Source organism: Cibotium barometz, chromosome 61, assembly GCF_041138505.1.
Source record: "Cibotium barometz isolate CiBa-2024 chromosome 61, ASM4113850v1, whole genome shotgun sequence".
Taxonomy (NCBI): Eukaryota; Viridiplantae; Streptophyta; class Polypodiopsida; order Cyatheales; family Cibotiaceae; genus Cibotium; species Cibotium barometz.
The window spans coordinates 12,427,522-12,499,610 of record NC_141106.1 but is presented as its reverse complement, the minus strand read 5'-3'; the positions used below and the strand labels follow the sequence as shown (position 1 = coordinate 12,499,610).

General features: G+C 42.7%; 1 protein-coding gene across 2 annotated transcripts; it reads right to left on the bottom strand.

Moving 5' to 3' along the window:
* Positions 1-25,457: 25,457 nt before the first annotated feature.
* Positions 25,458-54,601, bottom strand: LOC147604558 (single myb histone 1-like). 2 transcript variants are annotated; one of them, XM_086794858.1, is made up of 7 exons: positions 54,305-54,601; positions 53,467-53,631; positions 52,875-53,104; positions 51,231-51,315; positions 51,035-51,118; positions 26,364-26,769; positions 25,458-26,207 (listed from the first exon to the last, which is right to left on the bottom strand). In XM_086794858.1, exons 2-7 carry the CDS (start codon positions 53,614-53,616, stop codon positions 26,161-26,163), a joined length of 1,002 nt encoding a protein of 333 aa, XP_086650984.1. In that variant the 5' UTR covers positions 53,617-53,631; positions 54,305-54,601; the 3' UTR covers positions 25,458-26,160. The 2 variants fall into 2 exon arrangements, with proteins under 2 accessions (XP_086650984.1, XP_086650985.1); XM_086794859.1 differs by having other exon boundaries at positions 53,467-53,625; positions 54,305-54,445.
* Between the last annotated feature and the right edge of the window lie 17,488 nt (positions 54,602-72,089).

Sequence of the window (72,089 nt, the reverse complement as noted above, 5' to 3'; positions counted from 1 at the left end):
CGCAAAGCTTTGGGCTTACTCCCTTTTGTGGATTCGTCCACATAGCTAGACACTTCCCTATACATGAGTGCTAGCTCTTGTTCACCGCATCACTCCAGGGGGGATTTGTTACCATATTATAGTAGTGATGTGTGTGAACACACTTAGGACCGCCGGGGCACTTTTTCCCTCACTAGGAGGTTTTTTCCCCCGTGCATTGTATATACGCCCATTATCTTCTAGGGCTTGTTATCTATCCTTTTTGGCACTCATAATACACTACTGTGTTGTGCTCAAGCTTCCTCATCTTCTTGAAGTTGTGTGTGCATTCCTGCAACCCTAATTCCAACAGTGAACCCAATAGAATCCTGGGATAAAGATCCCTTATATAAAACTCATCATCAGACAATAATTCACTCAGATCGTATCATTCAAATTCTTATCATAATAATGGTCAATTAGACCGAATTTTCTATCTAAATAGTCCTTCATGGAAATTTTCAATTATACAGATTTTTAATTTGACATCCCTTAACTTGATCCACTGGGTCAAGTGTTAACAGCAGTAATCTGCCAGCACAATTTACTAATCTCATAGTGATTTGCTGAAGTCAAATTCAAGAATCTTCATTTTTCAATCAGAATCCAAATCAACTCATCAGTTCTCAACCAGAATTTAAAATCATATCAACCACATTCGATTTCATCATCTAGATAGTATTGATGCTTATAATTTCAAGTCTTAGATTTACTCGTATATACTGTCAGTAAAGAGCTGTAGTTATACCCTCGGTATATACGGGTAGTCATGATCCTTGGAGCTATAAGGTAAATATTTACCATCATGTCTAGGCCTCAAGCAAGTCAGGGATTCCATACAATTGCGGTACTTCCATCTGAAGACCCAATCACCAATATACAAATTTCAGTTTAAATATCAATTCGTATGAATTTTTTTACACAATTACAACCTTTTACTGCTTCTTCATAAATTTTTGACATTTTTGGCTTCTCGATTGATCCTCATTAGCCAATTCGCTCTGATACCAGCTGTGCAAGGTCCCTATCCCCACCGCGCAACGAATTCAGGGGTTCTAGCAGCAGAAGTAGCATTTCTTGCATAGGGCAGGGTCTCACACTCGGGGCCTCGCCCACAGATATCCGGACAAGAGACTAATCCATCAGTTCTTCCAAAACTGATCCCGAAAAAACATTCCTTGCCCGGAAAGCACAGGCGATTCCTCCAGGATAACTTTTCTCTAACTGAACTGATGTGACCAAACCCGTAAGTCCCGAGTCAGATTAGGGAAAAGATTGCACTTGGATCATAGAGACCAACGCTTTTTTCCTCATTGAGAGGCACAGTCGTTGATTCTTTTCCATAGAACAATTTTTGTCCAGGATTCACTTCATCTATCGTACCATAACAGAATTGAGTCTCAATTTAAGGATCCATCAGTCCTGCCTAACCCCATCCAATCCCATGGGTTAGCCAACTGCCCAACCACTCTAGTGATGAAATCCAATTAAGAATTTGGTTAGGTTTTGTCCCAGGTACCAGGGACAAAAGAGTTCCCAGGCCCCCTAGCTGGATATTGCAAACTTAAAACTAGTCACACCACTTATACACCCAATATGAAATTGTCTTTTTCTTAGCATCAGCTATCTTTAAAACAATCATTTAATGAAACCATTGTGTCACTGATCACAATCCTCAAAATCTTTGTTTGAATCCTTATTTCTAATCATTCCTTCATCGGTGTACCTATGGCATCATTGGCAACCAGAACGTTCACCACCTGTTCACTTAGGGGCCTTTTCGATAGTTCCTAGCTCATAGAGTAACCGGCAATATATTCACATATCAAAATGGAATCTCCGTTGAAGATGAGCAAGATCAACCAACGGATCCATATAAAAGAGCCATGGACTCATCCGTTGAGGACCAGCAAGGTCAACCAACAAGACCCATGCCCGAATTTAGAAAACAACTCTTACTTCTTGCTCCAATATCTTCCCCGACGTACGTGTGGGTATCTTCGGCGACCTAGAGCCCGACCACCGTATGGTCAACACCCTCTAGGATCCTTCGCAGGAGGTCACCTAGCGCTTCACTCATAGGCCGCTTCCTTGGTCCCTCATCCATTATACCGGAAGCTCACCATTTAAATCAAACCGAGGCTGGTAAGACCTCAGTCGACCTTGCTACGCGAGACGTCCTCCGTTGACTCTTCGTCAGCAGTTACAACTTTAACAAATAGGTCTCCACGACCTCATTCACAAGATGGTCAAAATGCTTCCCCAGCATTCTTGACATAAAATAGTCATTTAAAAACAGATTTCACATACAAATATAGTTCCAACAATATTTCCATTTTTTCTCATCACTCCACATCCTTTCACATTAGTCCCCATCTTTTCTCATCTTCCCATAGTTTTTTTTTCTTCATCGATCTCTATCATATCACATCATTCCCACATCAAATCACATCCAATCGCATCATCCACACATCAATCCACATCATCCATACATCCATCCACATCATCCACACCAATCCACATCATCCATACATCCATCCACATCAATCCACACCAATCCACATCATCCATACATCCATCCACATCAATCCACATTATCCACACATCCATCCACATCTTTCATTCATCCATCCACATCATTCCACACGTCAATCCACATCATCCATACATCCATCCACATCAATCCACACGTCAATCCACATCATCCATATATCCATCCACATCAATCCACATTATCCACACATCAATCCACATCATCCATATATCCATTCATGTCATTCCACATTACCCACACATCAATCCATAGCATCCATACATCCATCCACATCATCCACATCAATCCACATTATCCACTCATCCATCCATATCAATCCACATTACCCACACATTATTCCATATCATCCATACATCCGTCCACATCAATCCACATCATCTATACATCATCCACACCAATCCACATCATCCATACATCCATCCACATCAATCCACATTACCCACACATCAATCCACATTCATTTCATAAGTATTTCCATTCTCATCTAATAATATCTTTTTCTATCTCATCACTTATTTCCTCATTTATCCTCATCAGATCACATCTACTTGCATCTACCCATACATCTCATCACTTCACATACATTAACATCTATCTAGTTTACATCGCATCTTATCACATCTATTTCACATCACATCTCATTCATTCACATCTCGATTCACATGCTAACACATTCATTCACATGCTAACACATTCATTCACGCCCCTTATCGTTCATTCACATCCCGATTCACATGTTATCACATTCATTCACATCCTATATTATTCATTTACATCCTGATTCACATGACATGACATCTCATCTATTCATTCACATTTATCTTATTCGCATCACATATCATCACATCTATTTACCTTTCCTTCTCATCACATCCATCCATCCATTCTTTCCCATCTATCTGATTCGCATTACATCTCATCACATCTATTCACCTCACATTCTCGTCATTTCTATTCTCATCGCATCCATCCATCCATTCATCATTCCCATCTATCTGATTTGCATCACATATCATCACATCTATTTACCTCTCATTCTCATCACTTCTATTCTCATCACATCCATCCATCCATTCATCTATCAAATTCACATCACATATCATCACATCTATTTACCTTTCATTGTCATCACTTCTATTCTCACCACATCCATCCATCCATTCATTCCCATCTATCTGATTTGCATCACATATCATCACATCTATTTACCTTTCATTCTCATCACACTTCTATTCTCATCACATCCATTCTCTATTCATTCTCATCTATCTGATTCATATCACATCTTATCACATCTATTTACCTTTCATTCTCATCACATCCATTCTCTATTCATTCTCATCTATCTGATTCACATCACATATCATCACATCTATTTACCTTTCATTCTCATCACTTCTATTCTCATCACATCCATCCTCTATTCATTCTCATCTATCTGATTCATATCACATCTTATCACATTTATTTATAGAATGTAAGAGAATTCTTATTTTTGATATAAAGATTCTTTACGCATCTATTTATGCATAAGAACAACTTCACTAGGAAATAACACTTTTATAAAAATCTGTTTATGCATAAATTCAATTTAAAGGAGAAAAACACTTTCGAAATAAAAATAAATCTTTTATGCATCTTTCTATGCATAAATTCAATTTTAATGAGAATAACTCTTTTGAAATAAAAATAAATTTCTTTATGCATCTTTCTATGCATAAAATCAAAATTGATGAGAATAACTCTTTTGAAATAAAAATAAATTTCTTTATGCATCTTTCTATGCATAAAATTAAAATTGATGAGAATAACTCTTTTGAAATAAAAATAAATTGCTTTATGCATCTTTCTATGCATAAAATCGAAATTGATGAGAATAACTCTTTTGAAATAAAAATAAATTTCTTTATGCATCTTTCTATGCATAAATTCAAAATTTGATGAAAGTAATACTTTTATAAAAAAAATTCTTTTATGCATCTATTTATGCATAAATTCAATTTTAATGAAATAAACACTTTTATATAATAAAAATTCTTTTATGCATCTATTTATGCATAAAAATCAATTTTGATGAAAGTAATACTTTTATAATCAAAATATTCCCAATATGCATCTTTCTATGCATAGAAATTAATTCTAATAAAAATAACACTTTTATTATAAAAAATATTTCTAATATGCATTTTTCTATGCATAGAATAAAAATAACACTTTTAGAATACACAAGCGGTGGGGATTACTCTTTTTGAATAATAAAAGATAAAACTTATTTCACAAAATTTAAGAAAATTTTGCCATAACCTCCTTTGTATGGCTGACCGTTTTTCAATTTTTTTCATTTTCAAGCTACTTAGAAATTATCCCAAATGGTTTAAAGCATTCTAAACTAATCAAATTCCACTTTTTAAAGAGAAACAATATGAAAAGTTTAATTCTAACAATTTGATTACACATCTAGGATAAAGAAACGCTGAATCAAAAATGGAGAGAGGGGGAAAGCCTTTCCAACAAGGCATAGCATCATTTTTCATTTTAAAGAAAATAAAAATTAGAAAACCATTAAATGGAATAAAGAAAAAGTAGGATTTCAGCTTACATGAACTTTTGTGAGCTTTCCTTTGGCTTGATGGTTTGAGGAATCTACTCTTGTTTGCAACAAGAGTGGCCACCAAGTCTTTTGAAGAGGAAATGGTCAAAAACTAATGAATTATCAATGAATTCACTGTTTTTTACTCTGGGGAGGAGTAGAGGAACAGTGCATAAAACACTATTAACCATTTACAAAGGGGGAGGCTTCATTAAAAAGAAAAAGGGAGCCTCTAACCAAGCAAACTGATTCTAGAATTTTTCAAATCAGTTTGGTCACTTTTTGACCATTTTTAGGTCAGTTTAGCTTACTTTTTGGATCTAGTTGAAGCAGGAGAGAGGAGAGATGAAAATATCTCATTATTTGTTAGTTTAAAACTCAACCACACATGTGAAATAGGTGCCTCCTTCATGAGGGGAATTCCCCCACACTGAGGTGTCAAAAATGCATCATTTCTTCTAAATATCTTTTCTTTTTTAACTAATAACCTTGTCCTTAGTCAACTCTTCATCTTATGTGAGTATTTACTCATTTTTGGGGGGATTTCCTTTTATTCTTCAATTTATCTCCTCCCTACATTTGGATTAATCTAGTTGGTCCATAGGAACCTTAATTCAAAAATTTCAAAAAATCTGGACCCTTAGGCTAAGGTCCTTTTTACCTGATTTTAATTTATTCCAATTGCACATTGGAAATTTCTTTTTGAATATCTGTTTCAAGGGAAACCATTTTAGACACTAGGAGGATTTTTATATCCAAAAATATCTCAATTTGGAATTACCTCCCTCTAGACATTTTCTCTCTCTAGGCCAAAACAGGATCTTTCTTTTATTTCAGAGAGGGGAATAATTATAAGATCAGAAGGGGAGGTTTTTACACCTACACACCTCAAAAGCCGGAGGGAGGAATCTTATATCCTACCCCACTTAAAAAACGCGAGATGTCCTCATCTCGCAAAATTAAAGGAGAACTCTTTTCCTTAAGATCTAACTAATTCTGGGGCTCCTCATAGTCTGGTGAACCCAACAGAATCCTAGGATAAAAATCCCTTATATAAAACTCATCATCAGATAATAATTCACTCAAATCGTATCATTCAAATCCTTATCACAATAATGGTCCATTAAACCGAATTTTCTATCTGAACAGTCCTTCATGGAAATTTTCAATTAAATAAATTTTTAATTTGACATCCCTTAACTTGATCCACTGGGTCAAGTGTTAACAGCAGCAAGCATAATCCACTAATCTCATAGTGAAAACCGTCCTTAGTCAACTCTTCATCTTATGTGAGTATTTACTCATTTTTGGGGGGATTTCCTTTTATTCTTCAATTTATCTCCTCCCTACATTTGGATTAATCTAATTGGTCCATAGAAACCTTAATTCAAAAATTTCAAAAAATCTAGACCCTTAGGCTAAGGTCCTTTTTACCTGATTTTAATTTATTCCAATTGGACATTGGAAATTTCTTTTTGAATATCTGTTTCAAGGGAAACCATTTTAGACACTAGGAGGATTTTTATATCCAAAAATATCTCAATTTTGAATTACCTCCCTCTAGACATTTTCTCTCTCTAGGCCAAAACAGGGTAAAACAGGATCTTTCTTTTATTTCAGAGAGGGGTATAATTATAAGATCAGAAGGGGAGGTTTTTACACCTGCACACCTCAAAAGCCGTAGGGTCTCACACTCGGGGCCTCGTCCATGGATATCCAGACAAGAGACTAATCCATCGGTTCTTCCAAAACTAATCCCGAAAAAACTTCCCTTGCTCGGAAAGCATGGGGGATTCCTCCAGGATAACTTTTCTCTAATGTAGTCAAAAGCCTTAACTACCTGAACTGATCTGACCAAACCCGTAAGTCCCAAGTCAGATCAGGGAAAAGATTGCACTTGGATCATAGAGACCAACACTTTTTTCCTCATTGAGAGGCACAGCCGTTGATTCTTTTCCATAGAACAATTTTTATCCGGGATTCACTTCATCTATCGTACCATAACAGAATTGAGCCTCAATTTAAGGATCCATCAGTCCACCCCATCCAGTCCCGTGGGTTAGCCAACCGCCCAACCACTGTAGTGATGGGAATTTGGTTAGGTTTTGTCCTGGGTGCCAGGGAAAAGAGTTCCCAGGTCCCCTAGCCGGATATTCATGCAAACTTAAAACTAGTCACAATACTTACACACCCAATATGAAATTGCCTTTTTCTCACCATCAGCTATCTTTAAAACAATCATTTAATGAAACCATTGTGTCACTGATCACAATCCTCAAAATCTTCGGTTGAATCCTTATTTCCAATCATTCCTTCATCGGTGTACCTATGGCATCATTGGCCGAGGTCATTGTTGTCATGTATATTTTAAATTCCATTTGGTTTTTCTTTAATTCATGTCTCTCACATGTATTAATAGATTGTCAAGATGAATCAATCCTTGCAAACCACATGGTAGTAGGGTGAGGAAGCATTGGTTGTTTTGTCTATATTTGTAATCATTTTAGTGCTCTAAGTATATTGCATGATTCACCTTTTATGATTGCATGATTCACCTTTTATGATTGCATGTTGAATTGAGAACTCTTAAATGACAATACGTGTCAATACATTTAGAAGCTATAACAAGACCCGGTGGTTTGGATGGATGCGGAAATCCATCACCTAGAGCACTATATGGTTTTTGCAGTCTCGCTGGAGTTTGGTGCTTGTTGCTGGATTATGTTTGCTCTTAGTGTCTTGTAACACTCTTATGCATCTATGTAAGGATTGAGAGTGACCGACTAGATGGAAAATACAAGAGGAACAAAAATTTATGGATGCGAGAGATGACTTCTATAAGGATTGAGAGTAATGGATTATATGGAAAATACAAGAGAAATCTATAGCGGAGAGTACATGAGGCACGAGGGCAAGAACAAAGATTTTTGTAAGAATTAAGAGTAACGGATTACATACAAAATACAAGAGAAATCTAAGTGGAGAGGAATGGATTAGATGGAAAGCTATAAGAGAGATCTAAGGGGAGAGTATATAAGGCAACATGGCAAGAATATAGGTGTGAGAATTTCTCTATGAAACAAGATGTAGAGGTTGTTGAAAATAGTGATTTCTAATTTAGGGGGTTATGGGAAGTGCTTTGGGAGAGAGAGAAAAGCATCTTGGGGTAATTTCTTTTTTTGAATATTTTAAAGCTCCTTTTTTGTGAGATAGACCCACTAAGGTGAAAATATGGGTGGAATCATTAGGAATTTTTTGGACCCAAAAAGGGCCTCCTAAGGATTCCTAATTTTAAGGGATTAGAGCTTAAAAAGCTGGACTTAAGGGAGACAAAGGCTATGATGACCCCTATTTTTTGCCTTGTCACATCAGCCATACCCCCCTAGTTTCACTTTTTAAAGGGAATATTCTCATACTCTCTCTCTTACTTTTTAACTTTTCTCATACTTTCTCTCTTACTTTTTGAATTTTTTATCTTCACTCTCTACAAATTGAATCTTTCTTGTCAGTTTGAAATCTCCTTTCTCATTAACTCCCACCATATCTCCCTTCCACATCAGTAAAACATTCTCGTATTATTTAGGTGGGCCCCAAAAAGTGAAAAAAATTTATTTTTTATTTTTTTACATTTTGAGGTGGAAAAAACACCACCCAACCAATATGTATGATGAAAATAATTTTTTCCCTCCAAAAAGCTTATAATTCAAGGGTCACGTTAGAAGCCTGTCAGGAGCCAATACATCCATAACTAACTGTCACGTCCCCAAAACCCCATAAACATAACTAACTGTCAGGAACCACTACATCCATGAGATCCCAAAATTGTGGGGACCCCAAAAATTATTATTTTTTAATTTTTCTCATAAATGTAATTTATTGATGAAAAAATCCATGTTAGTATATTTGTATATCAAAAATATCATTTTCTACTTAGAAAAACGGATTTGTGTTAAACCTGCTGCAACAACAAAGTTTTAAAGTCTCTCTCACTCACTCAATCCCTCTCTCTCCCTCTCTCTCTCTCTCTCTCTCTCTCTCTCTCTCTCTCTATGAGGATCTCTCTGCTTTAGCTTCTTCCTCTGCTTAGCTATGGAGCCTTTGCAAGCTGTGTGTGTAGCCCCTTGTGAAGCTAGAAAAGGGAAGGTTGATTTACACATTCGTATTTCTGAGAAGAGTATGGCAGCTCTTAAAAAAACCCATCCTACTACTGATGCACAATCTATCCAAGCTCATAGGATAGCTAAGGAGAAAAATGTAGATCTTTGGGTTGATGGGCATCTCTATCCAGTTGACCCTCCATTAAGAGTAAACCCTCCTTTCTGTAATTTATCATCTTTTATGCAATTTATTGGTGAAGGAGAGCTTGGCTTGTTAGGATACTGCAGAAGATTGACTACAAGTGGAGCTTGGCAAACCCATATTCTCCAATCTCAATTGCAAGCATCACAATTGAGCCTTTTACAATGTCAAGAAGGACTTAAAACATCATCAGATAAAATGAAAGAGATCCTCGTCGCTCGCAGAGAATGTGGAGAAGGATGCAAAGATTCAAAGGCTAGAGGAACTTATCAAACGACTCAAAGCAATGCCAAATGGTGCTCATGAACGCAAAAGTGTTCACCAAAAGTGTGCTAGGTGCTTGGGGAGAGAGTAAAGTAACACACTATATGGTAAGTTGTACAGTAAAAAAATAAACTGGTGTTTTAACCTTGACTTTTTCTAATTAAATTCTATTGTCATGTGTACAGCACATAGTTTATGTGCATGGTGCGTATTTCATGAACAAGTATGGATCGCTCAACATGTGGAGTACCCAAGGGATGGAGAAATCACATTATAAAGCAAGAGGGGTTTATTTCAAAAATACAAGACATGGAGGTGGAGCTTCTGCAGGGGGAGGAACACGTACAAACTATCTACAAGAGATGTTCAATTGGTTTTATCGCACAACCTTTGGGAGGGTATTGGTTAGGGAGCGGGCCCAACAATCTAAGCTGCTGCAAAAATTCATGCTCGGCTTGAATGGTTGCAGACCAATGCTCCCCATAGGCATGGTGCTTGGTGTGCATGAATGAGGAGACAAGGGAGGCGTTGGGTTGTGCACGCACCAGCATAAATCTAGATGTAATAAGGCTAAGAAAATAAGTTTAGTTAGGTTTTATTTTTTTCCCTTAAAAAAACCTATTAATAGTTCCTTCTCTCACTTCATTTTCATTTCACTTTTTGAGAGAGCTTGAGCTCAAGATCTGCGTAGACACCCATGTAAGGACACCAGCACATCACCACGTTAGCATAGTCGTACATGGATATGGCACGCACCACAAGAACACCGCACGTGTTACCATGCCTTCACAAAACACAATAGTGCAAGGCACCCAACGACCACATATACTGGTGACACCACAGAAGAGAGTGACCCCTTGGATTCTAGGACACACCCAATGGGATCACCAGAGTCCAACCCTCCTCCCATAGCAACACCATCACACACATGCAGGCCCTTCTAGTGGGAGCAAGCATGTGAAGAAGACCCCACAATACAGCCACCCCAGAGATCAAGACAGAGAGGCCGATGAGCAGTTCGACTGGGTTGGTGAAAACATTCCTACATTGCGCACCACCATAGGTGGCAAGACCCTACTACCAGGACAGGGTCCCCTACCTACCCGGGAGGAACTTGATACACACAGGTACCACAACAACAGGAGGAGGAGGATTCAGACTATGAGAGAGACCAAGAGGAGGTTCCTGCAAGTGCACGCAAGCGTAGAAAGGTCAAGCTCTTCAAGCCAAGGAAGTCCCAACCTCGCCAACGCACTAACACAACACAGAGAGCTCCAAGGAGAAGGATGCGCCAAGGGCATAGGGCTCTACAAGAAATCAAGTTTTATCAGAGGAACACTGAGTTGCTGATAAGAAGAGCCCCTTTCGCTTGCACAGTGAAGGAGATTCTCCAACGATATAGAACAGAGTTCCGTGTGCAGGGGATTGCCCTTGAAGCATTGCAAGAAGCCTCCGAGGCTTACCTTGTTAGGCTTTTTGAAGACACCAACCTCCTTGCAATACATGCAAAGAGGATTATCATATCTGCCAAGGACATGCAACTAGCTCGGCGCATTCGAGGCGAGTGAGACACGATCTAGAGATCTTAGATGTTAACCTTTTTTTTGAAGCAACTCTTTTGTTTCAAACCCCCCTTTGTAACAAGCCTATCTGGCTTTCATTTTGTAACCTTCTGATAAAATTAAAATTTTAAGTTTCTCTTACAATGTCTCGGTGTCATCATGTTTGTTTAACATGGAGTGTCTATCATGTGCCAGTTTGTCACAAGGTATCAGAAATGCTCCTGGAGGACTGAGGAAGCTATGCCAGAACAGTGCGAATTTGGCCTTTGCAATGGCAATGTAGGCTCAAAATTTACACTCTTCTGGCACTTCTCCCCTAGCCACTCAAGATCATTTATGATGCATTTATAATGAAGTTGAGCACACTAATTGTGAGAAATAGTAGTTTATAAGATAAAAACACCTTTAATCATGTGTGTAAAAATATAGTGTTTATCATCCAATGCATCAGAATTGCTCCTAGAGGACTGGGAAAGCTATGCTAGAATAGTGCAAATTTAGGCTTTGCAGTGGCGGTGCAGGCTCAAAATTCGCACTGTTCTGGCACTGCTCCCCTAGCCACTCAGGATCATTTCTGATGCATTTATGATAAAGTTGAGCCACTAATTGTGAGAAACAGTAGTTTATAAGATAAAAACACCTTTAATCATGAGTAAAAATATAGTATTTATCATCCAATGCATCAGAATTGCTCCTGGAGGACTGAGGAAGCTATGCCAGAACAGTGCGAATTTAGGCTCTGCAGCGGGCGGTGCAGGCTCAAAATTTGTACTATTCTGGCACTGCTTCCCCAGCCACTCAGGATCATTTATGATGCATTTATAATGGAGTTGAGCACACTAATTGTGAGAAACATTAGTTTATAAGATAAAAACACCTTTAATCATTTATAATGAAGTTGAGCACACTAATTGTGAGAAACAATAGTTTATAAGATAAAAACACCTTTAATCATGTGTAAAAATATAGTGTTTATCATCCAATGCATCAGAATTGCTCCTAGAGGATTGGGGAAGCTATGCCAAAACAGTGCGAATTTAGGCTCTGCACAGCGGCGATGCAGGCTCAAAATTTGCATTGTTCTGGCACTGCTCCCTCAACCACTCAGGATCATTTTTGATGCATTTATAATGAAGTTGAGCACAGTAATTGTGAGAAACAGTAGTTTATAAGATAAAAACACCTTTAATCATGTGTAAAAACATAGTGTTTATCATCCAATGCATCAGAATTGCTCCTAGAGGACTGGGGAAGCTATGCCAAAACAGTGCGAATTTAGGCTCTACAGCGGCGGTGCAGGCTCAAAATTCGCACTGTTTTGGCACTGCTCCCCCAGCCACACTCAATATCATTTGTGAGAAACAATAGTTTATAAGATAAAAACAGCTTTAATCATGTGTAAAATTACATTGTTTGTCATCCAATGCATCAGAATTGCTCCTGGATGACTCGGGAAGCTATGCCAGAGTAGTGTGAATTTAAGCTCTTCAGTGGCGGTGCAGGCTCAAAATTCGCACTGTTCTGGCACTGCTCCCCCAGCCACACTCAGGATCATTTCTGATACATTTATAATGAAGTTGAGTATATTAATTATAAAAACATTAATTTATAAAATAAAAATACCTTTAATCATGTTTAAAAATACATTATTTGTCGTCCACTACATCAAAATTGCTCCTGGAGGGCTGGGGAAGCTATGCTAGACCATTGCAAATTTGGGATCTACAGTAGCGATGCAGGCTCAAAATTCGCACTGTTCTGGCACTGCTCCCCCAGCCACTGAGAATCATTTTTGATGTATTTATAATCAAGTTGAGTACATTGATTATGAGAAACATTAATTTACAAGATAAAAATACCTTTAATCATGTATAAAATTACATTATTTGTCATGCAATGCATCAGAATTGCTCCTGAAGGGCTGGGGAAGCTATGCCAAAACAATGCAAATTTGGGCTCTACAGCAACAGTGCAGGCTCAAAATACGCACTGTACTGGCACTGCTCCCCCAGGCTCCCAGGGTCATTTCTGATGCATTCACAAAAACATTGATGATACAAAACTAGAAAAAACAATGATATACTTGATGAAAATAAGTTTGCAAAAATTGTATTGTATTCATAATAAGAAGTGATACATCATCTTTATAAAAGCTTTCTTACAATATTGAGCTTCCTTCTCTTTATTGGGCAGAGTGTGCTCAAGGAGTGATTGGCTATTTCTTGAGGATTCTCTATGCCTATGCTTTTGGCTATACCTATACGAGCAAGAAGCTTACCCCAAAATCCAGAACCAAAAACATCGAAGGCAAGGGATTTTTTAATCAGAACTATACATTTTGTGCTCTGTGCCATAGAGGCTACACAGAGCACCTTAGAGAGGGCTTTCAAAAAGAAGAGAGTGAAGGCAGATTTTGAGGGGTGTAGTCCCTGTGGATAATGGCGATGCCATCCACAGGAAGTCAACCAAGATAGTGCGCCAACGCAGCATCATGTCCATGGACCTTGGCCTGGTCTCTACTGCCACCGCCTCTCCTAGCAAATGCGTCAATTTCAACCACCCTCTGCAATCAAAGGAAAAATCAAAATATTTTCCTATACATAATTACAAATGTTTCTAGGTTGTAAAAGGTCGATTATTACCTCTTGCTCAATGTCTTCTTTTGCCAAAGTTCTGGTGGGGGCGGAGAGGTCAATCGAGGACTTAGCCTCATCCTTTTTTGGTGCTTTAGTCTCCTTCATAACTCCAACAAGGGAATCCTTTTTAGCCTCTAGCTTGTCTTGTAAGGTTGTGAATTCCTCCTCTAGAACTAGGGCTTGCTCTGCGGTCTCAACCACAGTTTCCTTGACCAAAGCAACTATCTCTGCGATAGATTCTCCAAGGGGTAATATAGAACTATCTAGGTGAGGACCGAGGTTGGACGTATCAAGGTCCACCTCACATCGTGTGCATATAATGCCCAAGCATTCATCCATTCTCAAGCCAGCTACCTTTTCAAGGTCATGAAGAAATAAGTATTCTTCACCTTCCACCACAATGGTGCTCAAGAGATTGATCTCAAGCTCTGGTAGCACCTTGCTCTCCTCGTGTGGGGAAGATGGCCCCGCATCTTCTACTACAGTGGGCTATTCAGCTGCAGATTGTGCACCCTCTAGAAAGTGCTCTGATGCAAGCTGCTCTTCTACACCAGCACTCATTCCTACTGCCTTAACTTCCTTGTCATCCCTCAAATATCCTGCCAACTGCAATGCAAGCATCTCTACCTCCTCATCCGAATCCTCATCGCTCGCTGATGAGGAACGCAAAAGTGGCAAGCCACGGAGGAACCTACTTCCTAAATGGCCCTTCCCCAACCTCTTCACCTCCCCTCCTGCTTTATTATTGAAGGTACAGTAAGCTCCTGCGGGGATGCAAATGTCGATGAAGCGTTCAAGGCGCTGGATGTAGGGGCGGGCATATTGTTGAATGTACTTAAGCACTCAATAGGCACCCATCGATCATTGGGGCAATGGGGAAAGGAGATGGAGTGGGGAGCCACGTATTGCTCCATGTATGCAATCTGCGTCTCATAATGTTGGGACGCAAGGGCGAGCGACTTTTCAAAGTCGACTTCACGAGAGAACATGACAAAGACCTCGCTCTTGCCCGCCCATGGGGTGGTGGGGAGAGGAACTCACAGAAGCTGTCAAAGTGGGTAACCATGTGAATGCAAAGAGATAGTGTGAGCTCGTGCTTGGTTTCTATCGCGTGAAAATGAGAAAGAAGGCACCTTTGGCTATTTATAGTTAAAATTTAAAGTTTGGCCTTTTCCACAATAGACCGCTAGACAAAAAAATTACAGTTTGCAAAAATATTAAGATTTTAATTAAATAAAGATTGGTTAAAAAAGAGCCTGCTACAAAATTACAAGCATGTCATCTAATCTAAAATTGTTATAATGTCTTCATTTTTTGCCCCTCTTGTGACATTTACTTCATGTTGATCTCCATCTCCTTGTTGACTTGAAAGCTTGTCATTGCCTTCACCTCGATCCTGAAACTCTTGCCCCTCACGTGCATCAAAACAGAGGCTATTTTCCCATATACTCAGTTCATCTTCAAGCTCTTCCACATGCCTACTATGTGTTGGTAGGGCTATGCACCTTGCTGCTGAAAATTCAAGGTCCCCCATTTGCCATGATTCTGAGACCATGGTTGTCCCCTCCTTATGCTTCCCAATCTGTAAAAATATAGAAAGTGGCACAATAACCAGAAAGTGTAAGGGTTAATTCTAGACATGTAGTGGAATCAGATATACCTTTCTTCTCGTCAACTTGAAACTTGACTCTTTCACATTATCAAAGCCCATGATGCTAAAGTGTTGACACAGGTCTGCTAGGCTCCAATGCTTACTTGTAGAGCCACTCGCTCAATCCATCCATTTTGCATCATCACAGCTACCTCAATAGGCATAATTTCTTCTTCTGAGGCTTGAAGTAGTGGGATCCATGTCCCGTGCTTTTGCATCCATCTTTGGTAGTGCAGACGCATGTACAAAATAGAGTGTGCCTTCAAGAACCTGAAAGACACTGTAGAATCTACTATATTGCACTTGTACACATCACCTTGATGTGACCCCTCATTAACCTCCCAACCCTCTCCTAGTAATCCTTGAATGAGGTCAGACCGTACTTCCTTACAAATATACATTGTTTTTGTTTGGTGCATTGGCATGGAATTGAACATGTGTACAAAAACATGTAAAGGACAACCAATTTAGCCCTACTGACCTAGATGCCTTTGAAAACTTGTCTTGATATCACTTACCATCTTAAACTTTAAGCGCATAAGATGGTCCAAGCATTAGGTTTGGGCCATTCGGGATTGTTAAGAGGGGGGTTGGGTTTCTCTTCTAGCTTGCCAAATAAACCTGGTTTTTTTTATCTACAAAAGTGAGAAAAGAAAAAGATATTGTTCTATACAAGATCACTTGGGCTTTGAGATACAAACATTGCCTCTCCAATGGATGCATGCGTAGCATAGAAAACTCCAGTGAGGCTTTGGAGTGGTTGTTCCTCAACATAATTAGAGGGGAAAATATCTACAGAGAGACATAAGAAAATGGAGAATATCTGCAGAGAAACATAAGAAAATGGAGAGTCATAAGAAATTTTGAAACAAAAAATCTAATATTAGCATGTTGTTAAAGCTGTGTTTATGTTACACTGACAATTTGAAGGAAACCTTGGTCGTTGGCCTTGAATGTACAGGTCTCCAAGGGTATACACATGTTGCACTATGGCAACCAGTCCTTCCTTCTTAGTATGTTTGAAGCCTTGTAGCCGCCTCTTCCAATGATGTAGCATATTCCCCAGTTGACGCACAATGTGGTCCCTTAGAGCTTGGCTGCATGTAGACCCAAGCCCCAACCCTGAATCTTGTTGGAGCCCAAACTCCATTCTCATCTCTTGTGTTATGCAGCACAAGCTCTTCCACCTTCTCCCTAGGTCTTCTCACATTATTGGAAGAGGCCATGGTGTGTGGTAAGAAAAGAGAAGAAGGGAAAAGAAAAGCTTGTTTTACAACAGAGGAGGGGAGAGGAGAGAAAGTTTAGGGTTTTCAGTGCAGCAACAATGGAAAGCTTAAAATAGGGTTAGAGTTTGAGAATAGGCTTCCTAAACCTAGATTAGACTAAAGAGGGATAGAGTTTCTACAGCAATGGAGAGAGAGGGAGCTTGAGAGAGAGAGAGAGAGAGGGAGGGAGGGAGATTGAGAGGGAGGGAGCTTGAGAGGGATGGAGTTTTTGCAGCAATGGAGAGCTTAGAAAAGGAAGAAAGAGGGAGAGGGAGCTTGAGACTGAGGGAGCTTGACAAGGAGAGAGAGCTTGAGAGGTATGGAGTTTCTGCAGCAATGGAGAGCTTAGAAGAGGAAGAAAGAGGTTCAAAATGAGCTTTCCAAACCTAGAGTATGTTGGGGGGAAGTTTGAGAGGGAAAACACACTTTTGGGAAAAAAATTAAAATTTTTCAAATTTTAGGGTTTTTAATCTGCGCGATTCTAGGTGGGGGGACCTCTAAGTTTGGGCCCAAGAGGTAGGGGGACAAGAGTAGTAATCAGGTCCCATTAGCAAACCAAAGCCTAGGCCCCCTAGGATCAAAGAAGTCAAAAATGTGCACCTAGCCCTCTTCCTATTGGTCCATTCCTAATCAAAAGTTAATCCAAGAGGCCCTCTTTGGGTCCAAAAAGTTCCTAATGTAAGCAACAATTATCTATGTCACAAGTGGGGGGATCAAGCAAGCTAGTGGGAGGACTAGGGGGACTAAAGGTGGCAATCGAGACCTACAAATGTGCACTCCACTACCCCTCAGCAAGTTCACTCCAAGTCACTTCTTAAAATGTCAATATTTCTTAATCATGAAGGATCCAAATCAAATTTGGCGTAGTGAGGAAAGTAATGTCTCTTCATGTGTAATTTCATTTAAGGTTATCATGAAGTGACATTGTAATTCCAAATTGTCATACAGACATGCACTAGCCACGTGCTTAAATAAAACACTTTTAGAATATTATGTAGTTATTTACCCCAAGTTCAATTCATTTTAGAAGCCAAATGTTCTAAAACTTTTCCACAGAAAGCACCATTAATTGGTTGTGAACAACTTCAATACCCTTAGTTACGTTAACATGAATGTGATTCTCATCTTTGGTCCTTTATCTTCCATAATAGGAGGTGATCTTTGTGGTATTTTCGCTACCTTCAAATCAAAGGATTTTACCTTTCTCCTCTTTACCATGAGAGAATTCAAAATTCTTCCTCAATTTTCTATTTTTCTTCTTTTGCAGCATGTTCCACTTGAATCCATGACCTTTTGACACTTTGTACACTTCTTTAATTTGCTTCAACTACTCTAATCTTAAATATGTCAAGATCAACCAATAATTAGAAAATTTGGAGTGTTCCTCTATCAAATTGTATCTATTGGTCTTGTAGAAATCTATATGGTTTATCTCCACTAAGGAGTTGTTCAATCTCTCATTGACCCCTTCCTCCATCCCCACTAAGGAGGTGTTCAATCTCTCATTTACCCCTTTCAATTACTTCTTTTAGTCTTGCAATGTTCTTATTTTAGTGTCCATATTATATGGTGGATGGTAGTAATGTGAAGTCCTTGTATTATTGCTCATATTAAATATAACTCTCTTTTCAATAAAGACGCCTCTATATTAAGTGTTTTTTAAAGCTCTTCTCTATTACTATAGTCTTGCAAACATCTACATATGTTTCACAAGTTAAGTTTTGTAGAAATGGTTGCTCACAATCATAGGTCCAATTATAAACCTCATCCATAGAAACTCAATCAACTCATCTTGAAGAAGAGTGCCTTTCACAATATTTTTTAATACTATGATAGACAATTTTTCAATGGAACAAGAGGATAATTTCTTTAAAAGAAACCTCCATAGAGAGAGAGAGAGAGAGAGAGAGAGAGAGAGAGAGAGAGAGAGAATATTTATTAGTGTCCCACACAAGTCCTCCATAATACCATGGCAATACATCATAATGTAATTGAAAAATGCACAATGGCATGCAACAACTTCAAATAAAGAAAAAGGGAGAGAGAGAGAGAGAGAGAGAGAGAGAGAGAGAGAGAGAGTATTAGTATCTCACAAGAGACCACATGAGTCCTCCATAAGACTATGGCAATACATCATAATGTAATAGAATACACACAATGGCATGCAACAAATTAAATGGAGAAGTCAAAAGGAAAATTGGAGACATTTAGATAATTGTAATTAAAGGTCTCTAAGGGCTAAATGTATATGAGAAGCTATCTACCTTTAATCTCACATTAGATTGGATATCTCAAAAGATAATACTTCTCTCACTCTCTTCTCTCCTACTTCACAAAATTAACAAATCCTATGACATATTCGCAATTGTGGAGACCACCATAAATCAATTCTTAAATAGTGTGAGAGAACTCTAATCTAACCACTAGGCGCGATACTCATGGAGAGAAAGAAAATAAAGGAAGAAAGCTATAATAGCATCTACGAAAGACCTCAAGAGGCTATGATACCAAGTGTAGTACAAAGTATTCATGTGATGAACAATGAATCATGGAAAAGAAAAAACTATGTGAAAAAATAGCTACATAAGCTAGAATAGCCATGTGGTGCTACATGATGCTAACGTGGTGGTGGTCACATAATGATACCATCCTTCTCTCAAAAATCTCTTAAAGCAGCAACAATATCCACGACTTATGTTCAAGTCAAGAGCTTACCTTAGCCTTGCCAAAGCATGTGTCGTTGGGCCTTGCCTTCGAGTCACGATCTGCAACTTCTCGTGTGGGTGCTAGCTCGTCTGTTCACATCCTCACTCCGTTGTCACACTGGAATGCTCCTTGCCAAAAGGGTCAAGAGAGATCTCTCTATGCCTTGATGGTGGTAATAAGAGATCCATCTTCATAGTGGTCTTCTCTCATAGATGGCATGGGAAGAAGAGGAAGCTATGTAAGAAGAAAACCTACAATTAAACATATCTACCATCAAAGAAAGTAAGCAAGAACAAGGGAGAGGGAGAGCTCACAAGAAAATTATTGCAAAGGAATGATTGTGTATTACTTATTGTTCAAAAATTTCTTAAATACAAGTGACTAGTTTTCATACTAGGCAAGCCAAACTTAAAAATGGTCCGGTCTCTTTATTACTAGTCTTAGGCAACTATGTATAGTAATTACATAGCCTTTTCCTATTTGACATTAAGCTCATGGTAAGGATGCTTTATATGTTCCACTGACGTCTTATTAAATATAAGTGCCCATTCGTGCGGGTAAGATAACAAAGCACCTTAAAATAGGTCAGGCGAGTAAAATCTTCTTAACTAATGGAGTGGTTAACATACCCCCAGTGACTGCATCCTCGCATTAACCAAGTCGGTGGTAAAGTTACTGTCAAGAAGTGGATGGTGTGGATAGTCCAAGATACACCATTTGATAGAGCCGAGATTATAAGGTTAGTTTGGGACCAATCTACAGCAGCGCCAAATGTAGAACAAAGTGATGGGAAGATTTTGGGCAACACTGATGGTAGTAGGCAGCTTGTTGAGGTACCATCAGAAGTGATAGGCGATATAGAGGTACTTCATGCTAGACCTCTAACCACTGGTGGTTGTGTAAGTGGTGTGGACCCTTCAATATGAGGTAGTTGGTAAAATAATTTCACACCTTGTGTTTAACAAAATAAGTGCCACAATCCATGAAATGATTAGCATAGGTAGATGGGCCTCTTGGCATGACAAGGTATTATGCCCAGATGGGACTTTTGCTTGACGAATACGTCGGCCAAGGCGAGGTTCTCTTGGTTGTGAAAGTGGTGTGGACCCTTCAATATGAGGGAGTTGGTAAAAGCATTCCACACCTTGTGTTTAACAAAATAAGTGCCACAATCCATGAAATGATTAGCATAGGTAGATGGGTCTCTTTGTATGACAAGGTATTATGCCCAGATGGGACATTTGCTTGACGAATATGTCGGCGAGGGCAAGGTTCTCTTGGTATTGAATTAGAATGAAACAAAGGATATAAGCATGGAAGCTTGTTGGAGGTACTTGCAAGGTGGAGGGTTCTCCTCCAGGTGGGCGATGTGTCGTACCCTGGGCCAAGCTTCTGCCTACCCTAGTCCCCCCATCCACAGTACTTAGAGGGTTCACCTTAACAAGGTTAGTTGTAGGTGCATGTGTTTGTGCATGATGTGAGATATGAGAAGTGAAAAAATTTTGATACCTATAGTGAGATATGTAGGTGACATGCATGGGCAATGAGTGGAACGTGTGCCTCTATGGGTGCACTTCTCCAAATAAAAAATTCTTCAACACAATTTCTTTCTTCGACTCTCTTTGTTGCTCTCTTTGACATTTACTTGGCTTGCACCCGCTCAACGTAGGCTCGTGAGAGAATGTTGCCTATGTGTATTATATGCGGAGCCCGTGGAAATTGCAAGTGATGTGTATGGGCATTAGGCAAAAGCTCGGCCCATGTAAAAGCTTCATCCAATAGAAACTCCAACACACTGCATTCTTCGACACTTATTTATTTACTTTTTTGACTCTTACACATGGTTTGAGATAGTTAATGTGTGTAACGAGGCTCGCCGATAAGGTGGGTGTGATTGAATTTGGCGTGTTTAGAGGATGGAAGAATTGAGGACACCCTCTCTAGTAGAAACATTGGTAACAAGCCGCGAACAATGGTTGGCTTGCCAGACGTGGCCGAATGGATGCAAGCGCTTTTTGATCCTCTTTAGCCCGCTTGCTTGAAGAGCAAGGTGGTGTCATCGAGCAAAAGGGAAGCATTACAGAGCGTCCATAGCTTGGGGTGGGAATTGTGGAATGTCAGACATTGCCGACCTTGGGCATGTGGCATTTCTTTTACCTTTTCGGCATCTCAATTGCGCTTGATTAGCATAGATATAAGCAAGTTTGGTGCCTCAAAGGAGGGAGATGCAGAGCGCACTTAATGGAGTCACTACTTTGTGTGGAGATCTCTGCTTGGATGCATGGATCGATCGGCTCCATAGACCGTGATTGGGAAGCCCATGTAATTGGGCAAGATGGAGGCATCTCCAATAACGAAGTCCCAATGTGTGTCATACAGATGGAAAACTAGTAGCCCTTGTGAGTATGAGGACCCCAAAATTGTGCTTCACGGATGGAAAGAAGGCTAGATTAAGGAAGAACAAGACTCAACGAAGAAGTCAACACAATAAGATCAAAGACATCCATGATCACGAGGCCAAGCAAAATTTAGGTGGACTTTCTCCACCATGGCTCACATCTTCACAATCAAGAGCCTCATTGAGCAAGCCAAAGTTGATGGCCAACGCATGTACTACTGCTTTGTGGATTTCTACAAAGCCTTCGATACGGTGCCATGTGATCTACTATAGCGCCTACAGATCATTAGGGTTCCATCACAAATGATTTGGGGCATTATTGCTTTATATAAGTCAGTGGTTGGGAGGGCAAGATGCCCTGGAGGATTCTCAGAGTAGATATCTAGTACTATTGGGGTGGAACTTGGCTGCTTGCTATCCCCCACCCTCTCCGGGCTATACATTAACGAGGTCTCAGTCTTTATTGACAAAGCGCGGGGAGAAGAGCATCCGTAGCAGGCATACTTGTGTCTATTCTCTTAAATGTTGATGATATAGTGCTTATTGTAGACTTATAAGAGGGACTACAGAAGCACGTGGATGCCCTACATGACTGTTGTTTGCAGAGGGGCTTATCAGTTAAGCTTGGGAAGACCAAAGTCATGGTCTTCTATTCCCTACTCTGAGGAAACATATAGAGATCACCTACATGGGCAACCGGAAGAAGGTAGCAAACTCATATGTCTACTAGGGGGTCACTCACGAGCTCTGGCAGACGCTTCTCCTTGAGACAAGCATCACATGACAGATTGACTAGGGGATACGCTGCAATTTCCCTCCTAGATGGACAATGCCACCAAACACACTTCGAGGAGCCCAAAATGAAGGGATGGCTTTTTGACACACTAGTGTCATCCATGATGATGTATGCATCCCCATTCTGGGCACCAGACTTATCAAAAACGACAAATTGGCAACGCATAGAGCATCCACAAATTTCGATGCTATCTAGATTGATATGCATCAAGCCATATGTCCCTCACCATATCATTGGAGCAGAGTTTGCTACAACACCTATGGTGGTAGAGGCCTTACTCCAAGACTGTCGAGGATACTAGCCATGGATTTGTTACGATTACTATACCTAGCAATATAGTCTTCTCAAGCGATAGCGAAGAGAGGGGTGCATCCATCCTGGTATGCTTCTATCCTTACATGGTTCACCACACACGTACTACAGATGAGCCGACGACCCCCATTTCAGTATGACCCAAACTCCCCCTACAACAAGCTCACACATGGACAAGAATTAAGTAATTCGACATGACTTGCTACAATTACACATTCAAGAGACATGGATTACCCCAAGGGAGTCCCTACCACCTAAGATGCAGTACTACAATGAACATTTCCTCAGGCTTACAAAGAATGGATTCATATGAGGTTGGCAAGGCAACAAGGATCCCTAGAGAGAGCATACTCTACAGATTGTAACATGGAGGAGTAGAGTCTGAGGAGCATTATATTTGTCAATGCCCGATGTACTGTGAGATCAAGGGGAGATTCCACTACCTATTTAGAAAGGGACTTGGGCCATTATGTCCAATTATGAAGTATCCAAATTAATGTCGTCTCGAACTCTTCCTATTGGAGATCCAGCAACACAAAGAGTTACCATTCAGAGGTCCTCGACCCCGACACCCATCTCAATCTAACATCACCAATTTTTTTTGCCCACATGAGAACACTCAGACGAATGAGACCACCACAATACCGACAAGGAGCCCACCATCTCACCCCTCGATTATAATCGAATTACCCTACCTTGTGCCACTGTACTTCGGAGAGCCAAACAACCTCACCCTCCTAGACCTCGGGCACCCCAAGCTCACCAACTCCAGATTGATGAGATCATCGCCTGTGACCGAGCATCAATAGCTACTAGCTCATCCCAACCTCTCCTTGACCTTGCAAATCTAGAGGCCCTCCTCACCTCCTTGCCAATACTAGACATCCTTTATTGACCCTACCACACATCGATGGATAGCTCCCTCTCCACACACCCCCCCATATTCTCTACACCCACTTTGCATCCAGGATGATAAGGATGACGATAATGATCATACATATCTACATTTGCCTTGGGATTAGTGTTAGCTCTTTTTGTTAGTTGTCTATTGTCCCATATGTATATATACCTTGATGAATCTAGGAACACGCCCAAATTCACCTTATAAGAAAGTGCAATTTATAACCTCATGGTAGACATCTACAAGAAAATAAACCATCAACTCCATCATGCATGGTAGACTAGATACTACATCCCCACTAACATCATTAGTACCCAATCGTGGATGTAGAACTTGGTATTAATATATGCTCCCACGGACACACTCCACGAACACACACACACACACATATAAGAGCATACATTTATACAAAGGCCGGTATACTGAGTTTTTTGTCAGAGCTCCGGAGATATAAGGCAGACTCGGCCATAATAGAACCTAGCACTAAGGATCATAACAAATAGAAAGAATTATTACAACAGAAAGGACATATGCACCACTACAATAAAGATAGAAAGAATTAACACAATATCAATTGGCTACAACTTGGACACACTGTAAACCTTTTGTCTCATAGACCCGTTGGTTCTTTTGCAAGACGTTAATATATCTTTTTCTTCTTCTTCTTCTTCTTCTTCTCCTCTCTCTCTCTCTCTCTCTCTCTCTCTCTACACACACACACTTTTGTAGAAAGACAACATTTTCAGTGTTCAAAGAAGTGGCTTTCTTCTGGAGTGTATGTCTTTTTGCACATCCTAACCCATGGATTGAAAAACAACACAATGCCACAAAATTAGCTTTTGAAAGCAGGTACAGCCTTGCCTAATTCTTGCACCGTGCAAATAACCACCGGAGATAAGGTCATTTGTCAGAGTGGTGCTATGATGTATCCTATTCAATTGATGGGTCTACAATTGCAAAGGTGCCCAAGTGCATCCCTGTCCATGTTAGATGCATTTGGCTCTTATCACTTTCATGAAGAAGAGTGGAAGTAGTAGTTATGAGAAATCCAGGACTCAAATAACTGCTGATGTATTTTACTTCTGTGAAAAAGATCAGGGACCAAATGAAGGGCAAAAGGGAATCAGCTCCAGGACCAAGTTGGCACAGCAGCAGCATGGAGAAGTGCAGTTATGCAAGATAAAATTAGGTCGAGCAGGCAGCACTTGATGAGTGTGGCAGCTCTTGATGAGTGGACTGCGCACTCTCGTCATGGCTAGATGAATCATTGAGTAGGATTTGGCTACTAAAGAGATGAGGTTGCACAAGGTGAGAGTTTCCTCGCATTCTTCAAATATGATAGCACAACGGTGTTAGTGGCTGTTAGCAGTAAGTGACCAGTCCATGTAAGTGATGCTTCTCTGCCTACAATGTTACCTAGTACTCGTTCAGGTCCCACACCACCATGCGCCCACATTCTATAATGCTGCCACCTTTCTCAACATCTAAGAATATGCTCGATACACTTATGAAAGCGTTGGATTGGTTATTACAATACTAAGATTTCAAACGCTGAGAGATACATCTAAGACACGGTTCTTTACAAGAAATCTTAGCTCTGAATTATGTACCATTGGAGGTTTCCTGGACTAATCCCCATCACTCCAGTAAAAGAGAACTATTAACCATCAATTAACCCAATAGAAGAAAAAGGCCACCACTTGAGGTTAAGAAATTGTACTTCAAAGGAAGAAGCTATATGTAGACCTCAAAAAAAAGGCCTAAAAGTGTGTATGTGAGATAGAGAGGTGTGTGTGTGTGTGTGTGTGTGTGTGTGTGGACGTGCACGTGTATGTGAGATAGAGAGAGGGGGGGTGTGCGTGCGCGCGCGCGCGTGTGTGTGTGTGTGTGTGAGAGAGAGAGAGAGAGAGAGAGAGAGAGAACCAAAAGGGAGGGGGGGAGGGTGGTTGAGGGGGGACTCTAGCGCTCCACTTAGTATACCCATGCTTTTGCGATGATAGCCACCTTTCCACTGCTGAGCCCAACAAATGTTACGTGTGCCGACTCTTACTTGATTCTGGTCTTGTGAATCTGAATGTCAGAAAGGTTCTTTGGTAACTTGTTACTTCCACCTGCTCATGCACAGCGAGTTCTTCCCTTTTGAACAAAAGTAACACGTGGGATAGACCATCCTAACATATCATGTAAGACAGGCTTCCATTGGACACCTCATACTGAAATCGCTACATCCTCCACAGGAAGAGAGGCCCCACGGACTGATTATCACAAAGCATAAGTAACCCAGTTAGAATGAGAAATGGGTACATACACAAATGTATCATAGACAAGACAATAAACCTCTCACATACACAAGCCTGTGCACGAGCCTTTCCCTTTGAAATCGACATATCAGTCCAGTCGCCTTAACATACCTTTTTTGGAAGGTCGTGCAGCAAGGGCTGCTATTTCTGCAGCAATCTCAGCAGTTTCAGCTTCAGCTTCTGCAGCTTCCGCCTCCTTTGCAGCCATGTCAGCCGCAGCAGCTGCTGCTTCAGCTTCAGCCACAGCTAGAGCAGCCGCTCGTGCAGCCTCTTGAGCTGTTTTGTACTTTAACTTTGCAAAATCAATATCAAATCTGGCAGCTGGTCCACCTCTGAGTTTCTTTTTTGATGGTTCCAAAAAACTGCCATCTTGCAAAGGCCTCTTTGTTGGAGAATCCATATCAATGCCCTTCACAACTCCTTGGTATATTTCCTTTCTCTCATCACGTGCTTGTAATAGTATTCCTTCAGACTTCAAAGTTAGATCAGCCATGTTCACTTTATAATTTTGCTTCACCTACGAAGACAAATTGCAGGTTGTAAACAAATAAAACAATGTCTAGAGAGGTCCTTCCTCTAATGTCAGTATGTCAATAGTGTATAGAAACTAATTCTATGAATAGGGAGATGCCTCATCCACAATTGATGGGTGGCTGAGGTCTCCCCTTCTTCCTGGACAACCATATAAAAGGACTACTATAAAAGCATGAAAAGCTGTTCACATGGAAGCTTAGATGGCTAAAATTCTAGAACACGCTCCAAAAGGCACACTTGCTTGATAGCATAGAGGCACAAGGAGTTGATTTATAAATCTACTGCCGCTTTATCAAATATCTTATTTTTTATAATTGCAGAAAATAATGGATATCTCATTGCATAAGGGATGAGATCTATATCAGATATGTAGGTATTGTCCATCCAATGAGATCTTGAACACGCAAAGCATGCCAACCAAAAGTCCCTTAGATGAAGCAGCCAAGTTGACTGCATGTGTGATACAGATGTCAGTGTGGATGCCACCTATGAAAAGAACCTGGATATTTAAGTCATAATAGGGTCCCATGAGCAGAAAACTATTTGTAATCAGGTCCCTGAGAAACCCAAGTTTGAATCAGTTGTCAGAGCACTAGCATGTCTCTTATCAAGCATGGGCAGAAAAATGTTGCGAGTGTTTGGTGGTGTATCCCATGATCCATCTCGTTGCTCACGAGTAAAAATGTCAGGAAAGCAACAAGCTGAAGTCCCCCCACCTAGCAGCCTAAGTGCAGCCTCCCCTGCCCCTCAATCCATGCAGTTTCTGCCCACCACGAGCTTCTCCCGGTGATTGGACCGCATCTTGGACAGATGATTGAGAGCCCTAGTCAACAGTAGTTGCCATGGTTCTAGGCCTCCTGTCCATCCAACTGATCATCCCCTCACCAAAGAAACTTCCTCCACACCTCACAATCCCCCAATTTAATGGCTCTCACTTCATTCAAAGGATAGACTTATCTGTGCTCCCTTGCCAGTATTTCATTTGTTGTCATATCGAACACATTGCCCAGTCCTCCCCCTAGCCACTGAAGCTAGCGCCGCTGATTCAGTGGCAAACCGCCACCACAGCAAGGATAGCCCCGCACACTAGAGGCATGCCTATGGCAGGGGTCTCAAATGAGGATATCCTCGTCCACCCCGTCAAACATAACCCCCAAGTAGCTACAGACAGGTGGGAACGCCCCCCCCCCCCCCCCCCCCCCCAAAAAAAGCAGGGCTGGTAGACTGCTGCCAACCATTGTCCAAGGCAGAGGCGCCCATGCTGCCAGGGTGATGGGGAGAAACCTGAAATTAGGGTTTAGAGATCATTCATGGGAGACATACACAGAGAAGCAAGGGAGAGAGAGAGAGAGAGTTGTGGGGATAAGTCAACTCATGAAAAGCATGAGTGTGTGACTCCCCTATCACACATGTATATTGCACTAGTACACATAGTGCACTTAGTACATTAAAAGTACTAAGTGTACTATGTACTATAACTTATGGGCTTGTACACACTATAAGGGTGGGCATAACGCCTTTACCCCAACAACCTCCCACTTAAAGGCAAAGTGCCCTTAAGTAAAAGAAAAGAAAAAAAATCAGCATGTACATGATAATATACAAGGCCATATCAAGGCTGAAAATGGCCTCATCCAATGCCCATCAAGTGTCTGCAATGAGCAAACCGCTCCGGAGGCAAACTCTTTGTCAACAGATCAGCCGGGTTGTCATCCGTATGAATCTTAACAAGCTGAATTTGCTTGTTCTCTATCACCTCTCTGATGAAGTGATACTTCACATCCACATGCTTCGTCTTTGCATGAAAAACAGGGTTCTTTGCCAACTGAATGGCACTCTGACTGTCACAATGCAACAATGGAATATCCCCTGTATAGCCCAAATCAACCACTAACCGAGATAGCCATAATGCCTCCTTGCAAGCCTCTGTGGCTGCAATATACTCGGCCTCTGTAGTAGATAAGGCAGTGCACTTCTGCATCCTGGATATCCATGACACAGCACCTCCTGTGAATGTAAATACATAACCGGTAGTAGACTTCCGGTTATCTGGATGACCGGCATAATCCGAATCCGTGTAACCATGCACTAATGCATCCTGTTTGCCAAAGCAAATGCACAAATCCTGTGTGCCCTTCAGGTATCTCATGACACCTTTCACTGCTTCCCAATGCTTCTTGCCAGGGTTGGCCATGTATCTAGAAACCACTCCCACTGCAAATGCAATGTCCGGCCTAGTAGCAACCATGGCATACATGAGACTGCCACAAGCTGAAGCATACGGAATCTTGGCCATATCAGCCCTGTCTCTATCTGACTGTGGGCTGTCCATAGCACTGAGTTTCACATATGGAGGCAGAGGAGTACTAGCTTTCTTCCCCCCGTCCATATTGAACCTCTGCAAGACTTTGCCAATGTATTCCTTCTGAGACAAATACAACACATGCTGATTTCTGTCCCGAAGTATCCGCATACCCAAAATGTGATTTGCATCACCCAGATCCTTCATGTCAAAGGTCTCATGCAGCCTCTTCTTCAAAGCATCAATCTCTTTACGAGATTTCCCGGCAATCAACATATCATCAACATACAAAATGAGAATCAATAGACTGCCATCCAAAGCTTTCTTGGTGTACAAGCAGTGATCTATGTCACTTCTCCTGAATTTCTGAGATTTCATGAATGTATCAAATTTATGATACCATTCCCTTGGTGCCTGTTTGAGCCCATAAAGACTCTTTTTCAGCTTGCATACAAGCTTCTCCTTTCCACTTACTGCATAACCCTCTGGCTGCTGCATGTATATCTCCTCATGGAGATCACCGTGAAGAAAAGCAGTCTTCACATCCATCTGAATCAAGTCCAGATCATCATGCGCAACCAAAGCCAACACAGCTCTAAGTGTGGTCATTTTGACCACTGGAGAGAAGATCTCCTCAAAGTCCACACCATATTGCTGCTTGAAGCCCTTAGCCACTAACCTGGCTTTGTATCTTGGCTTTGCATCTGATGCAACTTTGAGCCTGTATACCCACTTGCATGGCAAAACCTTCTTGCCTGCAGGCAAAGGCACCAACTTCCAAGTTCCATTTTTATGCAGAGAATCCATCTCTGACTTCATGGCACGCTCCCATAGAGCTTTGTCTGCCCTCTGTAAAGCCTCTTTATAACATGAGGGCTCCCCACAGTCAGTAAGCATCAAATAGTCAACCCCTGGAACAAACCTGTCAGGGGCTCTGGAGGGTCTAGTGGACCTCCGTACCCAATGACCATCATTTGCAGGTTGCTGTCCAGCCTGCATATCACCCATTGGTGGCTCCTGTTCCATGCCATAAGGCTGAAAAATCATGCCCGGTATATCCTCCAACTGTGGTATATCCATAGGGATATCTTCTGCCATATCTGGCTGTCCATTTGGACCATTTTCAGCACCATTTAAGGGCTGGTTTTCCTGCTGTAATGGCTGATTTACAGCCCTTTGTTGTTGTCCATGATGTCCATCATCATCAAAGATGACTCTGCCAGGCTCCTGTTGCCTTGCAGGCTCTTTATACATGCATGTTTCATCAAAAATGACATCATTGCTGCGTATGATCTTTCTATTTATGGGATCCCAAAGTCTATACCCCATTTCACCTCTGTCACCATATCCTAGGAATATGCATTTGTGAGACTTAGGATCAAGTTTGGTGCGCATTTCCCTGCGTATGTGCACGTACGCAACGCAACCAAACACTCTCAAGTGCTTGTATGACGGAGGCTTCCCTGTCCATACTTCTTCTGGCACTTTCCCACCAAGCCTCGTGTTAGGTGACCTGTTTATAAGGTGAACGGCTGTCATAACAGCTTCAGCCCAAAAACCATGAGGTAATGCAGCATGTGACAACATAGAACGGACCTTCTCCTGTATGGTCCTGTTCATCCTCTCTGCTGTCCCGTTTTGTGGAGGATCATAAGGAGTAGAGAGCTCCCTCTTGATGCCTTTAGCATCACAAAAGTCCTGAAACTGTTTGGACGTATACTCTCCACCATTGTCGGAACGCAAAGCCTTCAGTGTTTTGCCAGTTTGATTCTCAACATGAGCAACAAACTTCTGAAACACTGAGAATGTATCACTCTTCAAACGAAGAGGATAAACCCACACCTTGCGTGTGGCATCATCAATAAAAGACACAAAGTATTTTGCCCCTCCCAAAGAAAGCTGAGGCATCTCACATACATCTGTATGCACAAGCTCTAACTGAGCATCTTTCTGTCCAAGAGCTTTCTTGTGGGGGCACTGTAGTTGCCTACCATATATACAATGCTCACAAAACTGAAAACTTGAAAACTTTAGAGAAGGCAAGTAACCCAAACGAGACAATTGCTCCATTCCTTTGACACTCATGTGTCCCAACCGGCTATGCCACATAGAAATTTCCGGCAGCTCGGTTGCATTTACATTAGCATGGTGACAAACACCTGCATGCATGAAATAAAGAGTGTCCACCTTAGAGCCTCTGGCAACAACCAGTGAGCCCTTACTAATTTTCCACTTTCCACTACCAAATGTGGTAACATAATCAGCATCATCAAGCTGTCCAGTAGAAAGCAGATTCTTCTTGATCTCAGGCACATGCCTGACATCATGGAGCATAAGCTGTGAGCCATCTGAAAATACAAGCCTCACATCACCTCTGCCAAGTATCTTGCATGCATGGTTATCACCCAAATAAACAACTCCTTCATTGCCAGCAGTGTACCTGACAAACAAGTCTCTGCAACCTGTGACATGAAAGGAGGCACCTGAATCAATGATCCATGAGTGCATACCATGACCACCTGTAAGAAGTGAATGGGCATCAAGTGAAGACGTAAATAGGACCTCATCCTCACTGCCACCTGCATGTGACACATTGATTTCTTCGATCTTGACTCCACTTTTGCCCTTTGGCTTTACATCTTTGGCTTCATCCTTCTCTTTGTCTTTGCCTTTTCCCTTTTCTTTTTGATCATTTTTCCATTTGTAGCATTGCTTTTTGATGTGTCCCTTTTTGCCACAATAATGGCATTCCAAATCCTTTTTGGAGCGAGACTTGCTCCTTCCCCTTTCTTGGCTTTTCCCCCTTTGCTGGGATCTCCCACGTGCATTCATTGCATTTGACTTGCCAACAGAGTTGTTTTTCCTGTTCATCTCTTCTTGAAGAAGAGCACCCTCAACATCTGCATATGACAGCATAGCATTCGAATTGCTAGTGGCTGTCCTGAATGTGTCCCAACTCTCTGGCAAAGTGCATAACAAAAAAGTGGCTTTGAACTCATCGTCCATTGCCAACTTTTGATTTATAACCTGGCTGACAATACCATTAAACTCATTGAGATGGGCTGTCATAGAAGCCCCTTCCTTCATCTGAAGACCTATGAGTTTCTTCAACCAATACACTTTGCTTGAGGCACTTTGTTGGGCATACAAGTCCTGCAATCTCTGCCACATTCCCCAAGCTGTCTTCTCTTCACGAATGCTGAAAAGTAATGAGTCTGACACAGACAACATGATAGTAGATCTTGCCAGCTCATCCATATCTTCCCACTCTTCAGCTGTAAGAGAAGCGGGCATCACACCCCTTTCTTTGATAGGTTTGTGCTGCTTTTTCTGAAGCAACACATTGTAGCACTGGGTTTGCCAAATATCATAATTCTGCGAGCCTTCAAGCTTCTTGATGTGAAGCAATGAAGAGCTCTCACCTGTGGTTGCCATAGCAAAATGCAACCTGTCAATGCCTGACTCCCTACAAATGTACAAACACTGCACCAAAAAGATGTGCAAACACTGCACCCAAAGCACACAAAGTGCTCACAAATGTTCTCCCAAGCTTTATCTCCCACTGCGGAAGCAAGAATGCAACTTTTCTCCCACTTTTTGTGATGAAAACACCAAAATCTGGTTGCTGCAGATTTTGGACAGCACCTTAAATGTGCTCTTTTGCCCTTCCAAAGTACTGTACAGCAGTACCAAGTGCTCACCAATGATGTACCAAACCTGTACCGGCAATTTCAGCAGCTGAATTTGAACCTTTTGATCACTCAAAATAGTGTACAGCCATGCCAAAACATGTACAAATCTGTACCAAATCTGTACCAGCAGGTACAGTAGCAATAAATGCTCTCCTGGCTGTCCAAATGAGTGAAAATCAGATTTTTACAGTCACGAACACTGCATAAAACAGTCCCGAACAGAAATTGGGCAAAAGCCCCTTGACTGCAAGCTGATTTTTGAGGATTCAAGGCATAAATGTCTTGCCTGCTGCTTTGCCAAGCTCAACAAGCATACAAACTTGAAAAGCCCCTTGATTTGAGATCAATTTCTGATCATGCATGGTACATTGACGCACATAAAGGCATCCAGAGTGTTTGCGATGCTTCCCCCTGGCCACATATACATCAAATACATGAAAGCCCCTTGATTTACAGGCACATTGAGTGCTTGTAAGGCATCAGCACATTATCCACAGCATCAAATGCGATTGCCTGCATGCAAATCAACTCAATCGGCACAAAAGCCCCTTGATTTGCACTGCAATTTGCTGCAATTTGCTGCAATTTTGCCCAAATGTGCGATTTTTCACATCATACAGCATGTATGAGTGCTTAATTGCACAATTACATCAAAAGCCCCAAATTTCGACATCCAATTTCCTGCAAATTGATCCTGATTGTGACCAATGTCACCCAATTTTGCCAATTTTGCTCAAAATTGAGCAATTGGGCACCTGTACCTGCTCAATTGATTACTGTATTTGCTCAATTGCAAATCCCAAAAAAAAATTTGAAGCAGAATACCTCTGAAATTTCAGAATTTCTCTGATTTGCAGGTTGATTTCTGTTGCAGGAGGGGGTTTTGCTGATGCTGATGCTTATGCAGTTGCTGCTGCTCTCTCAACCCAGTTGCTGCTTGGAGGAGAGTCGCCAAGTCGCCTGCTAGAAGATTGGCTGCGCAGCAAGTATACGGGAGGCGTTGACGACCAGCAGCAGCAGTTCGACGTCGAGCATCAGTAGCGGCAGAGCATGTACAAAGTGTCAGCATGCGCACAGCAGCCGACGACATATGCCCAGCAGCCTTCGCTCAACGCCTGGCGCTGTGTAGAGCTGACATCCTCGCTATGCTGCCTTTGCCCGTTTTGTGGACCAGCCGATCAAATCCGCTTGTCGCCTGCGTTGTGATGCAACGCCCGCCTGGTAGCGCTTCGCTCGCCTAGCGCACTTACGCGCTACACGCAAATTGGGTAGTGATGTTGCTTCGCCTGCGTATATCTGGTCGCTACTACAAGCTCCTTCGCCTACGCTCACTCACGCGCTTAACACGCCTGGTTGCTGCCTTCGCCGTCTCCGCCTAGCAGCGCTACACGATTAGCGCTGCTATTGATGCCTGTCTGCCTTGGCTGCTGTTCGCTCAGATGTTGCTGCTTCTTCGCTTGATTGGCTGCGCCTGAGTGGAAGGGGCAGCAGTTGAGCCAGCCCACGCTTACTGGCTGGGCAGAGATCAAGAAAAATACAGGCAGTTCTGTCAGAGATTCAGCAGGCGACCAGCTCCAAGGAAGATTCAGAAGGCGACCTTGCTCTGATACCAGTTGATGGGGAGAAACCTGAAATTAGGGTTTAGAGATCATTCATGGGAGACATACACAGAGAAGCAAGGGAGAGAGAGAGAGAGAGTTGTGGGGATAAGTCAACTCATGAAAAGCATGAGTGTGTGACTCCCCTATCACACATGTATATTGCACTAGTACACATAGTGCACTTAGTACATTAAAAGTACTAAGTGTACTATGTACTATAACTTATGGGCTTGTACACACTATAAGGGTGGGCATAACGCCTTTACCCCAACACAGGGAAGCCAAATGGTGACATCCCATCCCCCCCCCCACCCCCTTCTAAGGGGCTGGTCAGAGCTGAAAAGCTTCCAAGTAGTTGTCCAAGAGCTGTGGATACTTTTTCAGAGTCTACTCATCCAACCACTTTGCATCCATGGCTAAGGATGCTGCCGAGCTCAACCAAGTATCTCTATTGTAAGTCACCTCCAAGTAACCTCTTTTCCTTGTGGAAGACAACCTACTCAGGCTGCAAAATCTCTTTCATCTCTTCCACATCTGGTGGATCCTCCTTAACGGGCTCACTGGACTTTGGCCCCACATACTTATGTCCAAGACTAACATGAGAGGCATTTTGGATCTTCCAATGATTCGGCAATGGAAGCTACTATGCCTTCTTGATCACTTTGAATGGCCCATAGTATCTACTAGAAAGCTTGGGAGCGCTTCCCTCCTTACCAAGCCTCTTCATGAGCCTAGCTTTATCAAATTTCAACAAGACCCAATTGCCAACAACAAAGTCCTTCTCCCTTTGATGCTGTCTTTGTACGAGTGTCTTGAGACTTCTCAATGATTGGACACACTTTAGCAAAGGCCTCCTCCAAATCTCTTATATGGTTATCTGCTGAAAAGATCTCATCTTTTGTGCGTAGTATTGGTGGTAGCACCACCTTACTGTAAATCACCTCAAAAGGTGCCTTGCCTGTGGAGGAATGCACAGTGTTGTTGTACACAAGCTCCACCAATGGCAAATACTTTCTCCACATGGTTTTTTGATCAGCCACGTAGCACTCTAGCACACCCAACATGGCTGAATTTGCAGCTTCACTCTATCTGTCTGTCTCTAGATGTTGTCTCTAGATGATTGGCCGAGAAGCTTCATGCACATATATTTTTTTTCGAGAAAAAGATCCTTCAATTAGTTAATGAAAAACAGCCACAGAGGGCTAAGTACAACCACGAAGGGCTAAAAACAAACTCGCCTCATATAAGGGCGGGAAACAAGTGATCATAAGGGGAAGAGATTCTTCTCCTCCGGCTGGCCGCTCTGTGAGGAGAAGGCTATCTCATACAGGGGGAGGGGGGGGGAACAACCACACAGGTGATCTGTAATGCCAAGTGGGGTCACCGCCTCTATCTATGAGGAAAGGGCCAGGTCTCCAAAGTCTCAAGAAGGCTTCCGGCGCTCCTGATGCACGGCAAAAAGTCTCCACTGTCGGATCTCCAATCTGTCACCACCCTCCTTCGGAATCAAATGAATCAAGCCCTTTGTGAGCCGCTCTGGCATGGCACCTGTGAGCATAATCTCATTAAAGGCAACACGAAGGCCACCTTCCATGAGGTCCCAATGGCAAAGAAAGAAAGAGATAGGAAGTCCATCCGCCCCCGGGAGTTTTCCCCTAGGTAATGCTGTCACCGCCTCCGCCAACTCCTCTCACGTGCACCCATGCACTGTGGTACATGGTGGCAAACTGGCTCATCAACAATGCAAGATTCATGTACAGAAGTAGTATCTTTTAGGGTTTATTTGTCGTATGTAGTGACCCCTTTGTGAGCCCAATCCGGGACATGTCAGGCACGAGCTACGTACGTCAGTCTCCCAGCCAGTGCCAAGTCAATCCTCTTAACCCACTGTGGAGAATTCAGCAAGTGTTCATCATTCAGGAGCATGCAGAGGTCAGCCATAGCAATAGATTGCATTAGGAGCATGTAGTTGCATATCATTTAGAAGGGGGCCAGCCCTACGGCAGCCCCAAGAGGTGGCTAGCCTTGCAAAGGGTAGCTAAACCCCTTAGCTATTTTGTAGGCTCAGCCGAACAGCCTTTGGGAGGCTTTGGAGCAGTCGGCCAAACCAAGTGAGGTCTTGGGCACCAATCGGCCAAGACTGGCAGCCACCCGACCATGCTACAGTAGCCGACTCAGCTTTAGTTGCTAGTCGTAATCATTTACAGCAGCCGACTCAGCATTAGATGCTAGTCGGGTTCAGTTGCACCAGCCGACCAGTAATTAGGGCATGTTAATGCCAACATCAGCTAGTCGTGAGCATTATTTGCAGGCCGACAACCTCTTCAGGCAGCCGACCAGCACCTATGGACCATATAAAAAGGTAAGAGGCAGTTCAGTCCCAAAATCATCATTCAGTCAGTCAGAAAATTCAGAAATCAACATCAGCACTCAAGCATGTATGCTTAGGCCTGTGCCTGTGCATACTTTCAGCCTACTTGTGCTCTCAGCCCAAGGCATAGAAGCTCAGTCTCTTCAGGAGTTTGCAGCACACCTTCCCTCAGTCCTCGGGCCGGTGTATTACTCTCAAAGATAGCTTCACAGACGCCTAAAGCCTATGCACAGTTCTGCCCAGCGTTTGGTCGCTTTGTCCCAGTTGTTTCACATGGTCCTAGCTCAATGCATGCTACAGCTCCTCTAAAGTGAAAGGGGTCAATAAGAAAGACCGAAGGGAGGGAGGAACCACCTCTCTCATGTGCCTCAAGACTCTCTCGCACGCGTCCATCACCTGGGGGTATAAAGGGGCACCAGTGAGAAGAGATCGTAAGAAATCCATGGCGATGGCTCTCACATGTGGGGGGTCAGAAACAATAGCTCCATCCTTGCCGCGCAACCTGCGAATACCGTCTCTCCTCCTATGGGGGCCTGCTATCTCAAAGAAATCTCCAATAACTATGTCACCAACTTGAGTCTAGAATGAAGCCCTGGCATGATATATGTACTCCACCCTCCTCTCCTCAATGGACCGAATCTCTGTGCGGGCAGCAGCACTCTATCTCTCAATCCACGGGCTGTCTGGGAAACTCTCCTGAAGACGTTGTAAAGAGGCTAGGCCCCTCCTCAAGCTCCTCTCCTCATCCATGGTCGGTACCTGGTGCTCCACGGCCTAGGAACCTACTCCTCCCTCGGCCCCTTGGTGCGGATCTGAGCGAGGAGGAGGAGGGGGAACCACCGGGGCGGTATCCTGGACTGACGCCGAGGGCAGGCTTTGGCCAGATGACCCATCTGCCTGCAAATGAAACATTGGCCTGGCAAGCCGGAGTACTCCATTCTGTGCATAATGAGGTCGCCCTGAAGGTTGGGAATAGATATCATGTGAGGCACTGAAAGAATGGGTACTATGTTGTGATACCCACAAAGAAATGCCGCAAGAACTGTACAACACTGTGTATGGACAGCAAGCATAAAGGAGAAAAGAAGATCACTGCTGAATATCACCAGAAAAGGTAGTACATCACATGGAGCAGCATGAGGGAGGTCCCGTAGATGTTGCCTATCACTGCAGAAGCTGAAAAGAGAGATGATCTGAGGGATAAGGGAGCCGGCCCTTTTATACTACCTCAGTATGCTGGTCGGCCAGCTGTAGCAAAAAAAATGCCATAAAATGCCTAAAAATTACCAAAAAATGTTGAATAATCTCTACTAAGATATGCCAATGCAGGGCTTCATATGGAGCTAGATACAAGCATGAATACGCATGGGAAAGTCCATTTGGGGATGAAATAATTTTCAACATCTCCTCTTCAGTGCCAGATGGGTGGACCAACTCCGGCACGCTGCAAAAAATCCTCCAAAGAGTCTGAAGGAACAACCTCCTCATAAAAGACACAAAGCTCGCGAAGATATGGTACACCTGAATACCGAGAAGGTCTCCGGAAGAAGCCATGAGAAGATCGAGAAGATATCGAAGACGAAACAACAGGATCAATATGGAGAGAGAAGCCCTCAGGAGATGGAACCATAGATGGCTCCGACAAAAATGGTACCTCCTTTCCATCTGCAACAAGTATCAGGACTGAAGTAGAATCCTCCTCTCAAGAAGAAGAAACTGAAACAACCACTGGAACAAACTGATCATCAGTGATAGCTGAATTTGCCAGGTTCGAAGTAGGAACAGGCTCCAAGACAGTAAAAGATGCCTCCTCTGAGACATAAGAAGGAGAAGCAACTGCCACAGGAGAAGCCGCCAACGTAGGAAGCTCCAAAATTTGTGAGGTCTCAACAAACTCATCCACCTACTTTATAGAAGAACCTTTATCCTCCTCTGAAAGAGAGGAGAGAAAATCTGCAATAATAGCATCAGCATGAAACAGCACAAGGGAAGGAAGATAATCATCCAAAGGGATGAGAGGGGAAGAGAAGAGAATCCCCAAGAGGGAAGAATCGTGATCTCCAGAAGCCATCACCTCCAAAAGCCCAAGCCTCCTTTAGAAAGACTAGAAGAGAAGGTGGGTGGGAGGGAACCAGAAAGAGAAGAGAATAGAATGACTCTCCAATGGTAAAGGTTGTAAAGTAGCTCTGTAGAAAGAAATTGCAGCACTTGAGGCAATCCAGAGTGAAAACGCAGCTCCACAGGAAAAACGCAGGCTACTGATGAAGAAAACGCAGCAAGTGAACAGCTCCTATATGCTGAAAACAGTCAACAGCGGCATGGAAATAGAAAACGCATGTCCCTGTAGATGTTTCCCGCTCTGATACCATGAAAGAATGGGTTCTATGTTGTGATACCCACAGAGAAATGCTGGAAGAACTGTACAACACTGTGTATGGACAGCAAGCATAAAGGAGAAAAGAAGATCACTGCTGAATATCACCAGAAAAGATAGTACATCACATGGAGCAGCATGAGGGAGGTCCGTAGATGCTGCCTATCACTGCAGAAGCTGAAAAGAGAGATGATCTGAGGGAAAAGGGAGCCAGCCCTTTTATACTACCTTAGTATGCTGGTCAGCCAGCTGTTGCAGGCCGACAACATGGCTGTCGCAAAAAAAATGCTATAAAATGCCTTAAAAATACCCAAAAAAAAAATGGTAGAAAAAATGATGAATAATCTCTGCTAAGATATGCCAATGCAAGGCTTCATATGGAGATAGATACAAGCATGAATATGCATGGGAAAGCCCATCTGGGGATGAAATAATTTCCAACAGGCACAGAATATGGCGAGGCAACACAAATGCGTAGAGATGGAATCCCGGCTGTTCATGCGAGGGCCGAGGCAGGGATGGGAGGGGGGATTCCATCACTCTCCTGATAGCACCACCAATCACCGGGAGAAGAGGAAGGTATTCCTTCCTGAGGCCTAGAAAGCAGACTATCACGGGAAAGCCTCAAACTCTAGCTAGAGGGTCAAATACCGAGTCGAAGCCATGCTGTCACCGTGCAAAGAAGGCATGTGCCGTACACAATGCAATGGGTTGCACAACAAGATGAGACGTCACTGGTGAATCGAACTCAACCTAGTAGTAGCCACGCCCCAATGGATGAATATCTGCGATCTTTACAGGCGCACCTAGTAGGCTAGTCTGAAGAAGATCCCTGAGTTGGCCATGCGCGGGGCGGCTACCGACAATCTTGCATACCAAAGTGGAGGCCTCTAGGGATGCAACAGTCATAGCGAGAATCTGCAAGTCCGCTTCTGAAAATGATAGACAAGTAACGGCGGCCTCAGTCGGGGGAGACGGAGCGGGTGCCAAGTCCCCCTGGGGGCGAAGACCAGAAGAGGCCGAAATTTGCCGAAAGTAGAGAACTACCCACGAGCTGAGGGCTCTGTCGACGACGACAGAGAAAAAACAAAAGGGGAGGGAGGCGACAAGGCAAGAGGCACGAGCGAAGCGGGGGGGGGGGGGGGGGGGGGGGGGGGGCACTGGGGCGGAAGAATGGGGGAGGCGAAGGCGGAGACCGGGGAGAAAAGGCAGGTGAAGAGGGGGAAGGGGGCGAAAATGAGCGGAGGGCACAAATGGTGCTGGCGGGCAGGGTGGCAAGGGCGGAGACACGGGGGGCGGAGGGGGGGGGGGAGGGGGAGGACAAGCAAGGAGAGGAGGCGAAGACGAAACGGGCAGGGGGGCAAGGGCTGGGCAAGAGCAAAGGGAAGGGACGAACGCGACGGCAAGCAGGCAGGTGCGGGGGGAGCTCGCAGCTCACTCGACGATCCTGCTGGGTTTCATTATGTTACCATCATGTTCACAAGTAGTGCTGGCCCAACAGGCTCATACATATGTAGCCCACAAGTTCAAGAAGCTTTTTGCTTCATGCACATATTGTCAAACAAACCCCTCTAGAACAAACTATCAATACTACGATCCGTGTCACCCACTATTGATTTGGGTATTCAATGATGCTTAAACACATGTGCAAGAAACAAATTGACCATGTGCTTCAGTTTAATGATCTTCCGGACCGGCAATGTGACATGCGAGGGATTGATCGTGTAAAACAACCTTAGCCTTAACTAAACTTTACTTAGAAACACTTAAGAGATATAGAATGGTTTCAATGCAATGCAATGGTTATAACTGAGATCTAAAAAGATCTATGATGATGATGATGCTGACTTTGACTGAAAGGTTCTGAATGTTGACTTTGAATGCTGGACTGTTGTACTGCTGAATGCTGAACTCCACACCTTCCTAGGGTATTGAGCTGAAGACCACCAAAACGATGGAGAGCTGACAGGGCTAAATGATGTGTCATTCCTTTTATATGTGAATTTACTGCTGGTCAGGTAGTACATACTGCTGTCGGCCTACAGAAAATGTCCACGACTATGAATAATGCCAGTCGGCTGGTTGAAATGCCCTGTCGGCTTCTGAATATTTTCACGACTGGCCATAATGCCTAGTCGGCTGCTGTACACTCCTGTCGGCTGCCCACAATGCTGGCTTAATGCTTGAATGCCATGCTTAATGCTCACTTAATGCTAAGAATGCTATGCTAAATGCTCATGAATGCCAAGAATGCCATGCCACATGTACACCAACTGGGTGTGCATGTGACAGGCAAGAAATGAGCCTTCTTACTGAACCTATCCACAATAGTCCATATAGCTCTCTTCCAAGCTTCACCGGCCATACATTGACGCACATAAGCCTCAATGTCCTTCGGCAATAGTTGGCCGAAAGAAATACTTTAAAGCTTGAGGTGCCGACAAATTTTCTCTTCGTGGAAAAGTGAAACCGATAGGGGACCCTGAACGATTGAATAGTTGACCAACACTTCAAATACCAGATACATAACATAAAGACAGCGGAAGAACCATATAAAATACAAATACACCGCATTGAGCCGGAACGGCCGGCCCCCCTAGGAACTTTTATATTCACACAGAAGCTTTTACAAGATACCAAGGTGCGGGTGCATACAGCATCGGATTTTCCACAAAGCATCAGCACAAAAACTCTTGCCTAGAACTCAGTCTAGAGCCAAGATACAAACATAGCTTTAGAGGCTGTCCAAAACAGTCCCCAAAAATCAGCTCATAAACCATCCATAAATCAGCCCGGTACGGAGCCAAAAGTTGCCCCGAACTCCGTGCCAAATCAGCCCCAAAAATGGGTCTCAGATCAACCCCCGAAGAAAGCCTCAAAGCTGTCACAAACAGTCCCAATAATCAGCCCCCAAAACACCGCCCTTTTGCCTGCTAGGGCACCAGGAAAAAGACTAGCTGACAAACCACACATGGGGCTGACTGTAGGGATGCTGCACGGCAACTTTGTATTGCTGTACGATTGTCGTACTGCTGCTGAACCATTGCTGCAGTGTACGACCAGCACAACAAAGAGACGAGCCAATTGGCTGCTATACTGTGTGCAGCCAGTCAGAAAAGAGGAAGATAAGAGCACCACTACTGCAGTCGACCAGCCCCAAACCAAAAGAGAATAGGAATTCAGCTGCAGCTGGTTGTACGGCCAGCGAAGCAACGAGAGAAGTCCAAAATGCTGCTGGTCGCTTCTGATCTCATGCCCCTCCCCTCCTATAAAACAACCCCCTCTTCCCCTTTTAATAAAGTCGACCAGCTCTATTTATAAGATGGTGCTTTTCGTTTTTGCCAAAAGAGGCTGAGTATGCCCAAAATATCCACTTTTATGCTTTCCTTGGCTTGTACTCCAAGTTTTAGCCCAATTGTCCAAATATATCAGCTTTTATGCTTTTCTTGGCTTGATGCCGAAGTTTCATCTAGGTGCCTCCTTTTGTCTACCTGTCCAAGCCCAAAAACAATAGTATGTCCGGCCCATCATTAATGATAAGTGAACACACCGACTTATAGATATTATAAGTCACTTTATTGGATACAATCCCGTGCTGCATGGCCATCTTTTCAGGCCAAACCATGCCAGTAAAATGCTGTAGCTTTCTTCTATGGAAAATCCCCGTTCACACCTTGGTTCCAAACAGTGTGTGAAACACTGTTCAAGACTGGTGAGAGGACCAAATTGGTGACATCCCCTCCATCTTATAAGACAGTTGTCCGCAACTGTATAAGCCTGATACCACTGAAATATCCTTCGAATATAGCAAATCCACTGTCCATCAGTAGTATTACATAATTCTAGATCCACGGTCCGAAGTCAAATACGGGCACAAGAGCCAACCGTATCAAGAAAACTGTATCCATATCCTGAGTCAACTCTAATAATAACAAGACACAAGCATAAGAACCAATTGTGTCCTGAATATCCATAAATCCATAACAGCTTTTTTGAATGTTCAGATATGCTGACTCCTTCCCAGAACATAAGTACAAAGTGAGTACCAGGATTGCTAGTCCTCAAAAGGATCACACCATGTCAGGCTGCATCTGCCATACATGTACTATAAGAAAAGCACACCGTGTCAGGCTGTATCTGCCATACATGTACTGTGAGAAGAGCACATTGTCATGTCAGGCTCCATAAGCCACACATGTTCTGTCATATCAGGCTTCATAAGCCATACATGTTTCCGTCATGTTAAGCCTCATAAGTCACATATGTCCTATCATGTCAAGCTTCACAAGCCACACATGTTGTGTCATGTCAAGCTCCATAAGCCACACATGTTCTGTCATGTCAAGCCTCACAAGCCATACATGTTCTGTCATGTCAAGCTTCACAAGCCATACATGTTCTACCATGTCAAGCCTCAAAAGCCATACATGTTCTGTCATGTCAAGCCTCACAACCCATACATGGTACCATGTCAAGTCTCAGAAGTCACACATGTTCCGTTATGTCAAGTTTAACAAGCCACATATGTCGTGTCATGTCAAGCTCCATAAACCACACATGTTCTGTCATGTCAAGCCTCACAAGCCACACATGTTCTGTCATGTCAAGCCCTACAAGCCACACATGTTCTCTTGCCATGTCAGTAGGCTCACACCAGAGTCCTTCCTGGGGATCCATCCACATACACGCAAAAGGAATGTGCCATGGCATGATCGATGTGAGAAATCCTTCTCTACAAAGTCGCCAAAATAAGCACATGTTCGCACAAGCTAGGGAAGCTCAACTGGCACTCTATTGTCCAGGACAACCCTGCATATCTTCGAGCGCAGAATACTTGCCATGTTGGTTTCAAAACAGCTCATAGACTAGAATCAACCAATCCATGATACTGATAAATAGTTCATAGTTTTGTAACCGCATATGCAACATCTTCTAGCGTCCCATACCACTAGAATATTCCCCATATGAGATCCTTGTGTAGGCGACAATTCTAGCATCCCATACTGCTAGGAGCCTCCAATACACAAGACCAAAACCATAAACTATTTATTAAAATCATAGATAAGCCTTTTCCAGAATCAAAGTGTTTTCCAACACCTTTCAAAAGAAAAAAAAAACTTCCCTGAAACACATCTCACGATAGACATGAGAAACATTCTCCACTTGCATCAGCAAGTTCAACATGTACAAAATTCCAAATATTGGCAAAAAGCATCAACTTGGTAAAACTCGAAGTATACTTAGCTTTTCTTTGCCAGGTTCGTCGTGAAGCCAAAATTAATCTCTCTTCAGCATACACATAAGATACCTTGAGATACAGCTCCATATAACTCACTTGAACAAAATTTGATTCAAAATCCAGAATAGTCCATATGGAACAAGTGCTGAACACGGGCACATAAAACCAACTCCATACTTCGAGGATCAATTCTGTGAATCCATAAATCCTTATGCCAAGCTTTCTACTACTCATGCTCTGGACACACGACTGCTTCCATAAGCTCAATAACCAAACTGTTGATCATTGTAGTCCCCACTTTTGATCTTTTCTCTTTCTCATTGTTGGAAGAAAGCCTCTACTTCCGAGAAAGCCTAGGCTTTGATACCAATGAATCCGATAGGGGACCCAGAACAATTGAATAGTTGACCAACACTTCAAATACCAGATACAAAACATGAAGTCACAGTGAAAGAACCATATAAAATACAAATACACCGCATTGAGCCAGAACGGCCGGGTATACATGTATGGCCCATGGAGCCTGACATGATGAAATTCTCTGGGACTAGCTATCTTGGAGATTTTTTGTATTTATGTTCTGGGAAGGTTCCGGTGTTTCTTCCAGTCTAGCTGCACTCATGTGTGTGCATGACTTTGATTTTATCTTTGGATGACTTGTCTTGTTTGCCTCAACAATGCCTGCGTTGTCCATGGGACTAGGACGCCTGGGCACCTTGTGGACATATATGTGCACACCTGTTTGGGACTGACAGGTGGTCTATATGTGTTTTGCAGCTGGTAAGTATTCTCGAAAACTCAATTTATAGCTTCATGAGTTCACATGCTAATAATTATTGGTGTAGGTTCACACTCACTTATAAGTGACCGGACAACTTATAAGTGAGTACAGATTGAGCAGGACTTATTTAATACACGTGGCCGCCAAAAGCTGGGCACTAGACATTATTTGGACCTCCTTCAAGTAGGCGCCCCCTTCTAGACCTAAAAAGCACACGTGGGAGCTAAAACTAGCGGATGAGCTCTAATCTTGAGTAAGACTCCAGTTTTATGTGAGGCGCCTGCTTTTTCGGGTGCATGGGAGCTGGTAGACTACTTCTACGGGCTGTTTACAGCCGTCTATCGCGACAAAAACCTAACAGGTGCATGGGAGGTGCTGGCCGACCCCTTCTGCATGTTCTCCACTACTAGCGGCTGATTTACAGCTTGAATAGAGGCTGGACAGAGGATAAAAACACAGAGGAAGAGCTGGTTGTGGGCATCTGGACAGTTTTCCTTCTAACCGGGGGCTTGCAAGCTTGTGTGCAGTTGTTGGTCAATTTCTTCTGAGGCTACTGAGGGCTGGTTGACTACTGAAAACAGCCTTTGAGGGCTGGTCGACTTGCTCTACGAGCCAGACAGGAAGAAGACGATGATGTTGAGTTGTCTCGGGCTGATGTGGGAGTGCTATGGACTGTCCACAATTGTCCTGCATGTGCTTGATGCCGGGAATGCTCACTTGTGCTGAGAATTATCAACAAATTCAGTTTATGTTATGTTTTCTTGTTTTCATATTGTATTGGAAGAAACAGGTGCAGCCAGTGGTGAACCCTGGGCACCCGCAAAGTTGTATTGGAAGGAGACTCCTTTTTGGTAATCTGGGGGGGGGGGGGGGGGGGGAGGGGGGGGGGGGGGTCAGCCCATCTTCTGGCCCCTAATGTGGTGTACTGTGCAAATTCGTCATCTTGATTTATCTGGCATGCTTATGTGTATTTTCAGATTTCATGATTGATAAGATTTTCCGTGTACAGTTGCCCTTCCGTTTACAAAGATAAGAGCACCACTTCTACAGTCGACCAGCCCCAAACCGAGAGAGAATAAGAATTCAGCTACAACCGGGTGTACGGCCAACAAAGCAAGGAGAGAAGTCCAAACTGTCGACGACAGGGCAATAGTTCGCTACCTCTTGCTTCTCCATGAAACTACTCCTGAGCCGAGGGAAAAATTGTAGCCTGATGCAGATCTCCTCGTGTCTGGATCTCCTCCCCAGTCTCAGTCACTCCAACCTTGGAGTAGAACTCGTTTCTTCGTTTCACCTCTAGTGGTGTAGAAGAGTCCAAGATCCTTCGTACCCTGCAGATACAGCAAGATCCGCAATCTTGTGTCCCAATGAGACTTCAATGGCGTCTGCATAAATGAGCTTAACATCCCCACAGGAAAGCTCAAGTCCAATCTAGTGTTGATGAGCAACCAGATCAATGAACCAACCAGCTTCCGGTACAGAGAGGCATCAACCGGCTCACAAGGATCATTCACTGTAAGCTTCGTGTTCGGGTCCATCGGCGACATGATAGACTTGCAATTCTCCATCCCAAAGGCCTCAAGCAACTCATGGACATACAGCTACTGAGAGACAAAGAACCCCCTGTGGGTCTGCCAGATCTCCAATCCCAAGAAGAAGTGGAGTAAGCCTAAATCGGTCATCTCAAACTCCTTCAACAAGGCAGCCTTCATCACTACAATGTGCTCCGTATGACCACCGGTGAGAATGAGATCATCCACATAAAGAATGATCAATGTGACCATACCATGTTCCCGAAAGAGAGAGAGATTGGAATCTGCAACCAATCTCTGAAATCCAGTCCGTAGAAAGAAGGAATCAATCTTCTGATTCCAAGCCTTGGGAGCCTGCTTAAGACCATACAAGGCCTTCCGCAACTTGTAAACCATCCCCTTTAATCCTGGAACCTCAAAGCTTGGAGGTTGCTCAACATACACCTCCTCTTGCAAGTCACCATTAAGGAACACAGATTTAACATCCATCTGAAATACGGGCCACCGCTGAGAAGAAGCAAGGGCAAGAATGGACTGAATCGTGGTCATCCTCGCTGTCGGTGCAAAGGTATCCTCATAGTTGATGCCAGGCCACTAAGCATAACCCTTAGCCACAAGTTTGGCTTTGTGTTTGTCCACCGACCCATCTGACGTATACTTGGTCTTAAAGACCCACTTGACAGTGGACAACAATGACAGACCTTTTCGACGGCCTCAGAACCAACTCCCAAGTGTTATTCTTCTCAATGGCATCCAGTTCCACCTGCATGGCTTTCCTCCAAGAATCTTGTGCAAGGGCTTCCTTGACGGAAGTGGGCTCTTTGTCCCGCATGATACGAGACATCAAAGCATAGTTTACCTCTAAAGCTCCACTGAATGACTTTTATCACGAACTCTATGCGATCTTCGAGGTCCGTCCTGTGTGGTCCATTCGGAGGGAAGCTTCGTAACACTTAGACTCCCGAAGGGTGTCTACCAACCACCTGGGTACTCCAACAAAACACGGAGCCTCTTGCTGCTGCAGGGGCTCATCTCCAGCTACGGGCTCAACCTCGTCAACTGAAATTGAGGCTGTCCAACTGGAACAATCGATTGGGAATCATCATCAGAATCATCTGGGTCTCCAATAAGTGGTGGCTCATCAACAGTGGAAACCGGAACATGCTCATCAAAAGTCCAGTTCTTAGGCTCAACTACTCCATTCTCTGAGGGAGGCGAACCTGTATTGGCCAGCTCCTGCTTGATGCCATGTTCCGCACAAAACCGCATGAATGCATTGGACGAAAATTCTCTTCCTTTGTCAGCCCTAAGAGTCTTTATCTGCAAGCCAGACTCTTTCTCCACCATCACATGCCACTCCTTGAACCGAGCAAAAGCTTTGTCCTTCTGTGAGAGAAAATAAACCCATGTAAATCTGCTACAATCATCAAGCAGCAACATAAAATACAAAGAACATCCCAAGGATGCTGTCTGTATAGGTCCACACAAGTCAGTGTTTACCAACTCCAAAGGTTTCGAAGCCCGCCTGGAAGCCTACTTCGGAAAAGATTCCCTATGCTACTTACAACGAATGCAAGAACTACAGCGTCCTTGCTTGCTGCCAACATCTGGCAAGCCAACCACCATCTGGTCCCGGAAAGCTTGGCGCAGCGCATCCACATTCAAGTGGCCAAACCGAAAGTGCCACAAATCACCAATCTGAGAACCTGTCAAAGAGCAGAGTGCGGAGAGTTTGTATATACCATTCTCTACGCCGCCTTCCCAAACAACCTAGCCAATCGTGCGGTCCCGTGAAGCAACAAAATGCTCCTCAAACTCCACCCGGAAGCCGGTCTTGCACACCTCATGCATTGACAACATATGAAAACCAAGTACGGGAACGTAAAGAACACGACAGGAATGCTTCCCCCCTCTGCCATCGGGAATGATCTCCATCCGGCCCTCACTGTGGATCGGTATGGTGGAGTTATCGCCAATGAAAATGCGACCCGACTCCCGTTTCAGATCCTAAAAGAAGTCACGGGAAGGAGTCATGTGCCTAGAAGCACCACTATCAAGAATCCATTCCCGAGTATCCTTGGCGGTGAAACCAACTGCCTCCTCGCTTGAAGAAGACGAAGCATCGGTGTCCAACATCTCCAAGTGCACAAAGGTGGGAGTCTTTGCAGCTGAAGCTGAAGAAACAGCACTCTTGCCAGTCCGCTTGGGACACTTCCTCCAATAGTGGCCTTTCTCGCCACAATCATTACAAGTCCTCTTGGCCTTCAGTTTCTCTCGGTCTGAATCGGTCTCAAAAGACTTCTCCGATGAAGACTTCCCTTTGCCCTTGTTGTTGTTACGGCCTTTTGACCATTGGCCAGTCAAGGCCTCAAAACCTCCGCCCTGTGGAGAGTTCGTGAATCGCTCTTCGTTGGTCCAAGACCATGGGCACAAGCTCCTCCCATGTGATAGTGCTGAGCCTGCCACTGGTGGTGATCAAAGAGGAGTAAAAGGCTGAGTACTGAGAGGGCAAATGTGACAACAACGTTATGGCCATATCCTCTGTCGATATCTCTTTCCCTGCCTGGAGGACTTCCTACTGAAGAGCCTACAGCTTGTTGATGTGCTCCCGCATCGTCAACGACTTTCCAAGATTCATCGCCCACATCTGAGCTTCCAAGGAGATTCTCTTCATGGGTGATACCCAGTTGTAGAGAGAAGCCAAATGCTGCCAAATCCCTCTGGCCAGCGTCATATGCTTTATGTGATTGATCACCTCTGGTATGCAATTGAGAAAGATGAAAGAACGGACTCGGGCACTAACACGATCCCATAACTGTGCTTGTGCCTCCCATTCCTTCCGAATAGAGGGTAACTCCCCTTCTTTCAACTCCGGCCGTGGAACCCCAACAACAATGAAATCAGCCAAGTCATAGGACTCCAAAACAGATTCCATCATTACCTTCCATATGCCGTAGTTGTTCCCGTCCAATTGGCGGTCCACCGGGAACATGGGGAGTACCGGGATCTTCACGTGCTTCTCGGCCATCTCAAGGGTTCACAAGGTCTTGTGAAGGGGGAGTGAGTGGGAAAAAAGAAGAAGAAGAAGAAGAAGAAGAGGCTGCAAATAGAATGCAAGGTGGCTGTCCAACGGTGATGGCCACCTTCTACCCGATCTCCAAGTCCCGTGCAGCCTAGAACAGTCTCCAATCAGCACCTCAATCAGCAAACCCTTGACCCCCAGTGTCTCCAAGCTTCAAGCCGCCTGGGGCTATGATACCATGTCAGAATGCACAACGGAAATGAAGACAATTGCTGTAGAGAGCAATACACAAATGAAAGAGAGAGAGAAGCTTGTGTAACTCTGCTATATACACCAATAAATCCCGGAAATATACAATGATGAAGTGTGTGTGCAAGAGGCCATTTTATATGGCCCCTGGCTGCTGGTCGGCCAGCTCAAAGACAGCCGACAACAGCCCATGACCAGAAAAATCCAGTCGGCCAGCCTACTGCTGCCCTGGTGCCCACGACCTCTAGAAAAACTCAGCCGGCCAGCAAATCTGTAGTCGGCCAGCAGTTGGATACAGTCGGGCAGCACCAGATCACATGGGCAGCACATACTCAGTCGGCCAGACACCTGAGGGCAGCCGACAGCCCACACACAGCTCCAGAAAAATGGGAAAAATGGGAAGACACCAAAAACGGGCACCAGATCACATGGGCAGCACATACTCAGTCGGCCAGACACCTGAGGGCAGCCGACAGCCCACACACAGCTCCAGAAAAATGGGAAAAATGGGAAGACACCAAAAACGGGCCAGCACACCCACAACAGAGGCCCTGACATAGTGTATAGACAGGAGATGACTGCTAACAGAATGGATGGATAAAGAAAGCAGCTGGCCGCAACCCGGACTTCAAAAGAAGCTCCTATTTATTCTAAAATGCCAAGACTATTAGCATGTCACCAGGCTTGCGAAGAAACGTTGCATTAAGCAGGTCCAGTTCCGGTTAAGTAGGGTCACCAAATACAGTGGCATGGGGTGGGATGCTCACTCTTTGCAACGGCACCCAAGAGCAAAACTTTTTACGAAAAACAAAATAGGTTAAGGCCTCAAAAACTGTGTAACCTATCCAGGCCTCAAAAACTGTGTAACCTATCCAGCTATGCAATCTACCCAATCATATGGATAATAAAATAAACCCCAAAAAAGATGGCTTTGAAGATCAATGCTGCAACTACAAAGCTAAAATTCCAAGATTCATACCCATAATGAAATTAAGAAAGGAAATTCTCTTTAAGTTTTCCTGAATGAAACCCGTTACAAAGAAGTGCTAAATTGAGCCTACAAAAAGCAAAAGATAGTATCATACCTTTACAAGATTGCCTTGGTTGACCATGTCCCTTAGCTTTGAGCTTAGAAGACGTCTGAAGTTTGAAGGCACTGGATGGTGAACCTGAAGACCACATTTTGCATGTCATTAGCTACCTTGAGGGATGGATTAAGACAAGCCCAGTCAGTAAATGTTGCTCAGGAGCAGAACAATGGCCCCAACGTGAAGTAAGGACCTCAATAAAGGATGCAATTGCAGTTGTGCTGCAGCCATTTGGATCGTTCAAATCATTTATTGCATTGATAATCAGTTCTGTGTACCTAAATGATGGAAAAACACAACATATATAACATAAGAACAAGGAGGATAAGTCCACTATCTCCTACCGCAAAGTGAAACCAGCAAATACACAATGTCGCAAGTATCTCGTTTATTTTATATTCCTTAGTTGGTCTGTAAGGCACATGCATAGAATGTTGATATGGTTGACTTGGGATGTGAATGCCACATCATCGTGCCATGCCATAGAGTTAGTTACCTGCCAACACTTTAAATCAAAAAAGACATCGGTAAGAATTAGGACCAAGTTGATGAATGTACAAGGCTGTGGCCTCAGGAGAGGCTGGTTGCAAGCCGCCACCACAATGGCAATGGCATGGTTATGCTTTTAACACCTAGAAATGATGCTCATAACCTATTTTCCCAATGCCAAGCTTAACGTGATGTCGCAATGTAGCATTCCAAACTATTGTGGCTTCCCCAATGCCTTCCATCGACTAGCAAGTTTGTATGCAGGCATCTCAATAAGGTTGAGAAGATGTTCTCCTTGGCGAAACGGGTTGGGACTTTGCCAATGCTGAGGTTTGACACAAAAGTAGGGTTGAAAATTAGTATACAGCACACCCTCACTAGGTTCCAATGGCCAGACAAGCCTCCCTCTCTTTCCCCCGTTGTGGATTATCTTCCTTTGGTGATAAGTGCAAGAACAGAAAGGGTTGCAAACTGCTGGCTGTTGCTGAATATTCCTCATTTTGCACTCTGAGGCTAGAGAATGGATGGCTGCACATTGCAGAAGGCTCTATCTGACGCACCAGTCAAAGAGGGGGCTACTTGTCCTATAGATAGGCCATCTTCTGACCCCCAAAAACCCCCATTCATCATTCATCCTCCGCCTTTCAAGTGCACAGTTTCCAGCTATCAAATACCCCAGACCCAGCCCTAAACGCAGCCTGAAATCTAGCACAGAAGATTATAGTTATCAGGTTGTAGTGTGTTTCTTGCATTCTAGCAGAGATTTTCACATGCATTCCCAGCCCATAAGATCAAGAAAGCCCCATGAGGTAGTTGTTGCACGGTTTTACTCAGTTTTTACCTTGTACGTTGCACTCTTGTATCATTGCAGCAAATACTCCTTGAGGAGAGGGGAGGCTGGCTGATGGGACCCAGCACTTCGTGCACTCTATCAGTGAATCTCTCTTAGAGTCTAGCTTCTGTGTTCCTTGCTTTCTGTTTTAACCTGCCAGTTACATCTCTAACCCCTAGTTCCACAGCCTCATCTTCTCGGAGGAGCTCTGCAGCAGGTGTGTGACAAGGAAAATGTCTGCCACAACATTAATAGCAGCAAAGTTGCACACTACCTCAGGACAACAGCATCTAGTGCAGTTCTTTAGTATTCAACCCTCTTGAGCTGCACAAAAGGTTAACCGGCTATGGACAATATTATTACATGAGATCTACGACAGTTCCAAATCCCAATACCAAACAGAACACATAAGATCTTGTCCAGTTATCCAAACCATAGAAACCCTTGTCCCATGTGTAAAACAGTGAGCTTAAATCAACTAGAAGGTTTTCACGCAAAGATGATGACATATTCTACCTGTGGTCCAGCAACTTTCTGTCTTTGGAGCTGTCTGAAGAGGCCAACGCCAACGTATCAGCAGTGCCATGAGTTTCCTCCGCTGAAATTTCTCCTGAGAGAACACCCATGGGGACAGGGGACATGCTTTCATCTGGTCCCTTCAAAAGACCCTGCTTCGAAAATGCCTTTGGCAGCTTCTCTCTCGATCCATGTCCACTTAAACCAACGTTCATATTTCGCCATTTGTCCTGTGCAAAATTAGAAGAAAAATAAATTCATAAACAAAGTCTACCATTATTTGTCAATGCTTACCGCTTGAATTCTCTTGATGGATTAGCATGTATACTCTCATACCACAAATACAAATGGTGCCCCAAAAACCCTCTATCCCACATCATATCATTCTAGCAAAGTTTGTGAAGGATGATGACTACATATCAACAGCCATGTCAACATGTGACATGTCAGCAGGCCATGTCATTAGTCATGAGCTAAGTGATGATGCCAGCAAGACTAACAAGTCAAGCATTGTCTCTTGCTCACGTTGCTTACTTTCAGATCCGTGTCGGACAATGTGGCCAAAACAATTGCAAACTATCGGGGTGCTTACCTTCAAGTCCACGTTGGACCGTGTGGCCAAAACAATTGCAAACTCAGGATCCTTCTGAATCGTACGCCACTTCCCTGGGCCATGTTTCTCCACCCCTGCCCTCAAGGCCGCCTCTTCTTCAGGTGTCCACTTCTGCTTTGGATTGCCCATTCACACACTCTGATGCTGCCAGAAAAAAAAGGCATTAATAACCATTTAAAACCACTTGTCAAAAACCTTTAAATCTCAATATCTGAAACCAAAAATCAAAACCCTACTCTAATGCTGGTAGATTCTAAGGCACTAGTCCTAAACTTACTCTGATGCACTCAAGGTCATCCAAATTAAAAGATGAAGCCCTGAAACTCCGCTGTAAAGGCACTCCTGATCATAGCTATACCACAGGCTTCATGCCAACAACGAACTCACAACGATTCAAAACCAAGTGCAAAGTCCCTAAGACCCCAATTCCAGGCTGCAAATGCACTCTTGAGCATACCAGAACATGTGCCGAAACCCTACACTCCCGATTTTTGAGTCGTATACAGACCCCAATACCAATATGGTACTGTACATGCATTTTTTATTAAGTTCTTGTTGCAAATGCATTCCAGTGTTCGGGAAACTCATTTTTAGTACGTACATACTTCCATTTCAATCTTGATGGGGCCAGAAAATTGAAGAGAATAGCTAATACTTTTTGAATAATAACCGACTTAATTCCTTTTTGAGAATCTCTCAACCGTTTCATCTAGCATTTTGTCAAGGTGAGGCGCTTTTGTATTCCTGATCATGCAAGCAAACACACCGAAACCCTGAAATGGCTTCTAATCATTCAGAACAGAAACCATATTTTTACCCGTGTATGCTTCAAGCCGCAGAATCTCAAAGATCAATCTTCGAAAGGATCGCATGGCGAAGATGATCGGAAAGCTCTGAGAGCCGCATCGGTGCTGCAGAAAGCCAGCAACGCAGAGCATGCAGTTCCTCCCGCGATAGAGCTTCTTCTCGAGAGTGGACACAGAGAAAATTAGCTGGCAGTAAACACAGAAAAAACTAGCGTTTAAAGGGTTCTGTGCAAGAGACAGCAGAAAACACAGAGAAAATTAGGGTTTCCTTAAGGTTTCATGTCGCAGTGAACATTTTTTTTCTATATATTTGGGATGTTTTACAAAATCCTTTTCACTGTGATTATTATTATTATTTGAGTTTTATTTGTGCTAAAGCCTTTTAAAGTGGTTTCTTCCTATATAGTAAACCCTTATTTGAGTTTTATTATTATTTGAGTTTTATTTGTGCTAAAGCCTTTGAAAGTGGTTTCTTCCTATATACTAATACTAAAAACTAGTGGCTTGACCCGTCCCTGACGGGCAAGGCTATTCTTGCGTTCATATTTGTCGATCACAAATTAGTGCTGTAGAGAGAGGTGTTGCTCTAGAGTCCCAAGGTCACGGGTTCAAGCCTTGATTACGAAAGCGATGGCATGCACGGGTGTGTGTGTTTTTTGACTTTCTAATTCGAGCCAATTGCCAAAAAAAAAATGCTCGTCCTCAAAGTGTAAGTAGAGATAAGCCTTATATTTGAGGCCCATGATGGGCCCCATGGTCCCTAACTTGGCAACCTATATATAAACACACGATGCTTGCCATATATATCCATGTAGAAGCTCCTAAAGCACTTAATTTCATTGAATAAAGGACCAAACTTGGCGTAAATAAACAGCTAGCATTCCAACCCAATATAATGTTAACAATCTCAACACACCTGAACAAAGCTTTAAAACAATCTTCGGATAACTGGATTATCTCTCCTTGGAAGCCTATACTCCTTGCCTCCATCTGGCAAAAAATATTTAAGAAAAAAACATTAGCTATTGCAAGATGTACTTTTCATGAAAAAAAAATGGAAAAAAAACAAAACCTAACAGAACTCATTTGGTGGATCAATATTTGAGACGAATGGGGTTTGAACAGGCAGCAAATCAAAAAAATTTGTATTGTCCAATGCCTATGACTCGAAAATCTAACCTATTAGGCTTTTCATAGTCCACAAACATTACATGTACGTGAAGTTGATCCCCAATCTTTTCTAATCTCAGACTGTAAATTCCAAGGAGCCCAAAGCTCTCGTTGTAAGGGTCTTGACCATACAAACCCAGCAATAATCTGGGTTCTAAAAAATAAAGATATTCCCTGTTGTGCAGGCAAAACCTAATGCCTTGTTGTCACGATTACGTGGAGAGAATCAAATTGCATTGGCATGTGCATCATCTAGAATAGCTGCATTATTATTTTCAAATGGTCGCATAGTGCACTCATGTTTTAAAATTCCATTGGTGCTCAATGGTTCTAGCACATGTGGTATCAAAGCTAACAACCCATTAGCGGTGGTGTTGAAGCTTGCAAGGTTAATTATTTGGGATGAGGCTCTAATGATGCATCGACACGCATATGAAGTACTGGACATGACATTGAAAGACATTATGCAGAGTGATACAGTGTTTGGTGGGAAAGTTATGCTCTTTAGTGGTGACTTCAGGCAAATCTTACCAGTTGTGCCAAAGGGATCGCGTGAGGACATTGTTGATGCAATGTTATGCCGGTCATATATTTGGAGATATGTGAATGTTCTAAAGCTCACCCAAAACATGCGGGTTAGACAAAGTGCTTATGATTGTACAGAACAAGAATCTGTCAAATGGACATTACAAATTGGAGATGGCTCTATAGGCCATCCAAACAATGAAGGCAGAGTGGTAATACCACCATGAATGTTGATCCATGGGAACTCCATTTTGAGTTTGGTAGAATGGGTATACAAAGATCTTCAGAGGGTGGAGGATTATGTACGCTTTTTAAAGACCGTGCTATACTTGCACCACGAAATCTAGAGGTTGATGAGGTTAATGAACTAGCCTTGAGTGCATTGCCCAGTCTTGAAAGAGAATACCTCAATGCTGATTCGGTTGCTTCTTCTAAGAATGATGCAATATTATACCCAATTGAGTACTTGAACAGTTTGAACTTGGGTGATGGTTACCCTCCTCATCGCTTGATTATAAAGACTAATGCTCTTATCATGTTGCTCTGCAATTTGGATCCTCGTCAGGGACTTTGTAATGGTACCAGAGTAGAAGCAGAAATCATTACAGGTACAAACATTGGAAATAGGGTCTTTATTCCCAGGATAACATTTATACCTACTATGCTACAATTGCCTTTTGATATGAGAAGGAGACAATTTCCTGTAAGGTTAGCCTTTGGTATGTCAATAAATAAGTCCTAAGGACAAACATTGAGTGTATTGGGACTTTATTTGGCCACACAAGTGTTCACAAATGGATAATTATACGTTGCTATGTCATGTGTTAGATCATCTGATGCAGTGAAAGTGTGTGTAAAGCATTATATGGAAGAGGAAAGCAGCATAGAAGGTTCAACCGAAGTCTTCACAACCAATGTTGTCTACAAGGAGGTTTTCCAAATGGCCCGAATTAGAATGTAAATTTAATCTATGCCCAAAAGGTAGAGAACAAGCTATTGATACAACAGCTTACAAACGCTAGAGACTACATTCATAGATAGCTCTGCAGGAAAAAAGTATGCATTTGAAAAGAGAATGTTTGCAATGGTATGACATGTGTAATCTACGTTGTCTTACTATGCAATCTTTCATATTGATGCTACTCTCTTTGGTATTATTGAATTCATGTGTATAAATCTACTTGCATTGAGCTAAAGGAACCATATGGATCCACAAAAGGGAGTGCCCCGTCATTGCTCAAGAGGTGGTTCTAATTATTGAGATGGCTGAAGGGTGTTGGTGAGTTCTTGTTTGTTTTTTTTGACATTTGGATAAGCAACCTTGCATGCAACATTTCCAAGGGTGCTTTCCATCATGGATTTCTCCCAAGAAATCCGAGGTGCCAATCTCTTGTGAGACAGCCACATATCACTTTCACCACTTTCATGCTCACCTTCATGAGCATACTATGAGCCATGCCATTTTCTTGACAAGCTCCAACATGGACTGCAAATCAGCCCATAACCACATGTCCACCACTTGAACAAGTATGTGCACCTTCAACCTCTTTGCCCAATGCAAAGAACTATGGGATTCATGATCCCATCACATAGCAACCCTTTCATAGAGCATTCTTCCATGCTCAAACACCAAAATATTGAGGCAATATAATACACAAACCAACCTTCAATGTTGTAATTGCAATTTGCACCTTCCTTGATGAGTGATGAGACAGCTTCCAAGACTTTATCTTTGCTGAAATCTCCATTTTCAGCGCTTCCATGGCAACACCATAATCTCCATGAGCATAATCTCTCTCCAAATGTAATACTAATGACAATGAGTGTGCTAAGTTTTTTTTATAATAAAATGAAAATAATGCTTAATCAAATAAACACAACCAAGAAATCTATACATAAATAATCACCATGACCAAGAGCCCACCCAAGCTCTGATACCATGTTAACAATCCAAAAATGGGATTGATCATGGTGGTGAAGGACATAGATTAAGCAACATAATTAAGGTGGGTTATACCACGCTAAGAACTCCATAAGAGAGAGAGAGAGAGATTGCACACTCAACACTCAATTCTATTGCTCTATTGCATTCACAATGAACCATACAATGATATAGGCTTTCTAGCCTTTTCCCACATTACATGTCATCATCCATGTGGCAACTCCTTTTCCACTCTTTTGGTCAACACTCACACACCATACAATATTACATGTGGCATTCTTATTTTGCCACAATATCTTGCATTTATAGGGTGCTTTCCCACATACACACAACACCGCGATTACATCTCTCAATAGTAGAACCACCCTACGTGCAATGCCCCCCAGAGACTCTATTGACCCCATCGCTTGAATTAACCATATCTGCAAGACCTTCGTATACTTCAGCACGCAATGCTTTCTGATTATTGCATATCCATACCAATCTAGATTCTTCCATGCTACTATATGCATTAACAATGTACTGTTGTGTAATAGTCGACCGCCGCATAGAAGGTAGGCATTTGTATCTTCCCTTATTTGTAGTCTATATGCATAATATTGATGTTGGGTTACGGTCTTTATCTCCTCGTTTGAACCTTGTCTATTCCTACCATTGAGTGGAATTCCAACATGCCAACCATCCTCTCCTCAAGGAAATAGAAGAACATATAATAGAGGCATATACGAACGGTGCAAGTTAGATATTTTTTTTATAGCACCTATGCGCGACACTATTTGAATATCTCTATGCCCCACATGTAAATCACCCCTTTGACCCGGCATGATAGTTGCTACTACTACCTCACTTCCTATAGGAACCAAGTATTGCCTTGAAGTTGATCGCACTTCAGTGAGTGATGACCATTCTCAAATTTGCATGTGGACTTGACTGCAACATTTCTCTCATTGTACGAAGTGCATAGGCATACTGATTATATCCATACATCATTGTTTGCAACCTCTCAAGTACATTATGATTTAAAGAAGGCATCCCATGAAGTCTATTATCTAATTCATGCTCTGTATCATACACATATAGTTGGGCAAATCGAGGAGCCGCATCTCGTATTTCATCAGGTATTACAGAACCAACATGATGATATGTAATACCATGGATTCGGAAATTAAATACTCCTCCCCCCTAGTGAACTGATTATCCAAGTAAGCACCTAGTGAAACAAATGCCACGGCATTATTGTAAGAGCGAATATTCTTTATGTATTCCTTACTTGCATTATCATTACCAAGCAGCAACTCAGCCAATGCAGGAGGTGGATTTTCCAAAGGTAGTAAAGAGACATTCCCACTTCCACACAGCAGTGTATTCCCACATATTGTCTTAACTTTCTTGATGTCTCACATTTCCAAATTAGTGCATTACAAAAATGCATTTGTTGAAATTCAAAATTAATATCTTAAGGCTCTACAAATATCTCTTTGTATCTTTGCCAACATATAACCAACCCTAGAAACCTACCTATACACATGTAGATTCCTCTTCTCAACTTAAAAGATCTATTCTTTAAGGCTACTATAGTTTGTAAATTCTCTCAGACCCATTATACTCTCTCTAGAACTCACTCTACAATCTCAAAGGCAATAGTCTAATAAATGGAATGTTTCTAGCTTAGGTAGCCAAGCACACCAATATTATAAACTGTTTAGACGTGGCAACACACTCAATGAGATTGAAAGAGAAATAGAGAATCTTTTAATGTGCTCTCTCTCTCTCTCTCTCTCTCTCTCTCTCTCTCTCTCTAGCCAACCATACATATGAGCAAAAAAAAAATCTTTATCTATGCATTACATATTGAGAATAAACACACAAATACATAAAGACAAAAAGGCCAACAAAGAAACTAACCTCAAGTTGAACAGATTCGAAATCACCAACTCTGATGCTATTGTCCTTGTCCTTCCTTCTACACAATCACATGGAGAAACCAAAAAAATAATAAACTTATGATCTCTCTATTTTTCTAATCCAAATACACAATAAAACGTAAGAGTAACTATTTGTGTATTACATGATTGTGTGTTATGTATGTGTGTATGAGAGAAAGAGAGAGAAAGACAAACAAATAGAGAGGGGGGAGAGATAGAGAGAGACAAAGAGACATCCATCAGTAATCTAAAAGGTTACATTATCTTTACCAACTTCCTTAATGGAATGCACTTCAGAATTTCATTAAAAATGAAATGCTTTTCCTCAGAGCTCCTACATCTACTACCAACAATGTAAAAGCCATCAAGTAATCCCAATGCCTCTTTGATTAAGAGGAGCTTGAGATTGTCATCTAGCCTATAAGGGTCCAAGACTATATAAATATACCGAGGATTAATATCATTCCACCCAATCAAATCCAAGGACTTCCCATTTTGGGCTAAGCTGGCATCCAAAAAAGCCCAATAGTGGCATCTCCTCAAAGAAGACAGTATCTAACAATTTATTATTGTCATAAGTCAACTTTAAGATATTTAATGACATGTCTCTGCATAAAACATAATCAAACTATATATTAATAACAGTCATGATTTTTTTTAAAATTTAGCAAAAGGAAGATCATAAGAAAAGAATGAAAAATTCCCATTCAAATACAAAAAGCAATCTTGTTATGACCCATGTTATTTGAATGATAATCATGGTCATTTAATATTTGATTTATATTTTTTATGATGCCTATTTCTCATCATGAACACGTTAGGATTGATTGATGTGATGTCATGTTACTACTGACGTGGTTTATGTTTATGAGTTTAGGTGATGAGGTGTGCAAGGGTACCGATTTAGGTGTTGCACAGTGCGAGGGTACCGATTTAGGTGTCGCACGGATGGTGGATTGAGTCATGGCGTGTGGACAGATCTCACAATATTTTGTGGCTGTATTATGGCGATTGATATTATTTTGACATCAGTGTGATGTGTGTGTGTGCACGTGTCAATTTATTGTATAGTGTGCGTATGAGCATTAGTTGATTTATTTTGTAATGTGCATATGTGCACAAGTTAGATTATTGAATTAGCAAAAAAGTGCAAACCTTAGAAGGTTTGACCATGCCTGTACAAATGCCATTAGGGCAACTGTTACGCAATTCACCAACCCTATGGACAGACGTAAAAGAATAGGTAGAAGGCAGACTAAAGCCAGCTGATACCATAGATGAGTCTCTACCACCTCTGGCAAAAAGAACCTTGAGACATACGAGGAAAACCCAAGTCATTAAGATACCAGTTAATCAACTGGGACGCTACTACAAAAGCAACGACACAAATGCTACAATCCTGATTCATCACATAATGGGTACCAGGCATTGGCTATCTTGGATGGTGGGACGGGGGTTAGCATCATCACAAAACGTTGCTGGGAAAAACTAGGGGAAACCTGATCTAAGAAAAGCAGACATAATCATTAAAATGGCTGACGGAACGGTCTTCGAGGCCCATTGGACTTCTGGAGAATGTTAAATTCAAACTCTTGAAGTTTTGCTACCATCATACATTTGTGGTCATGGACTTCCTACGCCAACCTGATTCATATGACATAATATTGGGGAGACCCTTCATGAGGGAATCCAAATTGGTGCATGATTGGGCCTTGGATCACATGTATGTACATAGGGATTCGCAAATCTTAAAGATTGATCTGAGAACATGGAAAGCACACCTCATGGAGGGGTAGTTGTTCGGTAACGATTCAGCCACAACGGAACAGACCACCTCTATACAGATATGCCAGCCCTCAATGGGAGATCTCAAGGATGAAGAGGAAATGGAAATGTATGCGTCACTTCCTCCTCCAGACTTCAGTGAAAACTGGATGCATGTGTTGGCCACCATTGATGTGATGCAACCCAGAGGGACCCAGTATATGTGGAATCTAGAACCGTCCCCATGACCTCTATCTATATGGTTAATTGGCAGACCATTGATGAGGAATCAAAAGAGGAGACATCGAGTACAGAAGGTACCATAGCACAAAGCCGTACGAGTGCTGAACGCCTCAGATGGTGGTGAAAGCAGAAACGATATATAGCCCGACGAAATGCCCTATTAAAGAAAACCCACAGATGCCCAGTGGGCTGAGATACCTTGAGGCCACTAAGGTACACGATGAGTTCTCAAAGGATTAGAGTGAGAAGTTGAGTAAGATATCATTGGAGGGAAGGCACAAAGAGAAAATCGTCCTTCAAGAGCTAGAAACACCCAAGCTTACAAAAGCTGGGTATCGAAAATGCAATAAAGCCTTGGCAGAAGTAGAACGTGAGGCTAGAAAGATCATGGCTAAAACCAAAAGTGAAAATGAGGACAAACCAGACTTGCTCTCAGTACCCGACCACTTCAAAACCTATACTGTTGGCAAACGAAAAGTGGTCTGATTGACGACAACAAGGGTGAAGGAGGATGGACTCTCCACATCATACGATGGCCCAACAAAAGTCAAGAAAGTGGATATTGCGATACCAAGGGAAGAAGCTCGACTCGTATACATTGCTAAGGACTTGACTTTGATTGAAGAAGATGAGCTCATTGCTCTCCTTAAGGAATTTAACGATTGTTTAGCCTGGAATTACAAAGAGATGAAGGGGGTACCACCTGAGGTAGTACATCATATAATTCCAATCATAGAAGGGTCGAGACCAACCACGCAGAAACCATACCAGATGAATCCTAAGTATGTGGCGATTGTAGAGGAAATTGGCAAGATCATTACTGCAGATTTCATCTGTGAAATCAAACATACGGATTGGTTGTCCACCGATTGTGATAGTGCCAAAAAAGAATTGAAAACTTAGGGTATGTCTTGATCTTAAAAAGGTCAACGCAGCCACTAGGAAAGACCATTATCCACTGCCCTACACAGAACATGTTTTGGAAAGAGTGGATGGGAGAGAAGCTTACAGCTTCTTGGATGGATTCTCCGATTACAATCAGGTGTCCATAGCACCAGAGGACCAGCACAAGACAGCTTTCAATGTGGGGGACATTTTCATACAAGGTTATGCTGATCGGCCTCACAAACGCCCCAGCAACCTTTCAATGGTTGATGTGTATAGCCTTAAAGGACTACTTACAAAAGTGGTTTGAGGTATTTATAGACGATATGTGTGCACACTCTCGATGGGTAGACCATCTGGCCTGCTTGAGAAAAGTGTTCGAGCGATGTCGATTATATCGTATATCCCTGAACCCCTTGAAGTGTTAGTTTTGGGTCAAGCATGGAGAGATATTGGGACACATTGTCTCAAAGAATGGTATATCCACGAACGAAAGCAAGTTCAAGCTGATATTGGAGCTGCCACCACACCTACCAACTACAAGGGTGTGCAAAGATTTATGGGCCATGTGGGGTATTAGCGTCGCTTCATAATTTTTTATGCTGAAATAGCCAGACGCTTGTACAAGCTCCTCATTGTCTTTGAGTGAACTGAGGGGTGTCAGGAAAGCATATGATTGACTCAAGTAAGCGTTGGCAAGCGTACCAATTCTATGACCCCCCAATTGGGATCTCATATTTCACGTGCATATTGATGCATCAAATTTTGCTAGTCTGCTTCGCTAATTGTTAGCTAAATGAAGCGAAAGTGAACTATACCACCACATAGAGGGAGGGATTGGCCATGGTTTACGCGGTTAAGAAATATCAACATTACCTCTTGGCCAACAAATTCGTATTTTTCGTAGACCATCAAGCCTTACTATACCTAGTAAATAACCTTGCACCACGGGGAGAATCACACGATGGTTACTATTGTTGTTGGAATTCGACTTTACACTCATGACAATAAGAAAGGGAACATAGCATGTGTTAGCCAATCACATGTCAAGAATTCCAAAAGGGGAACCAGTAACAATTGGTGTTGATGATGATCTCCCTGATGCTTGTTTATTCAAGTTGGACATGGTACCCGAATGGAGTGAGGAAATCTCAAAGTATCTAGCTTATGGTTTTTTGTAGGAAATACCTTTGAAAAAAGATAAAATGCGGCAGCTTATCAAGCTTGCTGCTGCACCTTATCAACTGATTGCGTGAGAACTATATAAGCTAGGAAAAGATAATGTGCTCAGAAGATGTGTTAGAGAAGATGAGTTCGTCATCACCACATTGGAAGAAGCTCATTCAAGGATAGCAAGGGGCATTTTGCTCGAGACATCATAGATCAAAAAGTGCTTCAAGCAGGACTATAGTGGCCTACGTTATTCGAAGATGCCATAGAATTTGTCAAAAGATGCGAAGAATGTCAACGTTTCGCTATTCCACAACAAAAGGACAAGATGTTGCTCACCCCTATTATTGTAAGACAACCATTCGAGAAATGGGGGATATATTTTGTGGGACCTATTAGTCCAGAGCGGCACATCCATCCCAAGCTCGATACGTGATTGTGGCCATGGACTATTTCACAAAATGGGCAGAAGCTAGAGCCTCAAAGAGAGCTGATGCACAAACAACTGCAAAATTTTTATATGAGCAAATAATCTTGAGGTTCGGCTACCCATTAGAATTGGTTTAGTGATCGCGGCTCACATTTTATCAATGAGGTGATTGATCATTTACTTGCGGGATTCTTAGTGATCCATCAAAAATCATCGCCTTGTTATCCATAGGCCAATGTTCAAGCAGAGAGTACAAACAAGATTTTGTGTACTATCTTAACAAAAACCTTGGAAGCAAGTGACACAGACTGGGAACATAAGCTGACAGCAGCCTATGGGCCTATCGAACATCATATAAGGTAGCAGTGGGTTACACTCCCTTCCATCTAGCTTATGGTGTTGAAGCAAGTATGCCCATGGAATACCTAGCCCAAGCTTAAGGATTGCCGTACAAGAGCGTCTAATGGAGAATACATTAGCTGAAAGGCTAATTGAGTTAGAGAAGGATAATTGAGTTAGAGAAGCTTGATGAGACTAGACTAATAGTATCACATGGACTCATGGTTGTTGAAAAACTATGCAGGAAACATTGGTTTGATAAAAACCTTAAGCAAAAAGAACTGGAAACGGGGAACCTTGTCCTCATGTATGGTGTCGGAAGCGCCAAGAAATAGAAACTCAAATACCGAGGCCTGGGACCATTCCGAGTATCGGACATCACACCTTAGGGGTCTGTTCGAATTAAGACAATTGACGGCATCCAGATGGAGGGTTATGTCAATGGAATTAAATTAAAAAAATACTTTGGACCACTGACCCAAGAGATGCTCTTGCAAGAACATCTCATAAAACAGCTTACAAAAGAAAAAATCCAGTAGACTCAAGGCTAAGGCTAGGGAGGCCAACAATTACGACACAAAAGACTAATACATGTCAACATGGCTTCTGTGACTCTTTTGGACGAAGGGATCCTAAACATTAAGCCAACACGACTCAAGGTGGGACTTACTACAGCTAAAGGCTAGCTAAAGGCCATGCAACAAGCATTGCATTAATAGATACGAGGTCAAGTCATAACTTGATCTCATATGACATCTGGGTAGCATTAGATAGACCAAACCTTGAACCCATTGATGCTGCACAAGTTTGTAGTGTTCACTTGTTGATAACCACAAAAGCCGAAGGATTTTTAAATGTTAACCTTTCCATCAAAAATAATTCCTTGGTTCGGGAAGGTGTTTGTCATGCCTACTGTTGCAGGTTCCATAGAAGAAGAAATGATTCTAGGACGATCCTAGATCTGTGCAAGTAAATGCAATATCCAATGGGAGGAAATAATAGCATTGTTAAGCACGGGCAAAGAGGTCATGTCCATACCCTTATGGGGCCTGACAAACAAAGGGAAGCACATCATACCTGATACACAAACAACAAGTGTAGTGGCAACACCTCATAAAACAGAACCAGCATCCCTTCTGCGAAGCTTGCCCACACAATACCCAACATCTAAGGTTACACGGAAGTGGGTGCCCAAGAACCAAATTAAAGAGCAACCAGATAGAAAGGACACCATGAATGATATAAAGACCACAAGAAGAACCTACAAACAAATCAACCAATAGACCTTGCTGACACAAACCGATTGGCATGACTCCAACCATCCCAAGAAACCTCAAGGGTTTCATAAGCAATGGATCCGAAAGGACTTACTGTGAGCACAAGGATACTATCAAGGCAATACGGTAATATGGGTACCCAAACCCCACTCAATGGCCACTACTAATGCAATGAAAAAGAATTCGAAAATGTTCACGCCGTGAAACGGTAATTTCTCATGGGCCGATCACGCAGTGCCACATGGCATTCTTCATTAACGTAGCCGTCCTATCTGACAACTGCATTACAAAATCGCATTCCTTTCCTATTTTCATCATTGTTCATCGCGTGTATTGTATGATTGACCCGAATCGCTCCCGATTACATCTCCCGAGCCCTATCATCTACTTCGAGGTGGGAGCTTGATACTCTTCTTTTCGTTTTCTTTTTTATTTTTGTTTTTGTTTTCGGTCTTCTTATCACATCTTGACTATACACGTTGAAAATTGTAGAACCAATGACTTTATAGCCCTTCACATGTGCATCATTCTACAAAATAAAATGAAAAAAATCCTCTTGAATAATCATAACCACGGATTAACAATACATCCTGTAGTTTCACGGAAACTCAGGTTCATGTTTTTCGGAACCTGTAGTTTCATGGAAACTAATATTTTCACGGCCTGTGCTTTCACGGCCAAACCTTTCAACAGCCTGTGCTTTCACGGCCCGTGTTTTCACAAATAACCCTTTCACGGCCAAACCTTTCACGGCCATACCTTTCACGGCCTGTGTTTTCACGAAACAAACCTTTCACGCGGCCAGACATTTCACAGCCTATGTTTTCACGAATAAGTCTTTCACGACCAAACCTTTCACAGCCAAACCTTTTCACGGCCAAACCTTTCACGGCCAGACATTTCACGACCTGTGTTTTCACAAATAACCCTTTCACAGCCAAACCTTTCACGACCTGTGTTTTCACACCTACGTTTTCATGCTGGACCTTTTCACGGCCTCACAAAGTAACTCTAATCATGTACCTCCATGCCATAACCTGACTATTAACACACCCTAGGATTGTTCCTACACTAACAAACTCTTCAATCCAACTAACTTATTCCCAAAAAAGAAAAAAAGAAAAAAAAAGATGATATCAACTCCACCAGTCATTAGACTGATCTGATGTGCCTGTACAGATGTCAGCCTCCTCGGAGTCAAAAGCTCATGAGACCCCAGCTACAACTCAAGCCAGCAGCGCTACTGGATCCCCAGCAAGTCAAAGAAGGAGGACAACACAGGAGCCCAAGATGAATTTTTTGGGTCCGTATGCCCAAGCCTTCCATGGGACCATCATCAGCCAAGGAGGCTCACACAGCCCATGGAAAGGTAACCCTCTAGTACCACAACTCGGAATGCCTAAACAAATACTAGAAGAGGCCAAAGTTAAGGCAAAAGTGGACAAAGTGGGTCTAGGTAAGATGGCGCAGATACTTCCACGAAGTATCTACACAGACCTATGCGCAGAGTACCTCAAGACCTACGACAAGTGGGCCAAAAGAGGAACAATCATCAAAGCAGACGACACTACCGAGCAACTCCTGATCACAGAGGAACTCATTGGGCAGGCACTGCAACTTCTAGCCGCCCCGTCAGGGCCCACCTACACATCATTGACAAGATGCCTTTGGATACCATGCTCAAGAAAAGTTCATACAATTCAAATGGGGCGAGTATGAAATATCCAAGATGAGGCCACAGAGAAGGCTTGCAGGGCCATGTCCTTGGATGATGCAAATAAAGCCAGTAGACAGTTACAACATAGTTGGTCTCAACATGATTGCAAAAGTACATGAAGAGAAAGAAGACGATTAGGCATACTATCTACATAAGGAGATGGAGAACAACTTGAAAGCCCACCAATCTAAAATATGTAACCCATACCTTCTCACACACGTTCTCAACCACAGCAAAAAGACCTCTCAAGAAGCCCGAACCAGAGGAACATATGCAGTTGACACTACTAAACCAGACAAGCCCAAGTTAACAGAGCTGAAGATGTGCAAGAAGGGCAAGCTATCTTAATGGAGACCAAGGATATAATAAATCAAATGAAGAAAAATCGCAAGAAGAAAACCGATAAGAAGATGAGGGGAGTGCTTCCGGATGTGGCTGCTGAGTCAAAGAGATTAGAGGCAGAAGTGGCCAAGGAAATCCGCACTTACCAAGAAGCCCTTCAAGAGAACATTCTCAGCCATACAACATAAGAGCCCCTGCAACAAATCACTCCTCCAACAAGCCCAGCACAACTCATATTTACAGATCTCAAATCTGGCGGACATGCCAACAGAGACAATCCCCGAACAAGCAACACTAATACAAGGGTTGAGGAAAGACAAGGTGTTGAGTAGGCGACCACAGCTCCATGTGCAAGAACCAGAGGCCCCAATGGACGCAAGCAAAAGATAAAGAACTCCAGAGCCATCCAATCCAAGCAAAAGAAGAAGATTTGAAGATGAAGAAAAACTATCCCAACTGGCCTCCTTGTGCAAAACATAGACTATCAACAATTCTTTACAGGAGACCATGGAAGGACTTGACGAGCTTCTCAACCAACCACAAGCTGGGCTGGAAGCCGAATCAAGCACAAATGCAATGTGGGAACAAGGACAAAAGGTTGGCGATGTCACCTCTTGACAACATATATGCTCCACGATCGTAACACTGCCCTCTGGAAGCAAGTTAAAGATGCATCCACACAGGTACAAAGGTTAAAAACTAACTTGGAAGCAGTTGAGGCTACCCACAAAGATGTCATCATGAAGAGTTTGAAAGCTACAGAGGAGTAGGAGAAAAGGTACAATGCCCTAGAAAATAATAACGTGGTCTTAAGCTAAGCAATAGTGCAAAGAATCAAGGAGAATGTTGACCTCAACACCAAATTGGAACAAGCAAAGGAGCAGATCCAAAAAGAAGTCACTCACAAAAAGGAGCTCACTACACTTCATGCACAACAAATATAGGAATTCCAAGAAAATGCTAGGTCTAAAGAAGAAGAAATGCAATGCCAAATCCACTACCTAACAACACAGCTAAAAGGAAAGAGGAAAGGACGAACCATTTACAACATGAAAGGGAACAAATAAACAAGGCTCATGCAGAGAAGATCTGAACACTTAATGATGAAACAATAAGTGCAAGCCATGCTGAAGCACAAAGAAAAGAGTTGGCACACCAAGAGGCAGTGACGCAGCTTACACAACAACTACACGACGACACTCAAAGGCTAGCTGCCCAAAGGCTCCAATAGATTACCCAAGCTCAAGACAGGGAAACAACAGCCCGCGCGGGCCCAAGAAGATTCAAAGAATTAGATGCTATAATGATGGTAAGAGAAACATCAATTTCAAACCTCCTTAGCAACACAGACTCCCGCCTATAAGCATTAGAGGATCAGCTCTAGCAATCCAAGAAAGAAGTCAGCACGGTCAGAGCCTAGTGATGATCTTTGTCTCCTCTTTGAGCGTGCCTCTGAATTGGGATAGCTACCAATAACTCCTCGGGCCTCTCCTCAAACTCTTTCTTTATTTTTGTCTACACTAACACTCTCTCTAATTCAATATGACATAAATCTATCTGAAGATATAGGCCTAGGAGAACTAACATTAATCAAAACAAAATACTAAAAGAGATGCTGATCCCACCATAACAATGGGAATTTTGAGGGGAGACTTAATATTAACTAATCCCCAGGATATAATTTTCTACCCTCTACGTCCTATAGTGCTAAACCTTTGTAGTTGGTGTCGGGTTCTCCAAAACTCAGAAATTCTGGACAATAGTGTCAAAAAATTAGACATGTTTATCTCAGATGACATTCCAGAGACGCCCGCCAACTATGAAGTAGTAGCACATAGTTACCAATGGATTATAAGTCATGGGTGGCTAGAGGTCTATAACACTCGCCAACATCTAAATTTATGTGAGTCCACTCTATATCATCCTTTTGGAATTCTAAAACTCTACTCTAATATTTACAAACATTTGGAAGCAATGCTAACAAATGTGCAATACAATTTTGATGCTACCCATATAGAATATCCCACTATCAAAATGAAGAAGAAATTCCAGACTTACGTGAGTTTATTAAGTCTCATAAGCCTAGCCACCCACCCCCTAGTACATGTTAGGGTCAAGAAGAATCCTCTTTTTCATTTTCAAAATCAACTTACCTTGTCTATTCTAATGTCGCTAACTAGTAAGCTACTTAACCCATATCCTAACACACCACCTACTAACACCTCTCAAGCTGCCTGCATTTTCTCATCTTTCCATCCTCCCGAGATAGATTTTCCCACTAACCCTCTCACCCCTGCGAGGAGGTACTGACACCTCACCCATCTCCACCACAGCACTCTCAAGAGGTACGACATCCTATCCTGCAAGATAATCTTAAAGCATTTACTGATGATACCATTTTGGATTCTTTATCAGCTGTGCAGAGTACGAAGGGTTCATTCGTTCGGGAAACCCTCTCTGAAGCCAAAGTTAATGTTCAAAGTCCTCATGTAGATAATACCATTTGAGCGCACAAGACGAATCATGTCATAAGCTTATTCAGAAATCACTCCAACAAAATAGCATAATGTACCATATCCTCTCTGCGCTCCATGCCCTGACATAGAAGAACTACTTCCATTGGCTGGAGAGGGTACATTATGGACGAATGTGGCAAAGTACACAAAGCTGGAAAATCCTCAATTAGCTGATATGCTGGAGATACGGATCGTTACATTTATGATCAACTACTGTTTCCGCAAGTGGAGAAAAGTAAACCCTATGCACACTCGAGGTGGCTACGCCACCATAGTCACCACACTGAAGAGCACCCCCGACTGGAAGACTTTGGAATACAGCCAGACTGGAGGAAGGAGTACCTGGCAATTCCAAAATACAGCCAAGTGTATATGGGCGCGCCACTAGCACTACTGGTCGATCCTTTATACATGCCAGTTAAAAGAAGATTGACACCGCTATGAATTTCAAGAAGCCAAGAGGCACAACTCACATGTGTGCTACAACTTTCCCATTTTCATACTAGCAACATTTGCAAACATTCAAGAGCAAAGAAAGCAGATGCTTACATGGATAAGGGCATGGCGCCAAATTCCAGACCTTGCTATTATATGGCTAGCATAGATTTTTGAAATTGGTGGTGGTGCTGATAGATCAACCAAAGGAGCCCTACGATGGCTATGAAGTAGAACACCTGAAATTCGACATGAACCAAGGGCCATCCGACAGGGGTATCATGCTTTACTACCACAAACTGCGATGTTTTCTTGGCTACATGCATATCACTTGTTGCAAAGACATGGTGACAAGCTTCTTGAGATCACACTCAGCATTCCGAGACGAACACTCAAAAAGCTCCAATCCAAGAGGAACTTTTACCGACACATGAGTTCGGTGACCGGGTCTTTAGACCTTGGTAAAAGGTTATGCGGACAGAACCTACATTAGGAAGAAGGGGGGGATGTTAATCCCATTTTGGATTAACAAACATGATCCTCCAATTGAGGACATTAATAAGTGTCATGAAACGGCACTATAAAAGTTATACATTATGAGATATTGGCCACCCAAGGCCTAGTAAGTAAGTTTGGGCGCCCAAGTGTGAATAAGGGCCAAATGTATATAAGGCACTTTCTCATAAATGAAAGGACACAATCCCCTTTGTGCTATAGAGAGCTCTTCCTTGTGTCTTGAGAGAGATTGAAGGAGAGAGAGAGAGCATTCTAGCATTGTTCCTCTTTTATGCTTTGTGTGATTCATGCTTGTGTGAGAGAGTGAGAGAGAGTGAGAGTGATTCATGCTTGTGTGAGAGAGTGAGAGAGAGAGAGTGATTGCCTTATGCGACGGTGCAAGCGACTCTATGGGGGTGACAGCGTGGAGGTGGAGCTTGGAGGCTGGATCTTAACAAGGGAGCTTGGAGACCTCAAGGGACTCAAGTTTGAAGCATTGGTAAGTGCCCTATGATAGTTGCGATCTATTGCTCATCCTTTAGGGAGGTGAATGTGTAGAGTTCCCTCTTGGAGGTGTGGTAGCCCATAACACATACCCTCGTTGCTGCTACCTTCACAAGC

Coding starts and splice junctions, on each gene's coding strand:
- LOC147604558 (XM_086794858.1), bottom strand. CDS start 53,616: ATGGGCAATCCAAAGCAGAAGTGGACACCTGAAGAAGAGGCGGCCTTG. Junction 51,316..52,874: donor AGAAAGTTGCTGGACCACAG/GTAGAATATGTC, acceptor TCCATCATTTAG/GTACACAGAACTGATTATCA. Junction 26,770..51,034: donor ACCAAGGCAATCTTGTAAAG/GTATGATACTAT, acceptor TTGTCTTCGTAG/GTGAAGCAAAATTATAAAGT.